The sequence below is a fragment of the Lynx canadensis genome, chromosome D4 (assembly GCF_007474595.2).
Source record: "Lynx canadensis isolate LIC74 chromosome D4, mLynCan4.pri.v2, whole genome shotgun sequence".
In the NCBI taxonomy this organism is placed as follows: domain Eukaryota; kingdom Metazoa; phylum Chordata; class Mammalia; order Carnivora; family Felidae; genus Lynx; species Lynx canadensis.
Genome location: NC_044315.2, coordinates 52,405,983 through 52,478,071, shown reverse-complemented (window position 1 = coordinate 52,478,071; position 72,089 = coordinate 52,405,983). Strand labels below are relative to the sequence as shown.

Below are 72,089 nucleotides of genomic sequence, written 5' to 3'. Positions count from 1 at the left end.
ACACAACTAAAGGACAACTGATGGAATGTGAGAAGATATTTGCAAATGACATGTCAGGTAAAGGGTTAGTGTCCAAAATCTATAAAGAATTTATCAAACTGAACATCCAAAGAACAAGTAATCCAGTGAAGAAATGGGCAGAAGACCTGAATAGACTCTTTTCTAAAGAAAACATCCAGATGGCTAACAGACACATGAAAAGATGCTCAACATCACTCATCATCAGGGAAATACAAATCAAAACCACGATGAGGTATCACTTCACACCTGTCAGAATGGCTAAAATTAACAGCTCAGACAACAACAGATTTCGGTGAGGATATAGAGAAAGAGGAACCCTTTTGCACTCCTGGTGGGAATGCAAATTGGGGCAGCCACTCTAGAAAATATATGGAGATTACTCACCAAGTTAAAAATAGAACTACCATATTACCTAGCAATTGCACTACTAGGTATTCACCCAAAGGACACAGGAGTGCTGGTTTGAAGTGATATATGTACCCAATGTTTATAGCAGCACTATTGACAATAGCCAAAGTATGGAAACAGCCCTCCATTTGCAACAATGTGGATAGAACGAGAGTGTATTTTGCTAGGAAAAATAAGTCAGAGACAGGAATCATATGATTTCACTCATGTGGAATTTAAGAAACACAACATATGAACATAGGGGAAAGGAAACAAAAAAGACAAAAACATGGAGGCAAACCATAACAGATTCTTAAATACAGAGAATGAACTGAGGGTTGCTGGCAGGGTGTTGTATGGGAATGAGGTAAATGGACAATGGACATCAGGGAGGGCACTTGTTGGGATGAGCACTGGGTGTTATATGTAAGAGATGAATAACCAAATTCTATTCCTGAAATTATTATTATACTCTATGTTAACTGACCTGGTGAAAAAAAGAAATACACATTAAATTGTAATATTAAAAATGACCCTAAGAGGATATAGAAGAAGATAAGTTCCTCTATCACACTGAAGTAGTTGAATTTAGATCCATTTTACTTAGGATTGTAGAATATGGAAGGCTTATCATGTGTTCAAGCTAATAAATTACCCTGAAAGAAGCTATCTTATGACTATCAGATGCTACACAATTTATAAAGTGTAACATCAGGCTCTACCTACTAAAAAAAGCTCTGGTGTCCTTAGTGCTTGAGAAAGGGTGAAATATTTGTCAATCTCCTATGCTTTGGAATAAAAACTACAATGACAAAATTTTGTAATAACAGCTATGCTTTAGAGTTTCCAGCTTGGGTAGAAGCACAAAGTGAAGATACTATAAAGTCATGATTATAAGACATATTTGAGATAAAACAGACTTTTGGATTTGGCTAGTTTTTATGAATATTAACTATGATTCATTAATGTGAATATGTGTATCATGATCTTTTGCAGACACCTACAAATATAAAGAAAAAGGAGATACAAGAACCATGTGACCACCAAGTAATGGGTAAGTACTTTACACTTTAAATAGAGTGCTTTTTTTCTTTCTGTTTTACAAAGATATAATTGGCATACCCCACCGTATAAGTTTAAGGTGTATAGCATAATGATTTTACTTTTGTATATTACAAAATGACTACCACAATAAATTAGCATCTATTATATCATATGAGTACAAAAATGTTTTTTTCCTTGTGCTGAGAACTTTTAGGATCTACTATTCTCTTAGCAACTTGCAAATATAATGTACATTGCATCCCCAGTACTTATTTATCTTATAATTGGAAGTTTGTTTTTTGACCACCTTCACCCAATTTCTCTTCCCTCTTCCCCTTGCCTTTGGCAACCACAAATCTGATCTCTTAAGTTTGTTTTTTATGCCTTTGACATCTAAAGTGAGAATATGTAGTATTTGTCTTTTCCTCTCTGACCTAATTCACTTTGCATAATTTCCTCAAGAATCATCCATATTGTCAAAATGATAGGATTCCCATTTTTTGTGGCTGAATAGAATTCCACTTTGTGTACACACAACCCACAATTTCAGTATCCATCTATTTATGGACACGTAGGTTGTTTCCATATCTTGACTATTGTAAATAACGTCATAAAAATGGGGGTGCAGATATATCTTCAACATAGTAATTTCATTTTCCTCAGATGAATACCCAGAAGCAGAATTGCTGAATCATAGGGTAATTCTATTTCTAATTTTTTGAGAAATTGGCCGTAGCCAATTGACATGCCCACCAACTGTATACAAGGGTTGCTTTTTCTCCATATCCTTACCAATATTTGTTATCTTTGTCTTGTTGATATTAGCCATTTTAACAGGTGTTAGGTGAAATCTTACATGATTGTGGTTTTGATTTGCATTTTTCTAGTGATTCATGATATTGAGCATCTTTTTGTGTATGTGTTTACCATTTAAATATCTTCTTTGGAAAAATGTCTATTCAAAGCCTTTATTTTAAATTTGGATTGTTTGGCTTTTTGATAATTGAGTTGAATGAGTTCTTCATATATTTTGAGTACTAACCCCTTATCAGATATGTGGTTTGCAAATATTTTCCCTAATCCATAGGTTGTCTTTTAATTTTCTTGATGATTGCCTTTGCTGTACAAAGTTTTCTAATTTCAATTTCCTATGTTGTCGCTTGTGCTTTGAATGTCATATCCAAGAAATTGTTGTCAAGAGCCATGTCAAGGAGGTTTATTCCTGTTTTCTTCTAAGAGTTTTGTGGTTTCAGGTCTGATATTTAAGTCTTTGATCCTTTTTGTATTAATTTTTGTGATGGTGAGAGACAGGTGTCTAATTTCAGTTTTTTTATACATGTGAATGTCCAATTTTCCCAGCACATTTGTTGAAGAGACTGTCTTTTTTATTTTCCATTTAGTACTCTTGGCTCCCTTGTAAAATACTAGTTGACCATATATGTATGGGTTTATTTCTGAGTTCTGAATTGTGTACCATTGGTCTATGTGTCCATTTTTTGTACTGGTATGATATGGTTTTGGTTAAGATAGATTTTTAATATAGTTTAAAATCAGGACTTTTGATCTCCAGTTTTGTCCTTTCTTCTCAGGATTGCTTTGGCTATTTGTGGCCTTTCATGGTTCCATATGAATTTTAAGATTTTCTACTTGTGTAAAAAATGGCATTCGGGTGCCTGGGTGGCTCCATCAGTTGAGTGTCCGACTGGCTCAGGTCATGATCTCACGGGTTCATGAGTTCAAGCCCTTTGTGGGGCTTTGTGCTGACAGCTCAGAGCCTGGAGCCTGCTTTGGATTCTGTGTCTGCCTCACTCACTGCCCCTCCCCAACTCACCCTCTGTCTCTGTCTATAAAAAGTAAACAAATATAAAGAAACAAACAAACCAGAAAATGCCATTGGGATCCTGATAAAGATTGCATTAAATCTGATGGCTTGAATAGAATATCGTAGAAAGCTATTTCATGCATGTAAACTGGCACACTTTAGAAATTCAAATAAAACTTTCACTTTCAAGGATTCCAGTTTAAGCCCTAAGTATTCAGGATGTTAAATACTAATAGAGATACTCTTTTTAGTTTGAAATATTGTGATTCAAATAGAACACCTCAAGCATTTCCTTCAAATAGGATCAAATTATACAAGGAATATACTTCTTTTTCAGATAAAATAACTTTACAGAATAATTCTTTTGACAATCTAATCTGCAGTGATATAAACAAAAGTTTAGATGTGTGTCCATGCACTTAAGGAAGTATATGACTTTTACGAAATAGTTTTTATAATAATAAAAAAGAAAAGAATGCTATTTCCTTTTTACATTTTCTTAGGATCCCTAAATAAACTATTTTGTTTCTAAAGCTTTTATTTCTCTTTCTTTAGCCTTTTATTTGGGGACATTATAGATTCACACATAGTTATGAGATATAACAGAGAGGTTCCTATATTCTTCAGCCAGTTTTCCCAAGATGGAAACATGTTTCTTAATTAAGCTATGAATCACAACAAGGATATTGGTATTACAAGAACCTTTGACCTTTTTTGAAGTCCACCAGTTTTACATGCACTAACTTTGTTCATGTATGTGTGATTTGTTATTTATTATGTTATCAAATGTTTACATTCATGTGACCACTTTGTGGGTCAAGATACAGAACATCACAAGGAGCCCACGTGTTGCTTTCTTATAGCCACAGTCACCTGTGTCTATTACCACCACACGCCTAGAAACAACTTACTGTTTTCATCTCTATAACTTTGTCATTTCAAGAATGTTGTATAAGTAGAATCATATAGCGTGTATCCATTTCAAATTGGCTTTTTACACTCAAGATAATTGTTGGACTATATTTATCTAAGGTAGTATGTGTATCAATATTCTCTTCAGTGATAACTCATATTCCATGACATGGATGTACCACTGTGTGTTTAGCCATTCGCTTATTAAAGGTTCAAGTTTGTGACCATTACAAATGACCAAAGCTGCTATAAACATTTGTATACAGATTTTGTATGAACATAAGTTTTCATTTAATAAAAATTAATGCCAAACAGTGCAATTGCTAGATCTTATAGGAAGTGCCTTGCTTTGGACTTTATGCTGACAGTACAGAGCCTGTTTGGGATCCTCGCGCTCCCTCTCTTTCTGCCCCTCCCCTGCACACTCATGAATGCACTCTCTGTCTCTGTCTGTCTCTCTTTCTCTTTCTCCAAATAAATAAATAAATGTAAAAACTATTTAAGAGGATTTCTGAGATTCTGATAGAAATTACATTAAACTTATAGGTCAAGTTGGGAATAATTAAGATCACTACACTCTTGAATTTTCCAGTCCATAATGCAGTGTGTATATCCATTATGTTTTTAATTTTAGAGCATGAGCAGGGGAGAGGAGCAGAAGGAGTGGGGGGGGGGTGATGGTTGGGGGGGTGGGAAAGGGGAGGGAGAGGGAGAGGGAGGGAAAATCTTAAGCAGGCTCCATGCTCAGCCTGATGTGGAACTCAGTCATGACCTCAATCATGAGCCATAATCAAGAGTCAGGTGCTCAACAAACTGAGCAACCCAGGTGCCCCTGTCTATCCATTGGTGCAGAGCTTCTTTGATTTCTTTAATGAACATTATGGAATTTTCATCACACAGATACTGTATAATTTTTGTTTCCGTCTGTTAGTCTGTACACCTGAAATTGACATTTGTGTTTTGATATATTGTCCTGCAAACTTGGTGAACTCAATAGTTTTAAGAAGGTTGTTTGATCCATGGGATTTTCTTTTTCTTTTTCTTTTCTTTTCTTTTCTTTTCTTTTCTTTTCTTTTCTTTTCTTTTCTTTTCTTTTCTCTTTTTCTCTTTTCTTTTTTTTTCTTTTCTTTTCTTTTCTTTTCTTCTCTTCTCTTCTCTTCTCTCTCTTCTTTTTTCTTCTCCCTTTTCTTTTTCCTTTTTCTTTCCGTGGGATTTTCTACACAATCATATCATAGGCACATCGGGACAGTTTTTTTCCTTCAATTTCCAATATGTATGCCTTTTCCTTTTCTTGCTTTAGTTCAGTGACTAGAGTTTCCAGTATTAGGCTGCATGTATTGGTGAGAGTAAATATCATAGCCCTATTCCATTCTTAGGGGAGAAGTATTCAGAATTTCACCTTTGAGTATAGTGTTAACTACACACATACACACATTTGTAGATATTCCTATGAAGTTGAGGAAGTTCTATTTTATTCTTAGATTCTTAGTTTGCTGACAGTTTTTATAGTGAACGGGTGTTTGATTTGTCAAATGATCATTCTCTTTCAGTTGATTATGATCACATGATATTTTTTCTATAGCTTTTTTATATGTTTGATTATATTGATAAAATCATGAATATTGAACCAACCTTCCATATCTGGAAGAAATTTCACTTGTTCATGGTGCTTGGTTCTCTTTATATATTGCTGGATTTGATTTGCTAATATTAACCTAAAGATGTTGCATTTAAGTTCCTGGAAAATAATGAATCTGTAGTTAACCTTTTCCTACTGTGTTTGTCTGATTATAGAATCAGAAACAGGATAAAGTAGTCTTGCAAGTGAGATGGGAAGACTTCCTTAGTGTTCTCTTTTCTGAAAAATATTTTGTAAAATTGATGTTTATTTTTTGAATACTTACATGAATTCTCCAGTGGAATAATTTGGACCTAGATACTTCTACTTGGAAGATTTTTTTATTACAAATTCAGTTTGTTTAAAGGTAACAGGTCTATTCAGATTGTTTCATTTTGATTAATTTAGGGAAATTTATGATTTTCATCTATGTTCCTTCTAATTTTCTCTATATTTCTAGCAAATATTTACAAGATGTTGATATCTTTAAGTATAATTTTGGATTCATCTCTTTTTCCTTTTAGGTTTAGATGTTTTTGCATATATTTTATATGTTTTCATGTATTTTGCAGGTCTCTTGTTCAGGACCTTAAGATTGCTCTATCTAGTTAATGGACTGACCCTTTCTTCATTATAAAATTTACCTCTCTGTCCTCCATAATTTTCTTTATTAAGTAAATTTATCTCATTTTAACATAGCCACTCCTGGTTACATTTTTTTTTAAGTTTATTTACTTTGAGAGAGAGACAAAAGCATTAGTGGGGGAGGGGCATAGAGAGAGGGAGAAAGAGACAATCCCAAGCATGCTCAGGACCTTGAGTACAGAGTCTGGTGCAGGGCTCAAACTCACCAAGCATGAGGTCATGATCTGAGCCAAAGTCAGTCACTTAATGGACCAAGCCACCCAGGCACCCCCCTGTTTACTGTTGATTAATGTTGACTAATGATTTATAGTATATATTTTTCTGTCACTTATTTTCCCTTATTTATACCATTATACTTGAAATGAGTTTCTTGTTTACAGCATGAAATTAGGTGATGTGCTTTTTTCCCCCTATTGATCTCTTTTAAATATTTGAACACTTTACATTTACTGTGAGTATTGCTATATTAAGATTTAATTGTTATTTTCTTTTTTTGTTTTCTGTTTAGTGTCTCCTTGTTTTCTGTTTCCCTGTTTTGTTTTGTTTTTTTTTTTTTTCCTGCTCTTCTGAGGTCACGTAAAAGTGGAACTCTAAAAAAATATTTGTCTCCAGTATTTTTTACTGTATTTCTTTATATGGCTCTTTAGTGCTTGCTCTAAGATTGTTATATATAAATAACTTAGCAAAATCTATGATGTTAACATTTTACCAATCTGACTGAAGTGTAAAAAACTTATCTCTATTTATATCCTTTTGCCCTCTCCCATTTATAATCAAAATTGTGGAAATATTTACTGTATTAAGCAGTATTATAATTTTTGCTTGAAACATGATTTTGAAATCTCAAGAGAAAGATGATCTGTTGAATTCCCATATTTATTTTATTCTGTTTTTACTGCCGTTTCTTCTTACCTAATGTCACCAAGTTTCTGCTTGTATTGTTTCCACTATGTCTAGAGAACTTCTTTAGACATTCTTTAGGTAGGTATGGGCCTACAAAAAAAAAAGACAGAAACAAAAACAAAAAACCTGGTTTCTGCTATCTGAGAATATCTTGATTTTTCACTCCTTGTCAAAGGATATTTTTACTAGATATAGGATTCCTAGTTGCCAGTTCTTTTTTGTTTTGTTTTATCCTAATAAAAATGCAGTTTTATTTACTTCTATATGCATAATTTCTGTTGTGAAATTAGGCCATATCTTCATTATTTTACCTTGGTAGATAAAGAGTTATTTCACACTAGCTGCTTTCAACAGAATTTCTTTGTCTTCATTTTTACAAGATTATTAAGTATGAGGTCTCTTGGCATTGATTTATTTGGGTTTATCATGTTTGAGGTTTACTCAGTTTTTAAATTTTTAGGTTTATGTATTTGACCAAGTTAAGGAAAATCAATAGTTATTTGTTTACTCTTTCAGTTTATTCTTCCTGGATTCAGATGATATGATTGACAGATTGTTTTTCTTATAGGCTCATAATTGTTTGAAGCTCCAAGCAATTTTTCACTATTTATTTTGTTCAGATTATGTAATTCTGTTGTTCTAGTTGCATGTTTATAGACTCTTTTCCCTTTTCCATTCCACTGTTGAACGTACCTATTTAGCTGTTTTTGTTACTGTATTTTTTAGTACTAAAACCCATTTGATTCTTTTAAAATGTTTTTTATTTAAGTTTATATAACATGAAATTCACCATTTTAACCACATTAACTTGTGTGATTCATTGGTTTTGAGTATGTTCATAGTGTTGTGCAATCATCACCACTAATTCCTGAACATTTTCATTACACCTGTGACAATGTGATTTATAATTAGAAAAATATAGTTGGTTTTCATCTCTGTCCTTGGCATAAGAGCTCCCAAAAGATTTGGAATTTGCTAAGTACCTAAAACAATAAAAGTATCTGTATTAAGTTAATGAGACAACTTTTGGAAAACACCTATGAATCAGACTCAGTGTCTATGGAGCCAAACTTATGATTAGAAAATTGGAACTTTGAGTCCCACCACCCTTACGCACATCAGGAAGAGGGACAGAGCCTGGTGCTTGAATCAATTGTCAGTAACCAGTGATTCAATCAATTGTGCTTATGTAATGAAACTTCCATTAAAACCAGAAAATAGAGAATTCAGAGTGTCCAGCTTGGTGAACATGTACAGACTGAAATAGAGTAGCATGCTCTGAGGGGCATGGCAACTTAGTGCCCTTCCCCATTCTTTTCCCTATGCATCTGTTCCATCTGGCTGTTACAGCAACATGCGGCTTAAAATTGTTCACAATATTCTGTTACCAGTTCTGTAAGGTCCGTAGTAATGTCCACATGTCTATTCCTAACTGTGACAATTTGATTCTTCCTTTTTTCTTCTCTTGTTAAGTCTGGATAAAGTTTGTCCATGTTCTTGATCTTTTAAAAAATACACTATTGATTTCATTTTTCTTCATTATTTTGCTATTTTTTTTCATTCATATTTAATTTATTTTTCTTGTTTGAGTTTGATTTTCTTTCTCCACTTTCTTAAAGTGGAAGTTTAGGTATGGATTTTAGATTTTTCCCATCTTTTTTGATGTATGTATTTGTGGCAATAAGTTTTCCTCTGAGCACTAGTTTCTATGCATTAAATAAATTTTCATATGCTGTCTTTTAGGTATTTCATCCATTGTGAATTTATTTTTTGTGTGTAAGTTTTCCCAATATCATTTGTTGAAGAGTCTCTTTCTCCCACTGGATATTCTTTCCTGCTTTGTCAAAGATGAGTTGACCATGTAGTTTGAAGTCAATTTCTGGGTTCTCAATTCTGTTCCATTGCTCTTTGTGTCTGTTACTGTATTGGTACCATACCATCTTGATGATTACAGTTTTGTAAAACAGCTTGAAGTTTGGAATTGTGATGCCTCCCACGTTCCTTTCTTTTCCAACATTACTCTGGCTATTTGGGGTCTTTTCTGGCTCTGTACAAACTTTAGAATCATTTGTTCTACCTCTTTGAAAAGTGCTGGTATTATTTTGATAGCATTGAATGCATTGAATGCATATGTTAGTTTAGATAGTATAGACATTTTAACAATATTTGTTCTTCCCACCCCTGAGCATGGAACACTTCTTTGTGTCTTCTTCAACTTCTTTCATAAGTGTTCTCTAGTTTTCAGAGTACAGATCTTTTACCTGTTTGGTTTGATTTATTCCTAGATACCTATATATTTTTGGTATAGTTGTGGATGGGATCAAGTCCTTGATTTGTCTTTCTGCTGCTTCATTATTGGTGTACATAAATGCAACAGTTTTCTCTATGTTCATTTTATATCCTGCAACTTTGCTAAGTTCATTTATCGGTTCTAGCAATGTTTTGGTGGAGTTATTTGGGTTTTCTACATGGAGTATCATGTAGTCTATGAAGAGTGCAAGTGTGAAGTCGGACCATGCTGGGTAGGGGGAAGATGGCATCACTCTGCACTCTTGTCCCCAAGGAGGGGAGCTCAGGCCCACCACTATTTCAAAAGCCGTCATACAAAAGTGAAAAATTTCCCTTGTTGTGTCCCAGGCTTCCATCACATCTTGCCTTCCACTTGTCCATGGGCAGGGCCACCAGCATGCTTGGCCCTACAGTTTTATCCCTGTGTTTTATCACTTGTTCATGGTTCTGATTCAAAACTGCAAATCTTAAAGGACCCAGCAAGATACAGACCCACTTTCCTCCTCTGGAGGAGAGCCTCACAGTGCTGTGTCTGGTTCCATTTTGTTCCAGAAAAGCAGTCTCATGGTCACTCTGATGCTGAGAGTTTACGGTGAAGCACAGCAAAAAGCTGAGACGATGTTATCTGCCCTCTGTGCCCGTTTCCGTACCTTGCTGTTGAATGGCTGGGTCTTTTGTCCTTGGAGAGGCAATATACCTTTTCTATATACATTCCAGGAAGGAGAACATGCTCTCCCAGTGTGACCCAGGGATCCCTACACCATGTTGTCCACTGTCCACTCCTGGGCTTCCACCCACCTTCTCCCCAGGAGTACCGCTGCCTGCCAGGTTTGATTCCAGTGAATGGCATGGACTTCTAAAACCTCGGAATTTGACCTCCACTCTTTGCAAAAAGTTGGAACAGTCCATTCTTCCCTACTCCTCAGTCAATGGTTTTGGGAGAGTATTTTTCTTGTGTGAATGTGCTGCTCTCTCCCACGCTCCCTCTTGTCTCTGTGCTCTCTCTCTGAAAAGGGCTCCCTCTCTTCTGCAGCACTGTTGCTTTTCTCTCCCCCATTTCAAGTCTCTGTACCTTGTGTTGGCTACATCATTCTCTTCAGTTGTGCAGATTGTTCTCTTAATCCTCAATATCCTAGGTGTTCAAAAATGATTTGATGTAGATCTAGCTGTGTTTGAGCGATGAGGCAAGCCCAGGATCGCCCTAGTACTGTGCCATATTAACTCCTCCTAGCTAGTTTCATATGTTTTGAAATCCTGTTTAAATATATAGATGATAGATAGATAAATATAGATAGATAAATGTTATATCTTCTTAATGGATTGACCCTTTCATAATTTTTTCAAGTTTATTTATTTTGAGAGAGACCGAGCAAGTGGGGGAAGGGCAGAGAGAGAGGGGGACAGAGGATCTGAAGCGGGCTTTGTGCTTAGAGCAGAGAGCCTCATGTGGGGCTTGCACTCACAAACCATGAGATCATGACCTGAGCTGATGTCAGCTACTTAACCAATTGAGCATCCACATGCCTCAAGCCTTTTATAATTTATAAACTTTTTTTGCTATCTTTTAATGATTTTCAATGTCTTTTTTGTCTGCTATCAGTATAGTAACTCCAACTCTTGTGATTACTGTTTGCCTGGAAAATATTTTACCATACACTTACTTTCAATCTATTTGTATCTTTGAATTTTAAGTCTCTCGTAGACAGCACATAATTGGATCGTTTTTTAAAAAATCCATTCTGTCAATCTCTGCCTTATAACTGAGGAGATTGGTCCATATACATTTACTCTAATTACTTGTAATTCTGCCACTCTTATTTTTTAATGTATTATATCTTTTTTGTATTAAACATATATTTTATATGGCAACATTTTAGTTACCTTGTCATCATTACAGATTTTCTAGTTATTTTCTTAGTGGTTACTCTGAGAATTACAATTAATATCTTTATAGATCAAATTAACACCAACTTATTTTCAGTTAATTTGCAAACACTTTGTGCCTATATATTCTCCCTTGTGTTATTTCCAAAAGTGTATTTTTGTGTATTGTTTGCTCAATGACACAATTTTGCAATTATCGATCTATGCAAATGTCTTTTAAATGAGATAAGAAAAAAAAGTGCAGTTACAAACAAAATTCTACAGAGACTGTATTTTATATTTATCTTTACTGCTGTTTGTTATTTCTCCATGTGTATTCAAGTTGCTATCTAATATCTTTATTTCAGCCTGAAGACTACTTTTAGCATTTCTTGTAGGGAAGGTTTGTTAGTAAGCACTTGTCTCAGGCTTTGTTTGTGATATCTTAATTTCTCCTTCATTTTGAAAGATAATTTTATAAGACACAGAATTGTAGGATGATGGGTTTTTTTTTTCTGTTAAAACTCTGATGATAGCATCTTACTTCCTCTAGACTCTATGGTTATGAAAATCAGCTGTTAATGTTTTTGAGGATATTTTATATGTGATACCTTGTTTCTCTTGCAGCTTTTTTGGACAGTCTCATTGACTTTGGGTTTTGACAGTTTGATTATGTGTCTTAGTGTGGACCTCTGAGTGTATTTTACCTCAAGTTCACTGAACTTTCTGAATGTGTATATTAATGTTTTATATCATGTTTGGGGATTTTTTAAGCCTTATTTTTAAAATACTTGTTTTTTTTTTTCCTCACTCTCCTGCTGTGACTTACATTATGATAATGTTCATAGGTTTGGTGGTACCCAACAGGTCTCTTAGACTGTGTTCATTTGTCTTGATATTTGTGTGTGTGTGTTTCTCAGTCTGAACTAACTTACTTGAACTACACTAAATGTTTCTCTGCCTGCTCCTATCTGCTGTTGAACTCCTCTAGTGAATTTTCCATTTCAGTTATTGTAGTTCTCAACTCTGCAATTTATATTTATTTCCTTTTCATAGTTTGTATTTTATGACATATCCTTTTTTTTAGTTACACATTGTTTCTATTAGTTCTTTGAAGATATTTAAAATAGATGTTTAAAATATTGAACTAATATTTTCTATTAATGTCTGCTTAGTCCTTATGTCTCTGCTTCCTCAGTAATGATTTTGATTAATTATTTTATTTCCTGAACATAAAGCATGCTTTCTTTGTACACCTCAGGGTTCTGTTAATGCTGAAAATTGGACTATTTGAATATTTTAATATGGAAATACTGGTAGTCCTATTCTCCTCCCCCTTCAGGGATTATTGTTATTATTTGTTGCAGTCATCACTGTTTGTTTAGTTACTTTCCTGAACAAATTTTGCCCACTTATTTTTGTCATCTGTGACCCCTGAAGTCTATTTCATTATCTTAGCACTCAAGCAGTGAACAAAGATACTCTTGAACTTTCAGAACACAATAGCTCCTAGTCTTTTAATAAGTGTGTATTTGGGTACATTTTCAACATATAGTGAGGTATCTTACAACTGTGTCTTAGCTTTTACTTACTTCTTGCACAAATCCTCAAAGTCAAACAAGGAGACAATAACCAGCAATGATGCTATAGCTAAGGATCTTATTTTTGTGAAAAACATCCATGAATAAATATATGTAGGTGAATAACGTGTAATTAAGGAATTATGATTTCTGCAAGTGTGGAGAGCACTATTTTAGCAGTCATTTTCTCTCAGTGTATTTTAAGGTGATTTTTGCTTTTTTCTTGGTACTTTTTCTGTTCTTTAACAATAAAATGAGTAGAATATTTAACAGTAAAATGTTATTTTGAAACAAATAGCCATCTTAAAAAAATTATCTTTCCAATTGTTTTTCACCAAACACTCTTCTTCATTCTGATTATATATCATTGGGGTTTAATGTTTTCTATGGACAGACAATAATCACAAGGATTTATCAAATGTATCGGTACATCGTGTTATGGTGAATGAGGGGAAAATTGGATGGGTTATAGGCTACTTTGCTAGATTTCTTCTATTCAATTTATATATTCCAATGAATTCTCAAAAACTTCAAGGAAGGATGTGAAAGATGACTTCAGTTCCAGTGTAATATTAATATAATTTACCAGTATTACACATCATTGGTTAGAAAGCATGTCTAAGAACAAAGTGATTTTTGGTAAGAAACTGCACGTCTTAATATGTGGAATGCCTTCAGAATCATTTTACCGAATCTAATTGTGCTGTATATGTGTGCACCCAAAGAAGAAAATGTCTTTTGTTTCAATGTCACACATAGTAATTTAACAGCCTACCAGTGATGTGATAAAACCACTTAGAATACTCAAGAATATTGCACATAATGTAAATTCTCAGCACACTGAGTGCATAAAAGGAAATTATTCAAGCAAGCAATGGCTGAGATCTTGAGGAAAACACCTATTTGGAAACACATTTAAGTATCATTGGCAAGTTACTATTTTCCTACAACAACAACACTGAAGAAATGGGAGAAAGATCGTCTTCTAATCTAGGTATCAATGGTTTGTTGGATAATTACATACATCCTGCTGCAATTTTCTCACGTATTTTCTCTCTTTTTTTTTTTTTTTCAGAGACAGGGGTCTTTATAATCTAATTTATTAATTTCCCCATAGTTAGCCATAGGGTACAATTCATGTGTTTATAAAACATTTCAGACACACAATAGAAGTCTCTTGTCAAACTTTCAGAGAATTACAGAGTTCCGGGATGCTTGTCTTCTGCAGAATGTAAGCCATTTACCATTGGGTTGAACCGTAGGAACAGCATAGTGTAGGTATAGAGGATATAGTTTCATTGTTTTCTTTAGTTCTTGTATAAATACACTGTGGATTGAGTTATGGCCTTAACTTTAATGCTTACTACTTATCACATATTAATGCTTAATAAATTAATGTTAATAAATGTTGAGGCATTATGAACATTTCATTGTTAGCAAATACACATTGTATCTACATTACATTTGTGTTATTTATGTTCTTTTTCTGAGGTACAATTGATGTACTCCTTTCAGGTATACAACATGATATTTTGTGTGTGTGTGTGTATATATATACATATATATACATAGTGTATACATAGTGTATATATACAATATAAATATATTGTGTATATATATTGTGTACATATATAGTGTATACATATGTATATATATATATTTTGTATACATATATTTTCTGTATATACATATATATTTGTATATACTGAGCAATGATCACCACAATAAGACTAGTTAATGTTCTTTAATTTTTTGTGTGATGAGAATATAAGATTTATTCTGTTGACAGGTTTCAAATATGCAACATAGTATCACTAACTATAGTTTTAATGCTGTGAATTACTTTCCCTGTAACTTATTTCATAACTGAAAGTTTGTAACTTTTGATTCCCCTTCACCCATTTTACCCACCCCCAAAACTGCAACCTTTGCAATCACCAACCTATTGTCTGCATCTATGAGCTTTGTTTCTGTTTTTATTTCAGATTCTACATATAATTGAGATCATATGGCATTTGTCTTTCTGACTTATTTCATTTAGCATAAGTGAACACGCAATTTCATCTATTGCCTTTTCATTGTGTTGGTGATTTCCTTTGCTGTGTGTTTTTTTGGGTTTGATATAGCCAGTCCTGCTTTTGGAATCAAATTGAAAAAATCATTGCCAAGAGTGATGTCAAGGAGTTTATCACCTATGTTTTGTTTTAGAAAATTTATGGTTCAGGTCTTGTTTTCAAGTCTTTAATCAATTTTGAGTTAATTTTTGTTGTGGTGTAATCATCTTTCTGATTAGAGAATGGGATAAATGAGATATTCATAGTCTCTTCATATCTTTGCTCTTATGCTTGGAAGATAAAAGCACAGTACTACATATTTAATTTAAAGCCATTAAACACATTTTTTAAAGAATATGGCAAAATGAATCTATGACAAAGGTGTTTTTCAATGCTATTACATGTAACAGTGGTAGAAAATATTGGTTTTCCCAGTTAAGCTGCTGAGAGTTTAAGGTCATTTCTGACTGTAGCATATGGTAGTCTTAAACTAATAAGGATTTTGTCAGTTTTTTTGAAACCACTATTTTCTATAGAGGAGTATGAGGAGTACAAAAATAAAGCTATGTGAAATTGACTCAAATTATTAAATTATATAAATGTTTAATAAAATGCAGGCCCATTTTAGACTCCAAACCTTTCTTATTTATTCTTGGCTGAACTGTTGTTGTTGTTGTTTGTTTCTACTGAGTTCTTTGTCTTTTCATTACCTTTTCTGGGAGACCTTGGACTTTTACTTTCCTAACTTTTTTTATGCCCCTTAGGTAAATAAAACAGGCTTCACACTTTTCAGTATCTCTTTTCACACCTTTTCATATCAAGAAACAATTGGTTCTCTGTGTGTCAGTGGGTTTGGTATATTTAATTGGATTAAGGAAAATAGTTTTGATACTTACACATTTTCTTTTCCTTTATTCTTTATTTTATATTTTCCATTGAAGAAATAATCTAATTCTCAATATTACTATTTTTTCCCCTACCATACATGTGTTTGTTCTTCCCAGATGTCTTTAGAAATATTATGGTATATGTGAAAGATCACTAACTAGCTGAAAATTGAAATAGTAAGATTCTCTTGTTGCTGTGTATCTAGATTAAAGATGTAGTAAAGAGATGCACATGATGATAATGAAGATACTGTTTTTCTTTGTTTCTACTCTTTAGTTGATATATGACAAACATTTAGAAATGGCTGATGATATCATTCAGTAATTTATATTAAAAATGAAAGTGTGGAATCTTTATAGATTTTTCCATTATTTTGATTTTTAAATAAACCAACAAAGGAAAAAATCAGTATTAAAATTGAATAAAAATTGTTATCAAGTTAATGTTCCAACAAGTTCATACACCAGTATGTGAAATGTGTGAACCTCCAATGACCTTTCACCCCCGCCTCCTCTGATTGTTGTTACAAAAGGATGTGTAAAAGATAAGGCTATGAAAAATAACAAAGAAAAGGAGGAATTCACAGCCTCTAAAAAATTATTGGGAGTATAGATATACCTGCTATTCTTTAGGATTGAGGTGTTACAACAAACATGCTGTTTATTCACTTATCTGAAACAGATCATTCAAATGAGAATGTTAAATTATTTGAGCAAATATTTTGGGGAAAGATTTTGGGACACTACTATTTCCACCAAAACAAAAACAAAAACAGATAAGCATAAAGCCTTCAAGGCGCGCCTGGGTGGCTCACTCAGTTAAGCATCCAACTTTGACTCAGGTCATGATCTCACAGTTTGTGGGTTCAAGGCTTGAGTCAGACATTTGTGCTGACAGCTCAGAGCCTGGGGCCTGGTTCAGATTCCGTGTTTTCCTCTCTCTCTGCCCCTCCCCTACTAATGCTCTGTTTCTCTCACTCAAAAATAAACATTTAAAGTTTTTTAAGCATAAAACCTTCAAACTTGCAGAGGTGTGGATGAGTTAATAGACTTCCTAGAGGAAATTTTACCTTGGAACTGAGTATGGAACTGATTCCTATGTTAGCTAAAATTCTTGGATTCTAGGACAAAAGGGAATACTTATTTACTGGTGAAATATAGGCACCTCTAAACAAAACTTACCATGTCTCTAAACTTATTCAGTGGCATACAAATACATCTTATATATGAAGTGGAGATAACTGAATGTACCTAAAAGGTCAAAATGTGTAGCAGACAAGGTTGCCAAAGAGCTTCATTGTTAATTTATAAAAATGAATAATTCTGAGGGAGAAAAGAGTAGCTTACTGCTTTTGTCATGAAGGTCAAAGCAGATAAACTTTGTACGTACAGTATAATGCTTGATAATAGTGATTTAATTTTAACAGGCTGGAAGGAGAACTCATAACATAAGCTTTCAACTTTTAATTAGAAGAATCACAAAAGCTCAACATCTACACAGTGGCTTTTTTTTTTTAAGAGATGTAACTGACACACAGCAATGCATATAAACTGTACAGTAGGATGATTTAACATGATTGTGGCAAAATGATTACAATAAGTTAACGTCATTACCTTCTTGTGATGTTCCTAAATTTCCTTGCAAACTTTAAATTTACACTCAAGCAGTGTTAACTATAGACCTCTTATTGTACATTACACCCCCAGTACTTATCTAATAACTGGAAATTTTATCTTCTAACCACCTTTACCCAATTCTCCCATCTCCCACTTCTGGCCTCCAACAACCACAGATCTCTTTTCCCATGGGCTTAGGGGCTTTTTTAGAGTCTACATCTAAATGAAATCCTGTAGTCTTTGTCGTCTTCTGTCTGACTTCTATCACTTACATAATATCCTCAGGGTTCATCAGTGTTGTTGCAAATGGCAGGATTTCCTTCTTTTTTATGGCTGAACAGTATTACATCGTGCGCATGTCTATGTCACCATTTCTTCATCCATTCAACCATGTATGGACACTTAGCGTGTTTCCATGCATCTTGGCTATTGGGAGTAATGATGCAGTGAACATACAAGTTCAGATTGCTCTGTGAGATCCTAATTTCAATGTTTTGTATTTTGTAGGTCTATATTTAATTTTTTTTTTGAGGAACCTCCACACCATTTTCCGTATATAGCTATCCCAGTTTACATTCCCACAAACAGCGCACAGTGTTCTCTTTTCTCCATATCCTTGCCAGTATTTCTTGCTTATGTTTTTGATAGTAGCCATTCTAAAAGGAACGAGGTGGTGCCTCATTGTGGTTTTGATTTCTGTCTCACAAATGATTAATAACGTGGAACACCTTTTCACATACCAGTCAGCCATTGTTGTGTCTTCGTAGGAAAAATGTTTAGGTTCCTTTTCCATTTTAATTGGATTACTTCTTTTTTGCTATTCATGAGTTCTTTTTTAGCATATGTGCTGCTGAAACGAAAGAGCTATTCATAAGTTCTTAAAAAAAAACCTTTTTAGATATTAACCATTTATCACATATGATTTGCAAATATTTTCTCCCATTACATAGGTTGCTTTTTCATTTTATCAATGATTTCCTATGCTGTGAAAAACATTTTTAGTTTGATGTAGTTTAACATGTTCATTTTTTTTTTTTTTTTATTTTTTTTTTTTTAACATGTTCATTTTAGATAGTGTTTCTTGTGCTTTAGATGTCCCATCCAAAAACACACTGCCAAAGACCCATGCCAAAGGGCCTTTTTCTGGTATTTTCTTCTAGGAGTTTTATTGTCTCCTATTTGAGAATTTAATCCATTTTGAGTTAATTTTTGTGAGTGGTGAAAAATAGGGATCTAGTTTCATTCTTTTGCATATTAACATCCAATTTTCCAAAGTACCATTTATTAATGAAACTTCATCTTCTCTATTGAGTATTTTTGGCTTCCTTATCAAATATTAATTGACCATATATGCATGGGTTTATTTCTGAGCTCTCAAGTGTAGGGTGTCTTTTACCTCCTTGGTTAAATTATTCCTAAGTATTTTATTCTTGTAATGTTATTTTTAAAATTGATTTTGACAGAGAGTGCGTGCAAGCGGTGGAGGGACAGAGAGAGGGAAAAAATCTCTAGCAGGCTCTGTACTGTCAGCACAGAGTGCAAAGCAGGGCTCAATCTCAGGAACCATGAGATCATGACCTGACCAGAATCAAGAGTTGGATGCTCAACTGACTAAGCCACCCATGTGCCCCTCTTGTGATGTTATTGTAAAAACAATCATTTTCTTAATTTCTTTTTGAGATAATTCAATGTCGCTGTATAGAAAAGCTACTGAATTTTGTACATTTATTTTGTATCCTGCAACTTAATTTGTTGAGTAGTTCTAACAGATTTGGGGTGGTATTGAGAATTTTCTATATAGAATATATCATTTGCAAATAGAAACAATTTTACTTCTTTGCAGTTCTAAAGCCTTTTTTCTTTTTTGATCTCTTTGACTCAATTTCTACTACTATGTTGACTACAAGTGGTAAAAGTAAGCACTTTTGTCTTCTTCCTGATCTTAGTGAAAAGGTTTTCAACCTTTCAGCATTGAGTATGTGACCTATGAGTTTGTCACATATGACCTTTATTCTGATCTGCATTCCTTCTATTGGTGGAGGGTTTTTATCATGACCGGATGTTGCATTTTGTGAAATGTTTTTTCTATATCTATTGAAATGATCATAAGATTTCTATCTTTCCTTCTGTCAATGTGGTGTATCATATTTATTGATTTGATTATGTTGAACCATCCTTGTATCTCAAGGATGAATCCCACTTGAACATGGTATACAATTCTTTTAATATGATTTCAGTTTCCTAGTATTTTATTTAGAATTTTTGCATCTGTATGTATGTGGTCTCCCTCCCCGTCTGTTCCTCCACCTCTCTTCTCAGGATAATGTTGGTCTTGTAAAATGAGCTTAAAAATACTGCCTTTTCTTCAATTATCTGAAAGAGTTTGAGAAAGATTGGTACTAATACTTCTTTAAATGTTTGGTAGAATTAACCAGTAAAATCATCTGTTCCTGGGCTTTTCAGTGTTGAGAGGTTTGTGATAACTGAAAATCTTAATAATTGTCCTATTCAGATTTTCACTTTCTTCCTGATTCAATCTTAGTAGGTTGTATGTTTCTGAGAATTTATTCATTTCTTTTAGGTTGTGTAGTTTGTTACCAGATAGTTGTTCATAGTAACTTCTTATGAGCCTTTATATTTCTGTGTCATCAGTTGTATGGTCTTTTTTCATATATAATTTTGTTGATTTGCATCCTTTCTCTAATCTTTACTACTGTTTTCCTGTTCTTGAAGTCCTCTTTTTCTGCTCTTTTATTACTTCATTTTATCTCCTAACTTGGACTTAGGTCTTCTTTACTTCCATGAGTCAGAAAGTTGGGTTGTTTGAGATATTTCTATTGTTCTGTATTCATTTATAGCTATAAATGTTTTTCTTGAAACTGTTTTTGCTGTATCCCATACATTTTGGAATGTTGTTTTCATTTGTGTCAAGATAGTTTCCTAATTCCCTTTAATTTCTTCTGTGATCCATTAATTGGTCAGGAGAGTGTTGCATTTCCAAATTTTCTTCCTGTTATTGATTTCTAGTTTCAAGAAATGATACTTGGAATTTCAATCTTTATGCATTTATGAAGACTTATTTAGTAGCCTAATATATGATCTATCCTAGAAAATGTTCTGTGTGGGCTTGAAGAATATGTATTCTGCTATTTTGGGTAGAATGCACTATATACATTAGTTAGGTCCATTAGGTTTATAGTGTGGTTTAAATCTATTGCTTTTTATTCATTCTCTGTCTAGATGATCTGTCCATTGCTGAAAGTGGGATATTAAATTCCCCAACTGTTATCGCATTGCTGTTTATTGCTTCCTGTTGCTTTATATATTTAGTTGCTTCAGTGTTGAGTGCATAAATATTTACAACTGTTAAATCTTTGTGATGGATTGAACCTTTTATTATTATACAGTGACCTTTTTCCTCTCTTATTTTTAGTTTCCACTCTATTTTGTTTGATATAAGTATAACTACTTCTGCGTTTTTGGTTATCATTTGATTGAAATATCTTTCTCCCTCCCTTCACTTGCAGTTTGTGCCTTTAAAGCTGAAGTGAGTTTTTTTTTTTAAGTAGAATACAGTTAGATCTTACATTTTTAATCCCATCAGCCACTTAAAAATTTTTAATTGGAAAATTTAATCCATTAACTTTTTAAGTATCGATAGCAAAGAACGTAGTATTGATATTTTATTGTTTTTCTGTTTTGTAAATCCATTGTTGCGTCTCATCTGCTGTCTTTTGTAATTTGATGACTGTTGGTATCTGTATGCTTTGGCTTCTTTATCATGTTTCTTGTATCACTCTTACATCTTTTTTCCCTTGTAATTACGATGAGGTTTACATAAATTATCCTAAATTTTGAACACCTTACTTTAAACTGATAATTTAACAGCATCCCTTAACTTTACACTTTTTACTTCTCCTCTCCCTTATATTTGATCTTATCAGTGTTATAGTCATCACTGAATTAGGCATCAACATTAACATATCAAAGAATTTGATATAGACTATATATTTACCATCATGGGCTTTACTCCACCTTCACATTTTTATGATGTTAATTAGTGGGGGTTTTTTCTTCCAAAATTTTATTAGATTTCAGTGAGTTAATATGCAGTGTAATGTTATTTTACTGTGTAGAATTTAGTGTTTGATCACTTATATTACCAAGTGCCAATCATAAAAGGTCCCTTCCTTAATACCTATACCTATCTAACCCATCCCACTTGCCCACCTTCTCTCAAGTAACCATCAGTTTGTTGTTTACTTCTTGGTTTGCCCTTTTTCTCACCCCATGTTCATTGATTTTGTTTCTTACATTCCACATGAGTGAAATCATATGGTATTTGTCATTCACTGACTTATCTTGCTTAGCATTAGTGTCTTTACTTCTGCTTCAAAAACTCTTTAGCATTTCTTGTAAAGAAGATCTAGTAGTAATGAACTTCTCACTTATTGTTAAAGTTTATTTTCCTCTTCAATTCTGAAGGACAGCCTTGCTGGGTGTAGTATTCTTGGCTGACTTTTTTTTTTTTTTCTATCAATATTTTGAATATATCATCCCATTTTCTCCTGGCTTGGTTCTTTGCCCAAGTTAGCTAGAAGATGGGCTATGTGGTTCCCTGAATTCTCTCGTCAGGTTTCCTATCAGCAATACATAGGGTTATGAATTAAATTCCTTTCCCTGGCTGGACTGCCAAATGGGCCCCACAGCCAGCAGAGTTCATCCTTTGGAGACCCAAATCAAGCAGAAGTTTGCACTAAATTCCCTGGCCTGAAGGGGCAGGTGGTTTTGGTACGCTTTCTACTCAAGTGCCACTGTAAGTGGGGTATAGGATGAACTACACAGCTGTCAGTGTGCCCTGGTTAGTTTCTTGGTCCAGGTGGTGAAGGTCATATTTAGCAGTGAGTGGGACTATGCATTAGTTTCACAGATGGGGACATCATACAGGCCCCAAGGCTGCCAAGAGTCTTATTTGTAGATCAAATTAGCAGAGCTGTGCATTAATATCATTGAAATGGTGGGCTACTGTCCGATCCCTCAGCTGGGCAGGATCATTCATGAGGGTCCCTGCTAAAGTGCTGTTGTATTCTGAGTCGCAGGATGGAGTATGTAGATTCCTGGGATCTTGGGTTGGATTCCCTGGGTATCCCAGCTGGAGACTGTATTCACCTTTGGGAACAGTTACTAATTAGGTTCCTTGCCTAGGTAGGGCTACAGATCAGGACCCAGGGCTGGCAAGGCAAAACTCCACTAAGCTCCCTGTCCAGACAGGGCCACTGGCTAGGTTCTGTTCTCAAGTGCCACTGTAATTGGAATTGCAGGATGGACTACGCGGATTCCTGGCATCTCTGGTTAGGTTTGCTGATTGGCACTGTTAGAGGTTGTACTCAACAGTGGGTGGAGATACAGATTAGGTTTTCTGCCTGAGTGGAGCAAAACAAACCAGACTCCAAGACCACCAAGGCTCTTTGTTTGGATTCCCAAATCCAGCAGACCTGTGTTCTGCCACGTTCTCTGGCCAAACTGTGACACTATCTTAGCTCTATAGATGAGCAGCACATAAGTAGAAATCCTAGCAGTATTTCTTGAGGTAAGAGCTTAGTCTGCCTTGATCCAAGCTGGGTGCTCTAAACTGTACTCCTCTTCTCCATCATAATCTCATTCCCAGTGGTCATTCTCCAAAGATGGATCTCCATAACACAGGACCCAAGTGGGCCTCCTGAAAAGCAACACACAATGCTAGAGGACTTAGATGGTACCTTAGGCTCTCTTTTTCCAACTGGAGGCTCAGGGGAGGTGTTTGGGAGGAGCAATGAGGTCTATATCAGATTCTGTGGTGCCGGGGGGGTCCTTCAACCTCACCTCCATATTATTGAATTTTCATAACCATGTCTTATCTACAGTTGTTAGATAGTATTCTAAGAGGAAGGAGAGTCGAGAATGACCAATGTCACAATATTGGTAACATTACTTTTCAGCATTATATTTCAAACAGCTTTGATTTCAGATTGTAGATATTATAAGTAAATTTCGCAGTATAAACTTCCTAATTTTGTTTTTTAATATAATTACAAACTCAGAATTAAACATATTTGATGGGGTTCTACCCATTGCAATTAAATGGCCCAGCTTTGGATAGTGGTATTTTCCCAAATTGACTACTGTGTCCTTTTGGTTATACAGACACGGCCTTTTTTGTCCTCCCCCAAGTACAGCAAAACCTTGGATTGTGAGTAACCTGTTCTGTGAGTGTCCCACAAGATGAGAAAACATTTCTAATAAATTGTAACTTGATAAATGACCATTGTCTTGCAATACGAATCGTACATAATGCTGAATGTCACATGATAACAACAAAGCCAATGTTTCTTGCAATTTGCTTTGATATATGAGTACTTTGGGTTAGAAGTATGTTTCTGGAAAAATTGTGTTCACAAACCATACTTTATATGTTATGCTATGCTCACCACAAGTGTAGCTACCATCTGTCACCATACAATGGTATTACAGTATCATTGACGATATTCTCTTGCTATCACTGTATCCCCATGACTTAATCATTCTATACCCAGAAGCCTGTATCTCCATTTTCTCCATCCGTAAGGCAACCACCAAATTATTCTCGGTATTTATGGGTCTCTTTCTATATTTTTGTTTGTTCATTCGTTATCTAGATACCACATATATAAGTGAAATCATAAGGTATTTCTTTCTCTTATTTCACTTAGCACAATAACTTCTAGGTCCATTTGTGTTGTTACAAATGGTATGATCTTTTTTATGGCTGAGTAATATTCTATTGTGTATATATACCACATCTTCATCCATTCACCTACTGATGGACACTTAGGTTGACTATTGTAAAAAATGCTGCAATAAAATAGGGGTACAAAAGAGGGGTACAAATGTCTTTTTACATTAGTGTTTTGTTTTCTTTGGGTAACTACCCAGTAGTGGAAATACTGGATCATAGGATATGTCTATTTTTAATATTTTTAAAATGTTTATTTATTTTGAGAGAGAGAGAGCATAAGAGGAAGAGGGGCAGAGAGGAAAGAGAGAATCCCAAGCAGGCTCCATGTTGTCAGTGCAGAGCCTGATGCTGGGTTCCATCTCACAGTTTGTGTGATCATGACCTGTGCTAAAATCAAATCAACTGAGCCACCCAGGCACCCCTCTATTTTTAATTTTTTGAGGAACCTACATACTGTTTTCCACAGTGTCTGCATCATTTTATATACCCATCAATAGAGCACAAGGGTTCCTTTTTTTTCCACATCCTTGCCCAAATTGTGATTTCTTAGTGATTTTGATTCTTGCCATTTTGATATGTGTGAAATGATATCTCACTGTTTTGGTTTGCATTGCCCTCATTATTAGTGATATTGACCATCTTTTCATGTGTCTTTTGACCATTTGTATGTCTTCTTTGGAAAAATATTCAGATATTCTGCCCTTTTTAAATTGAATTGTTTGGGGTGTTTTGATGTTGAGTTGTAAAAGTTCTTTACATATGGTAGATATTAATCCCTTATTGCCTAGGTAGTTTGCAAATAACTTCTCTCCTTCAGTAGGGTGCCTTTTCATTTTGTTGATTATTCCCTTTGCTGTGTGTGCAAGAGGTTTTTATTTTGGCATAACCCCAGTAGTTTATTTTTGTTTCTTTGCCTGAGGAGATATATCCATAAATATGTCTAAGGACAGTGTCAAAGAGATTTCTGCCAATGATTTCTCTTGGACAAGTTTTATGGTTTCACATCTCACATTAGGCCTTTATCCATTTTGAGTTTATTTTCATTATGGTCTGGTTTCATTCTTATACATGTAGCTAATTTTCCTAGCACCATTTAGTGAAGAGACTCTTTTACCCATTGGATATTCTTGCCTTTGTCATAGACTGACCATATATAAGGGTGCATTTCTTTCTGGGCTGTGTCCTTAATTTGTGTGTCTCTTTTGTGCCAATACCATAATCTTTTGATTATTATAGCTTTGTAGTATAGCTTCAGATATGGGATGATTACTTGGGCTCTTTAGTGTCTTTGGTGTCCACATAAATTGCATTATTATTCTTATTTTATGAACAATATTATTGGTGTTTTGATAGTGAGGGCATGGAATCTGTGGATTTTTTTTTTTGAGTAGTTCATTAATTCTTCCAATCCATTAGCATGCTATATTTTTCTACTTGTTTCTGTCATCTTCGGTTTATTTCATCAGTACTTCATTGTTTTCAGCATGCAGGTCTTTCACCTCCTTGGTTAAGTTTATTTGTAGGCAGTTGATTATTTTTGGTGTAATTGCAAATGGGATTGTTTTAACTTCTCTTTCTGCTTTGTTATTACTATATAGACATGCAATTAATTTCTTTAAATTTTTTGTATCCTGAAGTTTTTACTGAATTCACTTATTCTAATAGGTTTCTTTTTTCTTTTTTTGTCAGAGTCTTTAAAATTTTCTATATACAGTATCAGCCTCTCTGAAAATGGTGACAGTTTTGAATGCCTTTTGCTTGTTTTTATTGGTTGATTGTTATGGCTACGACTTCCAGTACTATGTTGAATACAAGTGGTGAGAGCAGACATCTTTGTCTTGTTGCTGATCTTAGAGGAAAAGTTCTCAGCCTTTCACTACTGAGTATGACATTAACTATGGTTTGGTCATATAGGGCCTTTACTCTGTTGATGTGTATGTTCCCTCTAACCTACTTTGTTGAGAGTTTTTACCATGAATGGATATTGAATTTAATCTTATGCTTTTTCTCCCTCTATTGAGATGATCATATGGTGTTTATCCTTTATTTTATTGATGTATTATATCATAATAATTTGTGAATATTAAACCATCCTTGCTTACCCAAAATAAATCATTTACTATATTGTTGTATATGGTTTGCTAATATTTTCTGGAGGATACTTGGCATCTATATTCATTAGAGATATTGACCTGTACTTTTAATTTTTTTGTAGTTGCTTTGTCTGGTTTTGCTATCAAGGTAATGTAGCATCATAAAATATATTTTGATGCTTTTCTTGTTCTTCTGTCTTTTTTGAATATTTTATGCCTATTCTCAAACTCTTTAGTTGATTGTTAGAATTCATCTGTCAATGTATCTGGTCCTAGAATTTTGTTTATTGGGAGTGTTTTGATTACAGTTCCTTTTCATTACTAGTATTTGGTCTTTTCAGAATGTTTTTCAGGATTCACCTTGGGATAATTATATATATCTAGAAGTTTATCCATTTCTTCTAGGGTGTTTAATTTATAAGCATAAAATTCCTCATATTAGTGTCATAATCCATGTTATTTCTGTGGTGTCTGTTCTCTTTCATTTCTTATTTGTGTCTTCTTTTTCTCAAGATGAGTCTGGGTAAATGTTTATCAAAGAACCAGTTAGTTCTTTGATCTTTTCTATGTTTTTTTATATAGGTACCTTCAAACATAGTTTTAATATTCACTGAGAGGTACCTTGAGATCTGGTATGACAGGTTCATCTGGGCTCCTTTCACACATGGAATCAGCCAATTCTATATTAGTCCTGGATTCTTTTAAGGGGAAAAGAAAATGGATGTTTATTGTTATTAAGTTTATAGATAATTTTAAGAAAAACTATATATTTAGATTATATGTGTAGATGTAATAAATATGTATGTGTAAAATCATCTGAAAATATATGTATCTCCAATAGGTGGAAGACAGGGATACAAAGGGAAACAGAATATAAAAAGATATTTTAGGTTAAAAGAACAAAACATGATGTGCTTATGGAGCTAAATGTAGAGTTTTCACTTAATTTTTTTCTATATCATATTCGTATTATATTTATCCACTTTCTTCCATACAGAGATTTGTTCCTGAAAAATATAGAATGTGGCAGAATTAGAATATTTTATGTTTGCTCATTTTGCTTTATAGCATATTACATGTGAATAGATCCAGAACATTAGGAATCCTATCAATACCACTAGGATTACTGAAAACAGTTTTTATTTTTTTTGCATAAATTTCTCCACATCCTGTCCCAACTTTTACATTTAATCCATGTCTAGTAGAGCCATTACATGGTATACATTCTTCGAGACCTTATCCTAGTTCTGCAAGTAACTAAGTGTGTAATTCTTACCACGAGCCTTATGTTATCTTTCTGGCTTTTCTCGTTGTCTAATTCTTACCCTAGAAGAGAACTTGAGAAAGTCTCATGGGAACAATATTCAATTAATACTTGCATATTAATAAGTTTATGGCCTTTAGAAATGAAAATCAGTTTTACTGAGTAGAAATCTTTGGCGTACATTTTGTCTTGCATACTTTAAATATGTTAGCCAATTTTACTGCAGCAAAAGGTGTATCTATCTTAAATATCTCATGATAATCTAATTTGCTTTCTCATATAAATCTTGTACGTTTTCTGTTTGTATAGTCAAAGTTGTTTATTATTAGTTTTAGGTATTTTTTTCTCTTTAAAAGAGACATTTGAAACAAATTTCAAGAGTTTTTTTAAGTTAGAGTTTTAATATATCCTCTATGTCTTCTACCTTCTGGTTTTCTTCAGGTACTATCATTATCCACATATTGGAATTTATTTGCTTGCCTTCAATAACTGCTAATTTCCTTGAAATTATTTTAACCTTTTTTTAATCTATAAAATTTCCCCCTTGTTTCTGGTCAGTGGCTATGAAGGCATTATTTTGCATTTATTTGCTCCTACACTCCTCCTATAATATTCTTAAGAAATTTCATGACTTAGGGCACCTGGGTGGCTCCGTTAAGTACCTAACTCTTGGTTTTGGCTCAGGTCATAATCTCACAGTTTGTGAGTTCAAGGACCCCATTGGGGGCACCATGCTGACAAGTGTGGAGCCTGCCTCGGATTCTGTGTCTCCCTCTCTCTGCCCTCTACTGCTCACACTCTGTCTCTCAATAACAAATAAACGTTAATTTAAAAAAAAAAAATCATGCCTTGCATAAATCTCTAATATGTTTCTGGCTTTATACTTTTTTTGAATGTGTATTATTCTACTCTTCAGTCTATTTTTTATTTTCTTATATTAACCAAGTATGGTATCTGGCCTTAATACTTTTGTATTTATTCATTTTATATGCATTGAACTTTCTGAATTTTCACAAGGTGGTATGTTTTAGGGTAGCTTTTAAAAATTTACAAATCTCCTTTTACTCTTGTTTGTGTGCTTTGTTTTAAAATGTGGCAGTTTGCTTTCTGAGATTTCCTGCTTATGTTTCTCTCCACTTTTATCTAGAATTTACCTCTTATCTCTGTCCTATTCAATTTTGATTATATTCCCAGAAGTTTCTCCTCATTATGGAGCCCTTCTCTGGAGACACATCCTTGTGTGTCAGTGTTGAGATTTTACAGGGACTTGGCTTTTACAGCCCAATTAAGATTTGTATAGGCATCTGCCATGCACTGAACAGTGCAGGAAGCAAAAACCACATGCCTTTCAGCTGATTATCAGTGTTGCTGAGCAGGAAATCTTGGGCTCATATATTATTTTCTTGAGTAATTCAAATGTTAAAGTGGTGACTGTCTTAAATATTTCATGATAATCTAAATTACTTAACAATATAAGTCTTGTACATTTATTCTGTGCTATCCAAGGAAAATTTGTTATATTTTTGTGATTCTTCTCTTGTCAAGCTTTTTGGTTGTAATAATTTTTCTCCACCATATGTATTTGGGGGCTTTTGTAAATACTTTGTCACCTATTCTTGTTTAAATTATATGGGGTTTCTGTTTCCCTTGCATCAATTTATCTACAATTTTAACCAAAATATTCATGACAATTTTTATTGAATATTGATAAAAATTGAACTTCAATATGTGGTTTTTCTTTTATTTACTGAAAGGTATGTATTTTCATATTAAGTAAATGCATGGAACTATCCACTTGTGCTGTTGCTTTCAAAATCCCATGTTTTATGCATATGCGTCTAGAGGTATAATTGCCTGTCTTCAGAAGAAATGATAACCCAGAAGAATTTATTAGATTGTATTTAGTAATTACAGAAAAGGAAGCATCAATTTATTCTACATATTTTTTTTGTACACCACTAAAATCAGCTAAATGTTATATATAACAGTCTGGTGAACTCCCTTAAATCCCATAAAAGCTTAGTCACAAATAAATTTAGGTATCAATATAGTCCAAGTAGAAAGCATTTAGAATTTTACTTTACCGTTAACATGAAAAAGTTTTGTTTGTTTCTTTTTAACTAACCATTCCTGAGAACCAAAGGGAGCTCCAAGTCCCCATATTAAATCCTGAAGTAGCTTATGAAATTGTTGTTTAATATTTGAGTACCTACAAATATCCATTCATCTTCTCTGAAGTATATATATTTCTAAGAGGGTGCACAACAGAAGCTTAGCTGCAAAAAAGTAAAAATGAAATTGTCATGTTTAATCACTTCTCTTCCTGAGAAGAAAGATTTAAGCATGTGAAAATGGAATCACTCAAGTCAGAATTAGGCCAACTGCTGTGACTAATATCGCCATGATGAAACAAGCTTTTTCATTTTTTATTCCAAGCAACTAGTTATAAGAAGCACAGTGTATAAAAACCTAACAGACAACCAAAAGTTATTTCTTGAAAGAATGAATGAATCAATGATTGAAAGGACATTTTTAAAATACTGGGTCAGTGAGTGAAGATACCTTCTGGTATTTTCACTAAGAGGTAGAATACTAAAAATGTTCAATAATGGGGGTGGGGGGGCAGGACATAAGGCAGAAAAGTGTAAAAATTTTTAGTTATATAACTTGTGTTTGAATCCTGTCTCTGTCATTTAGCTGTGTAACCTTAATTTACCCACTTTGCTAAATAGTAACCAAAAGTGTTTGTTTGCAGGCATTAAATAAATAAGAATTTGTTCTCTTTACTTTCCTTATAGCTCAACTCTATAAGAATATGCTAATGAAACATCTTAAGAAAATCATTTAAATGTTCATGAGCTATGATTGACATATAACATTGTATAAGTTTAAGGTATATACCGCATCATGATTTGATATATGTAATACTACAAAATAATTAACGCAATAGAATTAGTTAAAATCCATCACTTCACATAGTTCTAATTTTGTTCCAGCCATGTAATGAGAACTTAAGACTTACCCTCTTAGCAACTTTCACATACACAATACAGTGTTAACTACAATCATTGTGTTGTATGTTACATCTCCAGAACTTACTTACAACGGGAACTTATAAGTTATAACTTATTTCTACCTTTTGACCACCTAACTTAATTTTCTCACTCCCACTCATTGCCTCTGGCAATCAAACTTCAATGAGTTTTTTTTTTTTTTTTTTCCCCAGATTCTAGAAGTTAGTTCATGCAGGTTTTGGCTTTCTCTGACTTATTTCATTCACTTGGCATAATGCCCCAAAATCCATCCCTGTTGTCATAAATGGAAAGATTTTCCTTCTCTTTTTATAGTTAAATAGCATTCCTATGTATGAGTGTATGTATGTATATACACTTATGCATGTATATATACACACGTGTATATGTATATTACAAATTATTTAGATAGTGGGATTGCTGGATCAAATGGTAGTGGCTATACCAGTCTATCTTCCCACTAACAGTGCACAAGAGTTCCCTTTTCTGCATGTCCTCATCAGTATGTCTTACTTATTGTTTTTTGATGACAGAATAAAACCCATGACTGTGAGAATAGCTAACAATCGTGAGTTTATATGTCACTGTGGTTTTGGTTTCTCTTTCCCTAATAATTTGTGATGTTTAATTAAACGTTTTTTTCTGTACCTGTTAGCCTTTTGAATATTTTCTCTGGGAAAGTGTCTATTCAGGTCCTTTGCACATTTCTAAGTTGGATTATTTGGCCTTTGCTATTGAGCTGTAAGAGTTTTTTTTTCCTTCTTTCGCAGATAATCTGTTGTTAGTAAATGGAACTGCTATTTAAATCACTTAGAGATTGCTGTGAAAGAGAGAAATCTAATCAGTGATTATCTTGTATTTTTCCAATCTGATAATTATTCACCATTTTCCATATCAATTCTCAGTTGGAGCCATTTATCACTATTGACCTATATGCTCAGCAGTACATGTTTCCATGCCAATATTAATTTACAATTTGCTTTGATTTTTGAATGCTTATTTCTAGTGGCATTTGTAATTATTTTGTGTGTAAATTAGGTACAAGAAGGCAAATTAATTAATTTCAATTCAGAGGAACAATACACTGGACTAGAAGTATTTCCAGAATCCATTTTGAGCAATTAATGTTAGAAGTATTAGTAGTCAAAACATAAAAACATATACTCTTTTTTTTCTTTCTTCTTCCCCCATTTGTTTTGTATACCTTTCCTCATCTTTTTTACCAGACTTCATTTTAGATAACATTTGAAGTATTTGCTGACTGATTTAGGTTTCAAATTTTGTGCTTACCTTCCTTACAGCAACAACTAGAGGAAGATGGGGTCAGTCATATTTATAGTGGAAAGTAACGCATGATTCTCAGTGAAAACCAAGCTATTTGTGACATCAGTCTCTAAAATAATTTTGTTTTGTGGAACCTCAGGAAGTTGAAACTGGGGACTATCACCAATAGCTTTTTCCTGAAAAACATGCTACAGCTAATGCAGTAATGGGTTTTCTGTGGGGACTCTTCAAAGTGCTCTTGGATAAAGACCACATTTTAAATATTAAACTGCACCTTAGGAAACATGGCCTTTCAGCAGGCTAAGTATATGTTATTCTAGAGACTGACTTGAAAAAGTACAGGTCATATGAGTAGCTAACCCCAAATGGATGAACCATATATTTCAACATATCCTATAAATAGAATGTGTCTAAATAAAATGTGTGATAAGAGCAGACAGGTGCATTCTATGACAAGGCCTGGAGTGCTTATGCTTGGACTTGCAATGAGCAAAGTCATAATAAGTTAACACGTTGAGAAGTAGCTATACTTTTGTACACATGAAAGCTAACCAGAATTTTGCCTTAATTGGAGGCTTAATCACATAATGCCTTGTGACATCTGGCATACAATTGCTGTATTTTGTTATTTTTCATATGTGGCTATCAGATGTATAATAAGCATTTAACATTTCTGGGCATGTGCCCTCCAGAAAGTTTTCTGCTTAATTCACCCACAGTTTCTAAAGCATCATACTCCTGTTTCAAAAATGTTATGTTATTAAGCCAAGGAAAGAAGTTCCCTCCTAGTCAATTAGCCAGGATCACTAGAAGTAAAAGTAATGAGGGGTAATAGGAGCCAGGCATCATAAATTTAAGTAGTCATGACTCTTCTTTTACAGGTGTTATGGAGTCCACTTTAAGTGGCACAGGGAATTGCAATGGAAGCAGTTAAAGTTGACCAAGAATCTTAAAGATGGGTCAAGGAAAGTATTCCTCTTGTCACTCTGCCCTAGCGTGTATGCTTTTAGAACAGTGGAAAGTCTATTATTACCACACATTCCAGAAATAAAACCTGTAGTTGCCTCTTGTATCCATTTTGTTTACCTGTTCAGAGAAGAAAAAGTTTGAACAGCTCTATATTCTCAACCACAAGAAAGACACTAAGTTTTTGTTCCTATGAGAGTCAATATCTAGGGTGTACTCATTCTAGAACCCATGCTTATTCCCACATTCTATGGAAAAAAAAATCAAAAACCAACTTTCAGGTCCAGAGAAAGGCAAACAGTCCAAGATTAGCTGTCAACAAGGGCTTAGTCAAGATCCAGCCATAAAGTTATGGGTCTAAATGAAAAAACAAAAGCAGAAGGCACAATCCTAGCACTTAAAAAATAGAGCACATGAGATCAAAATGGCAATCTTCCAACTGATCTTGTGAAAAGGTATCAGAACATGATGTATGATAGCAAAGCTAAAATCTGAACTTATGGGAATTGGCAATAGAAAAGTACCCTGTGGTAAACATGCCTGAGACATTTTATTGAGAATACAGGGAGGAATCCTTTTGTCTTTGATGTGAATTAAGGGATGAGTGGTGAACCTATTATAGGTGTTAATGAAGAGGCTGCAGTCTAAATCTGTCAGATGAAAAGAACCTTCCTGTGAGCAAGCTACATGAGAAATTTAAGGAACAGGGTGCACAGATCATCTAGCCAATGAGGTGACTAACTTCCAACTCTCAGTGTTTAAAAGCCCTGTAATACAACTAAATAAAGGATCATAGCATTGCTTTATTTGACCTACATATTCATATTACTCTTAAATAATTGTTTTTGTTGTTGTTCTTTGGTAGGTGTTTGTTTTTGTCTAAAAGCTACATACTTCTATGGAAGAAAAAACTCAGTACTCTCAATCTCTGTCTCTGTTTCTCAGGCTAACACACCACTAAAAGGCAAAGAGATGTAAACCTGGGAAGAAGAATCCAAATATTTTTACTATCCTGTCATCTGAGTTTGGAGAATATTGTAGAACTTACTGTGTTAGATGGCACAAAAGCAGAGTCAACAATGAGGTCTGGAAGCTGGGAGGAAAGATGTAAGGGACTGGACAAAGAGAACTGTGTCTATACGCATTTCAAGTACAACCAAGATGTTTTAAAATGTCCTATTTAATCTATGAGTTTAATTGCTATTAATCTAATGAAGACATTTTCTCAATGTTGAACAGTTATTCAGGGAGAAAAATGGGAGTGCTTTCGTAGAGGTGTAGAAAATGAATTTAAAATTTTGTATGTCTTGCCTATTGTTCGATGTGAGCACCATTAAATTTTTCTAGACTTAGTTTGCTATACCCTAAGATTATGAAAATACTTACTAACCAGCATTTTCTCGCTTCTGTAATCTTGCTTGCTTAACACATTCCTCCCCTTCCCCTTTTTTCTCCCGCCAAAGGACAGACAAAGGACGCCCAATCAGAGAACAACAAATGTCCTTACTTTAAAATCAACTAATCAGGCCCCCCATAATCTGAAACCTCCCCTATGCTATTTGTCTCTGTCTATAAAAACGCTGTACAAACCCTGATCAGGGCTTCTTAGCGTCACTGGCAACGAGTGCGCGGAGGTCCAGGTTAGAACCTGCAATAAACGACCCTTGCCGCTTGGCTTTGACTTACGACTCTGGTGGTCTCTTGTGGGGGGTTTCACGACCTCAGGCGTTACATTTGGAGGTCCCACCGAGATCTCCCCTGGGCCCACCAGACTTCTGGTCAACGGGTCATCTCTGATTCCGATCGGTAAGTAAGCCAGCTCTATCTTTTTCTCTCGGATCTGTGTTTCTTCTCAGGAAAACCGGTTCTATCTGGAAGCTGGTGTGACCCTGGCGGACGAGCTATAGGGCACCCAGCCGGGGTCAGTTGGAGACGTCCACTGACACTGGGGGCCTTTCTGGCCCATCAGGACTCTTTTCTGTGGGCCACTCACGCCCAACGCGCCTGTGAGTTAACCACTTTCACTTTCTCTACGTACTTCCAGTTTCTCTGCATAGACTAGTCCAGAGTGCTACGAAACATCTCCAGGCGCCTGAAGGAAAAAAACCCTCTAATCAGTAGGCATGCCCATTGTTACCCAAGCTCTGATGTGATGTGTGTCTGTCTGTTGAATTGACTGGAATGATTGTTGGGAATCAGGGGCACGCGCCTGACTTACCCTATGTGTAGTCCCACGGCGTAAGCTACGGGATTCCAGTGGGCTTTAACCCTATTTCCGCAGTGATCCTCACATGGCTTAAGGCGGTCAAAATTTTTTTGATCCAAGCAGGGGGTTTAAACCTGCAGGCCTATGCTAAGAGGCACCTAAGCTCCCGCGAGGGACGCGGACGGACGAGTATGCGAATGCTTCTGTGTCAGTCTAAATGTACTGTCACCCCTGGGCCCTTGTAATAACCACCATCCTAACCGTAACCCTTTCTATTGGGTTGGCTGCAACAGCACCAGAAAGTTGGAACCGCTGCCAGAGATTCTTGTTGGTTGTTGTTTTTCTTTCGTGGATCAGATGCTTTATTGGAATTAAGTGTTTTCTCGCCTAATCAGAATTAATTATTCCATCCTTTGTTCCTCTCTTCTCCTCAGAATCACCCCTCTCTCCCTCCTCCTCACCAACTTCAGGGATGTAAGAGCTAGAGGACACAACTTAAGCCTAGACATTCACAAAAGAAAGTTGATCACCTACTGCCGCTCTGAATGGCCCACCTTTGGGGTCAATTGGCCTACAGAGGGAACCTTCTGCCTCCCTGTGGTCCTTAAAGTAAAATCAAGAATTTTCCTACCAGGGAAAGAAGGTCACCCGGATCAGATTCCCTGTATTCTGGTGTGGCGAGATTTAGTGGAAAACCCACCTCCCTGGATGGCCTCTTTCTTAACAACAGGGCCATGCAAAATCCTAGCGGCTAAACCTACCAACCCTCCAAAGCCACAAACTCCAAATGCACCCCCTGTTCTCCCCGACAGCCAAGATTTACTTTCCCTTGACCCTCCCCCTTACCAGATTCCTCCTCTTATTCCGCAAGCTGCCCCTATCCCTGCTCCCGACCCCATTTCCCCTGCGCCAGCAGAGCCTCCCATAGCCCAGCCGATAGAAGAACTAGAAAATAGGGAGGCTCAACCCATGCCCATGTCTAATGGGGGCACAATCCAAGGGCCGGCTGGATGTACCCGTGGCCGGGCCCCGCGTGAGCCAGGATTCCGCCTCCCAATGATACGGGGAACCCCCGACTTCAATACTGGCCCTTCTCTACCAGTGACCTATATAACTGGAAAACCCAGAATGCCCGATTTTCTGATAACCCTAAAGATTTAATAGCTCTCCTGGACACCGTTATGTTCACCCACCAACCCACCTGGGATGATTGTCAGCAACTCCTCCGAATCCTGTTCACCACCGAGGAGCGAGAAAGAATTCAATTGGAAGCAAGAAAGCTGGTTCCTGGAGATGACGGCCAGCCTACTGCTAACCTTGATCTCATTAATGCAGCTTTTCCCTTGACCCGACCCCCACAGGATGGCTGGGACTACAACACGACAGAAGGTAGGGGACGACTGTGCATTTATCGCCAGACTCTAATGGCGGGTCTCCGGGCTGCTGCATGCAAGCCCACTAATTTGGCGAAAGTATATTCAGTAGTACAAGGTAAAACAGAGAGCCCTGCTGCTTATTTAGAAAGACTAATGGAAGCCTTCAGACAGTATACCCCCATGGACCCAGAGACCCCCGAAAATTAAGCTGCCGTTGTAATGGCCTTTGTAAACCAGGCAGCCACTGATATTAAAAAGAAACTCCAGAAACTACAAGACCTGGAGGGAAAACAAATTCAGGACTTACTCCGCATTGCCCAGCGTGTGGACAGGCAACTTAAAGCTACTGAAAAAATGACCAAAGTCCTGGCTGCTGTTGTCCAAAAGCCCCTAGATAAAGACCAATGTGCCTATTGCAAAGAAAAAGGCCATTGGGCCCGAGAATGCCCTAAAAAGAAAAGGCCACGTCATAATCAAAAACCGTGGCAGCCAAAAACCACACCCGCCCTCTTCACTCAAGATGCAGAATAGGGGGGACGGGGCTCAGATCCCCTCCCCAAACCTAGGGTAACGCTACAAGTGGAGGGGAACCCAGTTCAATTCCTAGTCGACACAAGGGCACAACATTTGGTCTTGATCAGACCCCATGGGAAAATTTCTGAAAAATCTTCCTGGGTCCAAGGGGCTACCGGAATAAAAAAATATTCCTGGACCACCCAGAGGACTGTGGTCCTAGGAAGCGGAAAGGTCACCCATTCCTTCCTAGTCATCCCCTACAGTCCCTGCCCCTTATTGGGAAGAGACTTACTCACTAAAATGGGGGCTCAGATTCATTTCATGCCAGGGGGCCCCCAAGTGACTGACCTCCACAACCAACCCATTTCCGTACTTACTCTAAGATTAGAAGATGAATATCGACTTCATCAGGAGCCACCCTCACAAAATCACAACATAGAGCCCTGGCTCCAGCAGTTTCCAGAGGCATGGGCCGAAACTGGGGGTATGGGGTTGGTTAAGCATCGCCCAGCTCTATTCATAGAAGTGAAGCCAGGGGCAGATCCGGTCCGGGCCCGACAATACCCGATGTCAATAGAGGCTAGAAATGGCATCACGCCACATATCCGTCGCCTCCTAGACTTGGGCATCTTGCATCCCTGTCATTCAGCCTGGAACACCCCCCTACTGCCTGTACAAAAACCTAATAGTGCGGACTACTGTCCGGTACAAGATCTGAGAGAAGTTAACCACCGAGTCATGGACATACACCTGACAGTTCCCAACCCCTATACCCTCCTAAGTGCCCTCAACCCAGAAAGACAATGGTATACTATCCTCAATTTAAAAGACGCTTTTTTCAGCCTGCCTCTGGCCCCCAAAAGCCAAGAACTCTTTGCCTTCGAGTGGTCCGATCCTGAGAGGGGCATAAATGGACAACTCACCTGGACCCGGCTTCCCCAAGGATTCAAAAACTCACCCACCTTGTTCGATGAAGCACTTCACGAAGATCTGGGTGAGTATCGGAGTCGAAACCCCGAAGTGACTCTCTTGCAGTACGTCGACCATCGTTTAATAGCCGCTGAGACCGCCGAAGCCTGCTTGCAAGGCACCAGGAACCTTCTCCGGACACTTGGTGCCCTAGGATACCGGGCTTCAGCAAAGAAAGCCCAAATTTGTAGATCTGAGGTAACCTACTTGGGGTACCTGTTAAGAGGAGGACAACGGTGGCTCACTGATGCACGGAAGGAAACCGTCCTCCGCATCCCCCGACCCACAACGTGAAGGCAGGTAAGAGAATTCCTGGGATCGGCCAGGTTCTGCAGCTTGTGGATACCTCGGTTTGCCGAGATGGCTAAGCCTCTTTACCTGGTCACCCGAGAACAGGCGCCCTTTGAGTGGACAGAGGAAACTGAGCAGGCTTTCCAGCAAATTAAACTCGCCCTGTTGACAGCGCCAGCCTTAGGGCTCCCCAATGTCTCCAAAGCCTTTCATCTCTTCATAGATGAAAGCAAGGGGATAGCCAAAACAGTACTGACGCAACCTCTTGGTCCATGGCCCAGGCTCGTCGCCTACCTTTCAAAAAGACTAGACCCAGTGGCGGCTCGCTGGCCTCCTTGCCTCCGGATGATCGCTGCTACAGCTCTAATGGTAAAAGATGCCGATAAATTAACTATGGGACAAGAGTTACATGTTACAACCCCCCATGCCATTGAGGGACTCCTCAAACAACCTCCTGACTGATGGATAAGTAATGCCCGACTGATTCACTACCAGGGGCTATTATTAAATCCCCTCAGAATCATTTATGCTCCCCCCCAAACACTAAACCCTGCCTCCATGTTACCAGACCCGGACTTAGATATCCCCCTCCATGACTGCGATGAAATATTGGCACAGGTTCATGGCATTCGGGAAGATTTACAGGATCACCCTCTACCAGACGCTGAGGTCACCTGGTTCACTGATGGCAGTAGCTTTGTACATCAGGGTCGAAGGTACGCAGGGGCAGCAGTCACAACTGAAACTGAGACTGTTTGGGCAGAGCCTTTGCCAGCTGGCACCTCTGCCCAACGGACTGAACTTGTGGCCTTAACCAAGGCACTGACTTTGGGAAAAGACAAGAGACTAAACATGTATACCGATAGCAGATATGCTTTTGCTACGGCCCACATACATGGAGCTATATACAGAGAGAGGGGACTGTTAACTGCAGAGGGGAAAACTATCAAAAACAAAGAAGAAATATTGGCTCTTTTAAAGGCACTCTGGCTGCCTAAACGACTAGCCATCATACATTGCCCAGGCCACCAAAAACCGATCACACCAGTGGCCAGAGGAAATAATTTGGCTGACCAGGTGGCCCGAGAGGTGGCCTTACAGGTGGACTATACTTTAATGACCACCCTACCAGACCCTGGTTCAGCTAGTTTACCAGGAAGTCCCACCTACACTAAAGAAGACCTAAACTGGATCCAAAAATTGCCTTTGACTCAGTGCCTTAACGGATGGTGGAGAGCAGCAGACTGTAGCATAATCCTCCCAGAAGAAATGGGAAATAAAGTCTTATCCAAGATGCACCGAGCCACTCATATGGGCACAAGAAAAATGCAAGACTTAATGAGACATGCTAGGATCACCATTAAAGACTCCAGGACAAAAATTGAACAGATAGTTGCTAGCTGTAAAGCTTGCCAACTAACTAACGCTACCAACCACGGGAAAAACCCTGGCTCCAGGACCCGCGGAACCAGGCCGGGAGCCTATTGGGAAGTAGACTTCACCGAGGTAAAGCCGGGAAAATATGGATATAAATATTTGTTAGTGTTTATAGATACCTTTTCAGGATGGACAGAGGCCTTCCCCACCAAGCATGAGACTGCGCAGGTAGTAGCAAAGAAAATGTTGGAAGACATCATGCCCAGGTACAGATTCCCTACCCTAATAGGATCAGACAACGGACCAGCACTCATTTCAAAGGTAATACAAGGGATAGCGCAGTTTATTGGGGCTGATTGGAAACTACATTGTGCGTATAGACCCCAAAGCTCAGGACAGGTAGAAAGAATGAATAGAACTCTAAAAGAGACCTTAACTAAATTGACCATGGAGACTGGCGCTAACTGGGTAGTCTTACTCCCCTACACTCTGTTCAGGGTGCGAAACTCCCCCTACAAACTGGGATTAACCCCCTTTGAAATCATGTGTGGAGTACCCCCTCCTATAATTCCCAACCTACAGTCTAATGTGTCAACTGAATTTGATGATCATAAACTTCTTATTTCCCTGAGGGAACTCCAGCACACACACCAGGAAGTTTGGCCCAGATTGAGAGCCATTTATGAGAGCGGGCCCCCTCCTGAGCCGCATCACTACGGACCCGGAGACTGGGTATACGTGCGGAGACATAAGCAAGAGACCCTCCAACCACGGTGGAAGGGACCCTACATTGTGATCCTCACTACACCCACCACTCTCAAGGTCAACGGGATCACCACCTGGATCCATTACACCCACGCCCGACCAGTTGATCCATTTGCGGTTGGAGAAGACTTCCTGCCGGAAGCCAACACCGCCTGGACGGTTGACCAGAGTAAGATCCATCCTTTAAAATTGACTCTGCATCGAAAACCTGACCCCAAAAACCGGCTAAGACCAAAGGCCTGGGTGTCCCATACCAAGACAGTTGCAGCAACTCAGGACCCACAATGATCGAAGGAACACTCACTAGCATGCTCCTGCTCACCTCCTACAGACTGATAAGTATGGCGGGCAACCCCCACACACCCTATACTTTAACTTGGGAGGTTTCTTTTTTTTTTCTTTTTTTTTTTTTTCAACGTTTATTTTATTATTTTTGGGACAGAGAGAGACAGAGCATGAATGGGGGAGGGGCAGAGAGAGAGGGAGACACAGAATCGGAAACAGGCTCCAGGCTCTGAGCCATCAGCCCAGAGCCCGACGCGGGGCTCGAACTCACGGACCGCGAGATCGTGACCTGGCTGAAGTCGGACGCTTAACCGACTGCGCCACCCAGGCGCCCCATAACTTGGGAGGTTTCTAATTGGGAAACCCATGAAGTCTATAACACCACCACAAAGTCAGACACCCCACTAAATAGCTGGTGGCCAGACTTATACTTTAATTTAGAAAAAGTAGCAGTCTCTACTGGATTAACCCCCTTTGACAAGCAGCGCAGGTCTGCTGCAGTGTACCAACAAAATAAATTCCGAGATGAGGGGTTCTATGCCTGCCCCGGGTTCAGAACCGGAGCGATGACAAAAACCTGTAGAGGGCTCGAATCCCTCTACTGCAAGGCTTGGAGTTGTGTCACTACTAATGATGGGAGCTGGAAATGGCACGTAAAGCCCCAATATATTAAAATGTCATTTATTAAGCCATGCAACAAAGCCCAACGCGGGCACACGGTAGTGAACCCGGCGCCCATCCGTGATCCCGATTGCAACCTTGTCCAAATCAAATTTCTAGAAGATGGAAAAAAAGAAACTAGATGGACCACTGGGCTTAGTTGGGGAATCTATTTATATCGGGAACCACCCTACTAGGCAACTGTTATTCAGATAAAACTAAAGGTAGAACCCAAGGTTCCACCAACCCTAATAGGGCCAAACCAGTCAGTATGGCCCACAAGAAAGCCTAATACTACCCCGCGGTCCACAAATAAGGGTACTAATTCTCCGGCCACTCAGGTGGTCACTGTAACTGGGACTACTCCAAGAAAACCCCAAAAAATTCAAATCCCATTCAAAGATGACCCCTTATGGGTAATGATGAATACCACTTATAAGGCCTTAAATCATACTAAACCCAATGAAACAGAAGCTTGTTGGCTGTGCTATTCCACAAAACCTCCATTTTACGAGTCAGTAGCAATAGTAGGAAATTATAGCACTGCAAACAACTCAGACACTTGCAATTGGGGACAGAGAAGACCCGGCCTCACACTACCAGTGCTTATGGGAAATGGGACATGTATAGGAACAGTGCCAACAAAATATAGCCACTTATGCATAAGTAACAGGAATATATTCAATACTTCATAAAACTGGATTATTCCACCAAATAACTCATGGTGGCTTTGTTCTCACACGGGATTAACTCCCTGCCTCTATAAGGATATGTTCAATCAGTCAGAATTCTGTGTAATGGTAATTGTGTTCCCAAAAATCATATACCACACAACTGAGTATATAGACCAGATGTGGATAGCACCAAAAAGAGTAACTAAGAGAGCACTGATTACTGCAGGGGCTCTAACTCTAGCCATCATATTCGGACTCGGGGCCATCGGAACAGGGACAGGGATCTCGGCCTTAACTATACAAAACAAGGGATTTAGTATACTTAGAGAAGCGGTTGACAAAGATATAGAAAGAATAGAGACTGCCATCACTTCACTTGAAAAGTCCCTAACCTCCCTCTCGGAAGTAGTTTTACAAAACAGGAGAGGATTAGACCTGCTGTTCCTACAGCAAGGTGGTCTCTGTGCAGCACTAGGAGAAGAGTATGCTGACCACACAGGAATAGTAAGGGATTCTATGGCCAAGATCCGAGAAGGGCTAGCCAAACGACAAAGAGAAAGAGAACAGGAGGCAGGGTGGTTTGAATCCTGGTTCAGTGCGTCCCCATGGTTAACTACCCTGCTCTCCGCTTTACTCAGGCCTCTGGCCATCCTACTTCTCCCTCTCACATTAGGCCCCTGCATCATAAACAAAATTATTAATTTTGTCCAAGACAGGTTCAATGCTGTACAATTAATGGTCTTACGAACTCAGTACCAACCGCTCAAGACATTACAAATAGAAAACTGAAGATCCAAGATTGGCTCTTCAGGCACAAGGAAAAGGGGGGAATGCAGAAAATAAATTTAAAATTTTGTATGTCTTGCCTATTGTTCGATGTGAGCACCGTTAAATTTTTCTAGACTTAGTTTGCTATACCCTAAGATTATGAAAATACTTACTAACCAGCATTTTCTCGCTTCTGTAATCTTGCTTGCTTAACACATTCCTCCCCTTCCCCTTTTTTCTCCCACCACAAGTAACGGACAAAGCCTTCCCGCCAAAGGACGCCCAATCAGAGAACAACAAATGTCCTTACTTTAAAATCAACTAATCAGGCCCCCCATAATCTGAAACCTCCCCTATGCTATTTGTCTCTGTCTATAAAAACGCTGTACAAACCCTGATCGGGGCCTCTTAGCGTCACTGGCAACGAGTGCGCGGAGGTCCAGGTTTGAACCTGCCATAAACGACCCTTGCCGCTTGGCTTTGATTTACGACTCTGGTGGTCTCTTGTGGTGGGTTTTCACGACCTCGGGCGTTACAGAGGTAATCTTTATCCTTGGGAAACTTTTTCATAAAGTCTGAAGAATCCTTCTGTTCTATTAGAAGATGTCTGCTCTATAAACAGATAAAATCAGTTAATGCTTTGCTTGTTTTCCCTATCTTAAAAGATAGTGTCAGTAGGGTTCTGACTTTTTGACTCACATCTGATATAAAGAGCTACAGAAGAAGTAAAATTTTCTCTCAGATAAGTCTCTTCGTGTAAAAATCTAGAAATTTTATCATACTAATTCCTCTTTGGTGAAATGTAGTTAACAAAATGGTTAGCATGACTTAGTTCCTTGATTGTGCTTGTTGTGACATCATGGCAGTAAGAGTTACTAACACATGAAAGACTAAGAGAAGAACCACTCAAATATCCTACTTTAGACAGTGGTTTCACTAATGAAAATGATGACAATGTTTAGTGTACAGGATAGAAATTGCAATCAGAAGGGCTAGGTTTACATTCTGTTTCTGACAATAACACAAGGTGTTTTTTTTTTTTTTTTCAGCTCTTAATTTTGAAATTATATGGATTTTGGTGAAATTAGACCTTAAAATCTAGAATTACTCCAAAAGAGGGTGATGACAGGGTTGAACACTCAAATGAGTCACATCCACAGGTACCACAAGCTTGAATATGTCACAGATTTTTTTCATCACACAACTCTCACAAGAGCAAAAGAGAATAAACACTTAATAAATGCCTAATCTGTACCAAGAACTTGGTGAGAACTTTTACTTTCATTTTGTCAATTTTGTGTAACAATCAAATGAGAGAATTATCAGTATCCACTTACCAAGTAGAAGGAAACTGAGGAAGAGAGCACTTAGAAAAATTTCTGAAAGTCCTGTAAGCATTTAGCTAGAATGTGGAGTGATACAACTTCCTCTTTTGTGGATTTTGTAATGATATGAACTAACTATTAAATTTCTACAATGTACTGCAAGGCACTATCCTAACCCTGGTGACTTCTACCTCTACATTGTCAGTTTTACATTTCTCTAATTTTATGGGCTTTCCTGATCTTTTCTTCCCATACTTTTGTTTACTGTCTGACTTGAATTTTTCTTGTGGAGAACAAAGGGATTCGAGTTACTCTCACCAAGATAACTACAACAAAGTTCAGGGGTAAGCTGTTAATTGATGTTATTTTTGTTTAAGCAGAATAAATTGCCTTGCTCAGCCTCTTGTATGTGGTGGGCATTTAATAAATGTTTGTCGCATAACTGGAGGAATAAATACATTAAGATACTATTACAAACCCCATCAGTACACTTCATTATTCCTGGCTGTAGTGAAACCAAAATTCAACTCTAGAATTTAACATTTAAGTCTGTCTATAAATGCTACAACATAGAAAACTTCTATAGTTCAGGTACGTTACCACGGGTTATCAATCAAAAATAATGCAGCCAAACCTGCATTTCTATAAAAGGAAGATTAAAAAAATAATCTAGATCATTGTCTCAAAATTATTTTTTACTTTGTAAAAATGCAGACTAAATGTAAGCCAAACTCAGTACTCCTATTTTGGGTTATTTCCCCATGGTCTAAGTACTTTTTACCTCCATTTACGAAGCTCTCTTGTATAATTTATATCATTGCATTGGACAAACAGTCTGAGTTCACATAATATTCTTTATAGTGAAACAAAATATTGATATGTACAAGTTTTCATTAAAGTTTTCTTAATTGAAAATTTGAGACAAGTGTTTTTTTTTCTAAATTAGATTTCACCTGATTTGGCATAACTCTGACTGCAGAGACCAAATACTAGATTACACTCTAAATAAAATATTATCACAAAATGTCTCTGTTGGTATTTGGCTTCAGTCTAGGCTGAGCTACCCACAACTTATTTTGTGATATTGCAGATTTGTTAATGTATTCATATCATTTCAAATTTGAAGAATTGCAGTTTGAGGCTATAATAAAAGGAAATTCCTCTGTAAATTAAAATCTTTAAATATGAATATTCATTTATTCAACAATTATTTTTTGATCATAAGTAGCACACCATCTCCAACAAAATGGTGAGACAGAAGAACCCAGCCTCTGTCCCCCAAGAAAGATCAAGAATATTTTACCCAGTAAAGTTGTCCTTCATTAATGAAGATGAGATCGTACTTTCCTCATCAACAAAAGCTGAGAAAGTTTATCAGCACTAAACCTGCCTTACAAGAAATGCTGGGAGGAGTTCTTCAAGCTGAAATAAACGGATTCTAATTAGTAATATGAAAACATATGAAAATATACAACCAGTCATAGAGGTGAGTATAAGGTTGAGAATAATATAATATAGTGGTGTGGTAACTTTTTAGTATGAATTTTAAAGGACAAAAGTACTAAATATAGCTACTGCTATAATTTGTTAAAGGATACATAATAGAAAAATAGAAATTGTGACATCAAAAACATGAAAAGTGAGAGTAAAAGCGTAAGGTTTTTATATGCAATCAAAGTTAAATTGTTATCAGTGTAAAATATACTACTATATTGATCAGATATTTTATATAAGTCTTATAGTAATCACAAAGCAAAAATCTACAGTAGAATCACAAAAGATAAAGAGAAGGGAATCAAAACATACCACTGCAGAAAACTATTCACAAAGGAAGACATCAAGAGGGACTGTAAAACAGCCAGAAAACAATTAGTATGATGGCAACAGTAAGTCCTTACCAATCAATAATTATTTTAAATGTAAATGGATTGAATTCCCCAACCAAAAGATGTAGAGTGGCTAGAGAGACATGGAAAAAAAAAGAGCCTATAACAGACTCACTTTGACTTTAAAGACATTTGTTGGCTCAAAATGAAGAGATGAAGAAAAGATACACCATGAAAGTGGAAACCAAAAGAAAGCAAGGTAGCTATCCTTGTATCAGACAAAATTAACAAATTTAAGCCAGAATTAACATGACAGGCAATGTCATTCTATAATGATAAGGACGTCAGTTTATTGGGAAAATACAATAAATTCATATGCACCCAACATGGGAGCACCCAAGTATATTAAGCAAATACTAACTGATCTGAAAGGGAAAAATAGACAACTATACAGAAATAGTAAGCTACTTTCAATAGCCTACTTTCATCAATGAATAGAACTCCCAGACAGAAAGTCAACACCATAATGTTGGACTTGAACCATACGCTAAGTATACAGAGATAGTACCACTTATCCTTCCAACCACTATGGCATAAAACTAGAAATCAGTAATAGAGAAACTGGAAAATTCACATATATGTTGAAATTAACATACTCTTGACAGCTGTGAAAAACCTATGAGATGCAGCAAAGGCAGTTCTAAGAGGGACTTTACAATAATATATACCTACTTGAAGAAAAGAGGAAGAATTCAAATGAATTATAATACAGCCTGTCTATACCTCAAGGGACTACAAAAATAAATAGTAAACCTACAATAAGTAGAAGGAAGGAAATAACAAAGATCAGAATGGAAATAAATGAAACAGACCAGAAAAACAAGATAAGGCTATATCTTTATATAGTAAAGATAAATGGAATTGGCAAACCTTTTGCTGGGAAAAAAAAAAAGAAGAAAGAAACATCAATATTGGAAATAAAAGAGTTACTACAGTTGTTAACACAGAAATATAAAGGAATCTAACAGACTACTACAAATACTTGTATCCCAACAAGTTTTAGAAATGAGAGAAAATTAAATGTCTAGAAGCATACAACCTACCAAGACTTAACCATCAAGAAATAATCTTAACAGACCAAAAATGAATAATGAAAATGAATCAATTATCACCAACCTCCTAATACAGAAAGACCCAGAGGCAGATAGTTTCATGGGTGAATTCTGCCAAATCTTTAAAGAATTAATGTACATTCTTCTCCAACTCTTCCAAAAAAAAAAAAATGAAGATGACAGAATACCTCCACACTCATTTTACAAGGCCAGCATTATTAACCTGACACCAAAGCCAAATAAGGACACTACAAGAAAACTACAGACCAATATCCCTAACTAATAAAGATACAAAACTCTCAAAAAGATACCAAATTCAAGAAAACATTAAAAGAATAATGCACCGTGATCAAGTGGGATATATCCCTGAGATGCAAGAATTTTCAACATATGCAAGTCAATGTTATGTACCATAATGACAGAAGGACAAGTAAAAGTTATCTATATGATCACATCAACATATGACAAAAAGGCATTTAACAAAACACAACATTCTTTTATGAAGGAAAAAAAAAAACACACACTCAACACCTTGGGTATAGACAGAACAGACTCCCAACACAATAAAGGCCATAAAGGACAAACCCACAGCAATATTGTACCTAACAGAGAAAGGTTAAAAGCTTTACCTCTAATATCTGGAAAAAGACAAGAACACACACTTTCACCATGCCTGTTTAACACAGTACCAGAAGTTTAAGATCAATCAGGTAAGAAAAAGTAATACAGAGAATCCAAATAGGAAAGGAAGAGTAAAATTGTCTTTATTTGCAGATATGATTTTATATAGAGAATAGTACCCTCAAGACTTCACACATGAAAAAATTCTAAAAACAGCTAAATTCAATAAAGTAGGATACAAAAATCAACAGAAATTAGTTTCATTTCTATACAATAATAAAACATCTGAAAACAAAAAACATCATTTTCAACAGCATCAAAAATAAAGTACATAGGAATGAATTTAACCCAAGAGCTGAAAGTTCTATACAATGAAAATTACAAGATTCATGAAACAAATTGAAGAAGGAATAAACAGATGGAAAGATATTTCTCTCATCCATGAAGACAGGATATTGTTAAAATGTCCATACTACACCAATACATGTATATATTCAGTGCAATCCTTTTCGAAACTCCAATGGCATTTTTTACAGAAATATAAAAAATCTAAAATACTCCAATTCCCAAAGCAGCCTTAATAAAGAAAAGCAAAATTAGAGGCATCATACTTCTTGTTTTGAAACCATACTGCAAACCTATAGTAGTCAACACAGTATGGTTCTGGCATAAAAATACACAGCATAGGCCAATAGAACAAAATGGAGAGTCCAGAAATAAACTCTCACATATATGATTAATAATTGACAAAGGAATCAATACTCAATGGGAAAGGATAGTCTGTTCATTAATGGTGGGGAAAAGTGGATAATCACTTTCAGACCCTTATCTTAAAATATTAGTTAAAAATGAATTAAAGCTTTTAACATAAAAACTGAAAACCTAAAAAACCTAGAAGAAATTATAGGAAATACAGAAAATACCCTTGACATTGGTCTTGACCATAATTTTTTGTACACAACACCTACAGCACAAACAACAAAAGCAAAACTAAACAAGGATACATCAAAACAAAAAAAAACAAATGAAAAGGCAACCTACAGAGTGGGAGAAAATATTTGCAAATCACATCTGATAAGGGGCTAATATCCAAAATATATAAACAGCTCCTACAATTCAATAGCAAAAATATGACCCAATTAAAAATGAGCAAAACACCTAAATTGACATTTTTTCAAAGAAAACATACAAATGGCCAACAAGTATATGAAAATGTGTTGAATGTTAGTAAGCATCAGGAAAAAGAAAATCAAAACCAAAATGAGATATCTCCTCACACCAGTTAAAATGACTATCGTGGAAAAGAAAGAGAGTACCTGTTGATGACAATGTAAAGAAAAAAGTAACCCTTGTGCACTGTTGGTGGGAAAATAAATCAGTACATCCATTATGGAAAAATGTATTTAAGTTCCTTAAATCACAAATAGAATTACCATATGTATGATTTAGCCACCCTACCTCTGTGTAGATATCCAAAGTTAACGGAATCATTATATCAAAGAGTTAACTATACTCCTATGTCCATTGCAGTATTATTCAATAGGCAAAGTATGGATACAACCTAAGTGTCCCCTGATCGATGAATGCATAAAGAAAATGGGGTACGGATACATATCTATCTCTATCCACACACACACACACACACACACACACATACACACACACACAAAGGATTATTATTCAGCCTTATGAAAGAAGGCAATTCTGTCATTTGCAACCACATGGGTTAATCTGGAGAGCCTTAAACTAAGGGAAATAAGCCAGACAGACAAAGACAAATAGAGTGTGGTGTCACTTAGACGTAGAATCTAAAAAAGCCTAATTCCTAGAAACAGAGTGGTGGTTACCAGAAACTAGGTGGTTTGGCGGGGGAAGGGAGATGTTGGTCAGAGGGTACAAACTTCTAGATATAAAATAAATAAGTTCTGGGATTTAATGTAAAGCATTTTTACTCTATAGTGCTAAAATTTGCTAAGAGAGCCCTTAGATGTTCTTATCATACACACAAAGTAATTATGTGACATGAGGAGCATGTTAGCTAATAATACAGTAGTAATCATTCTGCAATACATATGTATCAAATGAACACATACATCTTAAACTTACACTATATTTCAATTATATATCAACTTTTTTTTAAAAAAAGAATAAATCTTGAACAAGAAAAATACATATAGCATGCCCTCTGTGACATGCCCTTGAGTTTCAAAAGACGCAATAATTTTATCTCCTTCTAGAATCCCATTTAGCCAACAGAGTAGTAAATACAACTTTTAAGTAACTAATTGAAGTGTGGGCAGTATATCAAAATGCATACAGGGATCTTGGACCTCACTGTTAGTTTGCACATTACTTGTACGTGATTTGGGCACAAACTAGATGATGTCACTGCTGTTACCTTTGTAACTATCTTCAGTAGACTTAAAGTTCATCATCAAAGTACCAGTAAATTTCCCTTTATAACTCCAAATAGCTAATGCTGAAGAATGGAAACAAGAATTTTTCTCCTCTTGCAGAGACAGCCTAATGTGATAATTTTCCCAGTGTCTTTATTAATGCAGCAAAGATAATTATGGATTTAGTTAGTGGGTGGTCACTGCTGTGAAATGAACAAGTCACAGGAGCTGAATAAAGCAAGCCAGTTTAGAAATCTTTACCACACAAGGTATACTTTACCCATATTAAAAATTAACTTAAAATAGATTGTGTGCCCTTTTGCTATGGTATCTGTGCTTAGACAGGACAGCCTATTCAAATCTCTGAATTCTGCAATTTACCAGGCAGCCTAGGAAGAAAGCAAAACTAGGTTTGGAAATATTTTCTAGTTAGGTTATATTTGAAAATCATGCACCTTATGCAAGTTTAGGAAAATCTCATCTAGCTTGAATGTTGCGGGAAATAAATATTTGGTTTATCTGGAAAATAGCATGCACTAGTTAACTAAATTATTAAAAAAATCTTTAAAAATAACTGCAGAAGATCTTACTAAAATATAATAGTTACCAGTGTTTGAAATGCATCTTCATATTATATGCATAGCTCTATATGTTGACTTTCTTCAGGAGCATCATTCACACTATTGAGTCTCATTGTAAAGAAAGACAGCTTCAGACAATTTAATAGGCAAGAGTGAATAAGCAACGACTTTATGTTTCTCCCGAGAGAATGCCTAACGTACCTTAAATTGCCTATCGTTGTTTTGTTTGCTTTTTCCATGACTTTTCTTTTGAAAGTGAAGAAATTTATTTACAGTAAAAATATTTTATAATCCATCAAATTTCATATAATATCTCTATTTCTTTATTATAGAAAAACTTATAACATGTTCATAGCTTTGCATAATATCTTTGATCAAAATCTTTTTTCCGTTAATAAGTACTGGTCAATTTTATTTAAATGTTAGATCCTAACATTAATCCTAAATATTTATTAATCCTAAATATTATTTTCTAAACAACAGCAATTTTTAGAAGGGGACTAGAAATCAGGCAATATGTCACCTGAGTGTTAGGTGAATATACTTTCCATGAAGCTTAACTACTTTATGCTACTGCCTTAAATTATACAGAAATAGTAACTACTAAGAATATTTTAGGCATGAAAGAAACAGCATTTTATAAAAATAAAGTATGAAGACATACAACTGGACAGGCATCTTGTTGGTTCCACTTTTATGCAAATCTCGAAATCCTAATCATAGTAATACTAAGAAAATTTGATACAAATTCTTTTGGAGAACACCACTAGTATCCTATAATAAGATAGTATTTAGTAGATACATTCCTAGAAACGTACAATACTTCAACACTGAATCGGGAAAAACAGAAATCTGAACAGACTAATTATTAGCAATGAAATTGAATTGATAATCAGAAAACTACCAAAAACAAAGTCCAGGACAAGCTAGATTCACAGATGAATTCTATCAAACATTTAAAAAACAGTTAATATTTATTCTCCTCAAACTATTCCAAAAGATACATGAGGAAATTAAGGTTCCAAATATCTTGTGTGAGGCCAGCCTTACCTTGGTAGCAAAACCCCCACAAAGACACCACAGAAAAGGCCAATACACTGATGAACATAGATGCAAAAATCCTCAACAAAATATTAGCAAACCGCATTCAACAATACATTAAAAGGATCACTCACTATGATCAAGTGGGATTTATTTTGGGGAAGCGAGGATGGTTTAACATTCACAAATCCATAAATGTGACACAGCACATTAACACAACAAAGAATAAAAAATACAGTTTAAAGGGACACCTGGGTGGCTCAGTTAAGCTTCAGACTTCAGCTCAGGTCATGAACTCATGGTTCCTGAGTTGGAGCCCCACGTCAGGCTCTGTGCTGACAGTTCAGAGCCTGGAACCTGCTTTGGATTCTGTGTCTCACTCTCTCTCTGCCCCTCCCCTGCTTTCTCTCTGTCTCTCTCTCTCTCTCTCACTCTCTCAAAAATAACACTTGACTCAAGATGTTAATTTTTAGGGTAGCTCAAGAAGTTAAGCATCCAACTCTTGATTTCAGCTCAGGTCATGATCTCATTGTTTGTGAGACAGAGCCCCCTGTCAGACTCCCTGCTTGAGATTCTCTTTCTTTCCATTTGCCCCTCCCTCGCTGTCTCTCAAAAAAAAAAAAAAAAAAAAAAAAAAGAAAAAAATGTTAGTTTTTAAAAATACAAACCTTTGTACTTTTTTTTTTTTTTTTTTTTTACTGTCAAGTATTTCTAAGGAATTGAAAACTATCATTTTCAGCCTTCTGTGATATATTTACATGAGAAAAATGTGTAGAAAAGAGATAAAATTGATACTGGGACTTAAAAGAGAAATACTTTTTTTTTTAACTTTTTTTTTAATGTTTATTTGTGGGAGAGAAAGAGAGAGCATGAGCAGGGGAGGGGCAGAAAGAGGCAGGGAAGACACAGAATCTGAAGCAGGCTCCAGGCTCTGAACTGTCAGCACAGAGCCGGACACAGGGCTCGAATTCACAAACCGTGAGATCATGATCTGAGCCGAAGTCAGATGGTTAACCGACTGAGCCACCCAGGGGCCCCACAAAAGAAATACTTTGTAAATAATTTTAATAAAAATATTCTTTATCCATCTAGGGACAGGTTAAGGGACAAATTTTAAACAAAAGCAAACAAAAAACTAATCTAAATATAAATGGACTAACAAAAATAGATTAGGCATTGATGACTTTGAATGTATTCTTTTTATCTTATAAGACCAGGAATGGACATACAGCAAAAAATATATCTCAGATGTGTGTGTGAGTTGTTTTCATTTCTGATTTTTTTGTACAAGTGCTATGGGAAAAAAAAAAAAAAAAACCTAAAAACTGAAGTTCTAGTATTACACAGACTACAAATTACTTTCATTATTGACTCTGATACTATTAATGTGTTTTTATATGAAAGTTCATTTGCTTATAAAAAGCTTGGACTTTAATATTTTTATCCTAAAATTCTGATTCACAAAGAAACTAAAAAGGAAAACATAAGGAAAGAAACATCACTATTTAAATGATATGCAAATTGTCAATATAAAAATATAAAAGGACTAATTAAAAATTAGTTTAATGAGTAAAATAGTGAACTAAGTTTTCTGAAAAAATGTAATGTACAAAGTAAAACTTTAAAAATTATATTCACCACAGCTCCAAAAATCCAAATGTTAACTAGGCATAAGTATCTATGAATGTATTGAAACTACATAAAGGAAATTATAAAATTACTAAAAAAAAATAAAACAAATTAAGTTTTTTAAATGTTACTGTGAGCAAATGTTGCTAGTCCATTCCATTTCAATGATGGCTGAGAACAGGAAAAAGTAACTGATACTGATAAAACCAGGAAGGAGTTGCTTCTGATGGTTTGGGGGAGTGTCTTCAAATTCATTGGAATTAAACTAGAGGAATATTATTGGGTATGTTCTATGTTTTGATTGAGATGCTGGTTGCAGCGGTTAAACTGTCAGAACACATCAAGCTGTACACTAAAGAGTATTTTATCATATATAAATTATTTCTCAAAAAAAACAAAGTTAGTAAGAAAAAATTCACCAAAGATATCATTCATATAAATATTTGCAAAAGATGAGCACTATCTGCTTGGTGTATCAAATGAAGGGGAGCAGTGGAAGCCATGTGTCCCAGTAAGGGAAAATATTTTATCACTGATACTATTTAGCATGATTATTGTATGGTAATTTAAAAAAGAAACTGAGTACAAATTAATTCTATTGTTATATGTATGTAATGCATCTACTCATTTCCTGTACCTAGGTTAAAACATAATGCAGATTGGAATTTGCCAACTTCTTTATGCATAAGGCCCAAGGTTGAGTGGAGTGATTGCAAAACTTTTTAGAAAAAATTAGCGAGCTTGAAGAAATACTATGTAAGAAAAACAGAAAAATAACATTAAGAGAAAGAGCAGAAGCCTAATCAGTAAGTCACAAAGTACAAAAATCAGGGGTGCCTGGGTGACTCAGTCAGTTACGCATCCAACTCTTGGTTTCAGCTCCAATCATGATCTCTTGGTTCATGAGTTTGAGCCCTGCATCCAACTCTGTGCTGCCAGTACAGAGCCTGCTTGGGATTCTTTCTTCCTCTGTCTCTGTTCCTCCCCTGCTCCTACACTTGCTCATTCTCTCCCTCCCTCTCTCAAAATAAAAAACTTATTTAAAAAGTACAAATATCAGAAGAGAATTAAAAAAATAAAACCAGGGGCGCCTGGGTGGCTCAGTCGGTTGAGCGGCCAACTTCAGCTCGGGTCATGATCTCGCGGTCCGTGAGTTCGAGCCCCGCCTCGGGCTCTGTGCTGACAGCTCAGAGCCTGGAGCCTGTTTCAGATTCTGTGTCTCCCTCTCTCTGACCCTCCCCTGTTCATGCTCTGTCTCTCTCTGTCTCAAAAATAAATAAATGTAAAAAAAAATTTAAAAATAAATAAATAAAACCTAACAGATTCTATAAAATGCAACTGATGTTTACAGGGAAGGTGCATGAAGTTCTGTTGCTGGAGTGGCAGGAGCACTGTGAATCTAAAGAAGTAATTATATCAAGAAAATAGAAATGCTTGGGACACCAGCTACCATAAATACCATGTTTACTCCAGGAAGATGCAATTACCAAATATTTCTACAGCTTCCTTCCTCCCAACCTATTTTAAAGCCAATAGAGTTGGGGGAAATTTCTCCTCCCTATCAAAAACATATCAACATTAATTATGGCTCTCAATAGTGGTCTTAAATTCTGGCTGCTTTAAATAAAAATGCAATTGTAACTTATTAAAGTACAGACCTAGCCAGATACTTAGCTTTCTGGAATTCTTTTTCTCATGTGAACTTAATAAGCCCTTTCCATCTGTTGTTTTGTGACTGTATTCTCCTTTCTTGCAACTTGAAAGGACCTGAGACAAATCTAATAGCTAGATTTCAGATGGTAGAAATTGATAGTAGTAGTGAAACAGAGCATGAGAAAGTTCAGGAATATCCTTTCCTTCCGTCACAGGCTAATATTCACTTCCCTACATCTGAGAAAATACAGACCAGTCCAGAGAACTTTTCCACAAATGTCTTCTCTTTGGGGAACCCTCTTTTCCTGGCATTTACCTTTCCCACTTTTGTATTTTTAACCATAATATAAGTTGTTGGCTGAGATGGGATCTTTTTTAGTGCTCTTTTGCTTATCCTTAACTCAAGCTTTGCACCCAACTAAAAGGAAGTCATAAAATAACGTGGAAAACAGAGATATGGAAATGGAGGCTAACCACCCAGATTCACTGTTCCTCCAAGAGAATAAAGTAATTGGGTTTTCAAAAGGGGAAATGAAAGGTCCTAGGAATTCTGCACCTTAAAGTCTTTTGCTATCCTTTTTCTAAGAACAGCAGAATACATATGAGGTTCTAGAACTGGAAAAAAATATAAGGACTTACTCCAAATGTTTGTGTGTCTTTAATTTTCCTAAATACAAAAATTTACAGAAGAGTTCCGTCACCTGATTCTAAACATCTCATTTTCTCCTCTTGTTAAAGACTAATTAATATTCTGTTAGTTTCCTGCAGCTGTTGTAACAAATTATCACAAACATACATTTATTCTCCCATGTTTTTGAAGGCCAGAAGTCTAATATCAGTTTCACTGGGCCAAAATCATGAAGTTGGCCAAGCCATACTCCCTGTGAAGGCTCTAGGGAAGAATCTGTCCTTTGCTGCTTCTATCATTCCTTAGCTGGTGGCCTTGTAACTACACTCTCAGCTTCCATGGTCACATTGACTTCTCCTGTCTGTGTCAAATCTCCTGCCTCCCTCTTATGAAGACATTTGTGATTGCATTTAGGGTCTACTTGAATAAACCAAGATAATCTCCCCATCTCAAGATCCACAACTTAATCCCATATTTTACTTATATGGTAATATTCACAGGTTCTAAGGATTAGGGCATGAGCTTATTTTGGGGGACAGCATTATTTAGCCTATTCACAACCATGTTTTGGAAAGTTAACAGTGATTTAAAAAATAGCAATAAAGACATATTTAAGTACAATGAATAATATTTTAGACAACAAGATATTATTGACTCAAAACAGTATGTCTTGTTTATACTTTAATGAATTATTATAAGGGATAAAAGTGGTTAAAAGCTTCCCCTCTTTTGTTTAATAATAAATGTAGGATTTTTGGTTAATTAAGACCATCACATATATCATCTTAAATCTAAAAATAAGCCTCATTAATTTCAAATTTAGAATTAGAAGTAATTAGGAAAAATGTGTTAAATATAATCTTGTTTTAATGATGCTACCAATTTGTAAATAAAATCCATCAATTCAGTCATTAGCTAAAGATATAGCAACACATTTCTTAAAGATCATAATGTAAAAAAATAGTGTGGATTAGGCTGAGAAGATAATGAAACTTTAAATCTGAATTGGAACATCATAACTAAATTGGCATTAGGCTGAATCCATTTGAAAAAGATTTTTAAGAGTTAGTAGGCTATAATTTATACCTGAGAAATATTTTGTTCCTATTTCTTAATCTTAGATCTCTATAAAGTAAAATAGTCAGAAATGTTAGTTTTAGAACATAATGTGGGCTTTCATAAAGAAACTTTGGGGAGTTTTAAGATACATTTTATAGGCTTATGCCACTCATCATGTTCCATTTCTAGAGAGTACTAAGGGAAGATAATAGATAAGGGGTTACAGCCTGCCTATGTAATCACCATATTTTATAGATAAATGCTAAAGGAAATGCTACCACAAGTTAGCTAATTTGGATAGTTCTTATTTAAAACTAAAAACTCAATTTGTTAATAATTTTTACTTCTTTATCATATATTGGTAATTGGATAAAATTCATAAGCTTAGATTTTTATGAGGGTGAGACCAAGAACTAGCTTTCTTTAAGTTTGTTTATTTTGAGAGAGACAGGGACAGCACAAGTGGTGCAGAGGCAGAGAGGGAGACAGAGAATCCCAAGCAGGCTCTGCACTGTCAGTGCAGAGCCCGAGGTGGGGTTCAAACCCACCAAACTGTGAGATCATGACCTCAGCCAAAACCAAGAGTCAGATGCTTAACCAACCTAGCCATCCATGTGTCCCACCAGAACTAGCCTTTTTTTTTTTTTTTAACCCTTAAAAACCATATATCTCATAAGCAGTTTTATTTTAAAATTAGGTATAAAGATTCTATCTAGTAGCAGCTTTTCACTGTTAAAGAGTACATGTAATGGCAATTAGGTTTTAAATATATGTTAAAATTTTTCAAGGATAAAAACATGACAATTAACTGTGTTACCAAAAGTTAGATCATAGTTAATAAATATGTGTTCATAATAGCAGTGTTTGTTATCCCATTTATTTTAAAGACATAAGATGAACAGCTTCTACATCCAAATGCTAGACATTTTATCAATTTTTTTATTCAACAAATATTTATTGATTGTTGGTGGGGATACAAAGCTATGCATGACCACCTTCCTTCCAAAAGTTTACAGAATACAAAGCAGGTAAAAGCAAAGCATAGCTAAGTACCTACAATACAAAGTATTTGTGATGATTTAGAGGAGAGACAATTCTGTAAGAGAATAAGGCAGGAATTTTATTGGTCAGGGAAGAGCAAAGGTTTATATAATTGTTCACTATATCTCCTTAGTAATTACATTAAGTGGTTATGGGAACTCTTCTGTGTAGCTCCCTACTTTCTAGTATTCTGTTCCACAAATTCCAGTCACCTTAGTCACTCTCTGTCTTTTCACTTTGGGGAGACCACCATGGGTGCTTGATTTGCTCTTCCCTTAACCAGGCTGAAGGGTGGGTGATCTTAGGCCTCACTACAGATGTAACCTATAGTTATTTACCAGATAAAATGGAGGGGGGGTGGAATTAATGAAGCTCATTGCTTTGGCTACTGAGATTCCAGCTAGAGGATTTCCAGCTTCTATTATCTGCCTGGGATAGAGTATGAGACAAAAGAGATGAATTAAAGAAGAAATTGATATTACAAAAGAACGAAAGAAAAAAATCAATGTTAAAAAAACTACAGCAAGTATAAAGAATAAGAGTAGAGCATGGTAACAGGGGTTAGAGATGAAAGTTATAATGATGTGAAAAGAGGTAAAGGGCACAGACTGTAATATTAGAGTAGTTAAGAAAAACCTACCTGAGAAAGTGAAAATTGGGAACAGCTTGAAGAGACAGCACCAAGCACATATCTGTGGAAAAGCAGCTGCAGGCACAAGATTGGAGCAACGTCAGTAGGGCCAGCATGGGCCTGGAATGCTAGAGGGGCATCAAGAGTTAGGGAAACAAGGTGCAAAGTAGAAGAAGAAGAAATATACAGCTGGTGGCGGCAGGCTTTGTAGTTCCTTGTAGACTATGGAAGGATTCTGGCTTTACTGTTAATGAAATGGAGAGCCATTTAATGTGGTGTTTTGGTCAGATTTGAGTGACATATGCTAAGTTAGGTTTTAAAATATTCATTCTGGCTGCTTCATGTATGACAATAAAGTTCAAGATAAATAGGGGACCAAGGTTAAAAACAAGGAGCCAGCTAGGAGGCTATTGCAGATGTTTAGAAGAAAGACGATGGTAGGTCCAAACTGCTGGTAGGAGTATAGGTAGTGAGAAGATGATGAATCTATTTTAAAAGCAAGGTAACCATAATTTACTAAAGGAGTGGATGAGGAGTATGAGAGGAAGAGAATAATTAAGAATGACTTCAAGTACTATAACCTGACAACTAAAAGAAAAGGATTATCTTTAACTGAGGTGGAGAAGGTTGTGGATGGATCATATCAGGGTTGGGAGGAAAAAGGAAATAAGAGCTCAGATTACGATACATTGAGTGACCATTAGAATTTCAAGTGGGTGTTTACTATATGACAATCCATATTACTCATTATTTATTCAAGTATTTAACCATTACATGATGCTTATGTTTAGGGACCAGAACATATTTGTATTTCATTTTCCATGGTACCTAGCACAGAGTAGAATATATTAGCATATCCAATGCTTCTCTTCCTAATTATTCAATGTATTTCTAGAGTATTCTAGCAAGTAACTATGTAGTTTTAAACAAGTTACAATCATTTCTAAGTGCCTGTAAGATGCAACATTAAAAATAATATAAACACAACGGCCTTAAAGCATAAAATACACAAGAAAATATATAGCAGGAGGTTTCTATGACTGAACATGCTCTACTTGGCTGTGTAAGCTTTGTTTTACTGAGTCAGGACAAATCTATATAACTGTACTGAAACACACATCTTCTGTAGGTTTCTGTTTTGTAAAGTACCTTGTCCATCCTTTGTTGTTTTAAATATGACTCTGTAACCATGCCATATAAGTTTTTCTCTTGAAATACACAGGAATCTACAGAAAATAGATCACTGAAGCACATTCATGTGAAGGCTAAGGAAGTACATAAAGCATAATTCTATTTACATTGCCTTAGCACTTTTGCTTTTCTCTTCATGGCTCATGGTAGAGACGTTCCAATCATGAATGGTAGAGGAGTATCCACACCATTTATGAGTAATAAATAAGGATTATAGTGTGGGGTATATATTAACATTTTAAAATATAAATCCTTACATGTATATAAATATACTCCCTGTTTTGATAAAGTATGTTTTAAGTTTATTTATTTTGAGAGTGAGACAGGGAGAGAGAGAGAGGTGACAATAGGGGAGGGGCAGAGACAGAGGGGGAGAGAGGATCCAAAGTGGACCCTGTGCTGACAGCAGAGAGCTCAAAGCAAAGCTTGAATTCACTGTGAGATCATGACCTGAGCCAAAGTTAGACACTTAAATGACTAAGCCACCCAGGCACACCCAAATCCTCCCTTTTCTTACTAGCATTTTTGTCTCACTAACATAGAAATTCCTTCACAATATATAATACTATTCCAGTTACACTATCTCTTGGACATTTTATTTATTTTTTTATTATTTTCTCAATGTTTATTTATTTTGAGAGAGAGACAGACAGACTTAGAAAGGGAAGAGACAGAGAGAGACAGAGAGAGAGAGACAGAGAAAGAGAGAGAATCCCAATAAGGCTGCATGCTTAGCATGGAGTCCAACATGGGGCTCAATCTCATAACTATGAGATCATGATCTGAGCTTAAATCAAGAGTCAGATGCTTAACCAACTGAATCACCCAAATGCCCATGTCTCTTGGCCATTTTAAATGTCCTGAGCCAAAATAACAACTCCTTCTTCTAAAATCCACTTAATCCATTCAATATTAAAAATATTATTTTGTCATAATCAGTAATAAAACCATAATTTTCCTTAATAATGTAGATTTTTAAATCAAATCAACTACTTACCATGTTGCCTTATCAGGTAATTGCCTATCTGTTTTTGTAGGCAGATTACATATATCAAAGTGACTATCAGAGGCATTTGGAAGATGGTGTTGGAATAAAAGGACCCTAGGCTCACCTCATCCCATGAACACAAGTAGATAACTATCAAATCATCCTAAATACCCTCAGAAATTGAGCTGAACACTGGCAGAAACTCCACAACTAAAGGTAGAGAAAAGGCCATAGTAAAGAAGAGATAAAGTGTAGCCATGTGATTAGGAAGAGCAACAGATCATGGCTGCTGTTGTGGGGAGGGAGCTGCTGTTGTAGAAAAGACTAGCGTACAAGGAAGCCCACGAGGGGATGATGAAGCCCATAGCAATTGGCTTGGAAAGGTATAGCGGCAAAATTTCATCAGTTCCTGCAACCTGGGCTTAACCTGGAGTTCTAAAGGTCAGTGGGCTTGACTCAGATCGAGCCCAGAGGGCACTGGGGCTGCTCTTGGAGAGAAGGCAGAGCAAAGGGCCTGTGAATATACAGACTGGAAACAGTGATCTAAACAGCACATGGGGTACACAGTGGGGAGGATATTTGCTCATCTCTGAGCATGTCCCAGAGGCAGCATTCACAGAGAGAATCTGAATCAAGCATCTGACTCTTGATTTAGGCTCAGGTCATGGTTATGAGATTGTTCCCTCTGGGAACAAAGAAACTAATAGGCACCATTTGCTTCCTGCCCTTTAGCATAAGCACAAAACCACCTGCCAGAACCAGCACAGCCCCTACACTTACTATCTAACTGGCTTATACCAAGCCCTGCATCTCCAAAGCTCCAGTGGATCTGCCTTTTCCATTCACCCTTGCCCCAGCACCATGGACCCCCTCCCTCAGAGACCAGCACAAACTCCTACCCACACCCCATCTCCTGACTGAGGAGTTCCACATGGCCTCAGTTCTTGTCACAGAGGCTACAGGTCTTATTTCACAAGCAGACTAAGGAATACCTAGTTTAAAAAACACTACATTCAAGCCAGGGACCAAACGCTGCCCAGAACAGGCAAAGAGAACTTCTGCTGACAACTGGCTTCAAGGATAAAGTGGTCAACCCAACAGCAGAGCACACGCAGCACACACTGGAGATACTCCCTGCAGTTCCAGGATCTAGGGAACAGGCGATACTACACAGCAGGGCGTTACAGGGCCTCTTCTTCATAAGACCCTTACCCGCAAAAGAGAAGACATAGCTGACTTTCCTAACACAGAGAAATAGGCACAGAGATAGACAAAATAAGAAGACAAATTTATCCCAAATGAAAGGACAGGACAAAGCCACAGACAGAGATCTAAGTGAAATAGATATAAGTTACATGCCTGATGGAGTATTTAAAGCAATTATCATTAGGATACTTCACTGGACTTGAGAAAAGAATGGAAGACATCAGTGAGACTCAACACAGAGATACTAAGGAACCAATCAGAGATGGAGAGTACAACAAACAAGATTATACACAGGTTTGAATAGTAGGCTGGAAGAAGCAGAGAAATGAATCAGTGACCTAGAAGACAGCATAATGGAAAGTAATCACGATGAACCAAAGAGAAACAAGAATTATGGAAAACAACAATAGACTTATGGACTCAGTAACTCCATCAAACATAATAACATTTGAATTATAGGAATCCAAGAAGAAGATAAAAGGCAACAGATAATTTATTTGAAGAGGTAATAGCTGAAAATCTCCCTAATCTGGGAAGGAAACATTTATGCAGGTCCAGGAGGCACAGACCCCCAACAAAATCAACAAAAGCAGATCCACACCAAGACATATTGTAATTACAATGGAAAAATATAGTGATAAAGAAAACATTTTAAAAGCAGCAAGACAAAAGGAAACATTTACATACAAGTGAAAGGTCACATGGATATCGGGATTTTTCAGTAGAAACTTTCCAACCCAGAAGGGAGTGGCATGATATATTCAAAGTGCTGAATGGGAAAAATATGCAGCCAAGAATACTTTATCCAGTAAGGCTATCATTCAGAATAGAAGGAAAGATAAAGAATTTCCCAGAGGAATAAAACTAAGGCAGTTCATGACCACTAAACTAGCCCTGCAATAAATATTAAAGGGACTCCTTGAGCAGAAGGGAGAGACCAAAAGTGACAGTATGAAAACAGGAAATACAAAAGCAATAAAAATGAATACTTTTGAAAAGTGTAAGTTGAGAAACACACAAAATACAAGTTGGAAAAAGTGACAGTATATACCTAAAATCTGTGGAGAAGAGGAGAAAAGAATGGGTCCAAACTTAAATGACAATCAATTTAATATAGACTTCTATATACATCAGAGGTTATACACAAACCTCATGGTAACTACAAATCAAAAAACCAGTAATAAATGTGCAAAGAATAAAGAGAAAGGAATCCAAATATATCACTAAGGAAAACCAGCAGACCATGAAAGAGAAAAAGACAAGAAAGGATCAGAAAGAATCTTCAGAACCTCAAAACAGCAAATAATAAAATAAATAAAATATAAAATAAAATAATAAAATAAAATAAATATATATCTATCAGTGATTACTTTGAATGTAATGAACTAAACAGCCCAATCAAAAGACAAAGGGTGACATAACGGATTAAAAAAACCAGGCCCATCTTTATGCTGCCTAGAAGAGTTTATTTAGGACCTAAAGACACCTGCAGCTTGAGGAGACAGAAAAACATTTATCATGCAAATGGAATTCAAAAGAAAGAGTAGCAATACTTATATTGAACAAAATAGAATTTAAACAAATACTGTAACAAGAGACAAAGAAGGACACTATATAGTAATAAACAGGACAATCCAACTAGAAGAGATGACAATTGTAAATAGTTATGCACACAACATGGTAGTATCCAAATACATAAAACTGTTAATAGCAAACCTAAAGTAACTAATTAAGAGTAATACAATAATAGCAGGGACTTTAACACCCAACTTATGTCAACAGACAGATCAGCTAAAGAGAAAGTCAACAAGAAAGCAACAGCTTTGAATTACACACTGGACCAGATGGATTTAATGATATATTCAGAAAATTCCATACTAAAAAAGCAGAATACACATTTTTGAAGTGCACAGTGAACTTTCTCCAGAAAAGATCATACATTAGGCCACAAAACAGGCCTCAACAAATTCAAGATAGAAATCTTACTGTGCACCTTTTCTGACCACAGTGCTGTGAAATAGCAGTCAAACACACACACACACACACACACACACACACACACACACAAATCTGCAAAGACCACAAATTCATGGAGGTTAAGTTACAAGCTACTAAAACAATAGCGGGTCAAACAGGAAAGAGAAGAAAAAATTGAAAAATTCATGAAAACAAATGGACACAACGGTTCAAAACCTTGGGATGCAGCAAAAGCAGTTCTAAGAGGGATGTTTATAACAATAGAGGCTTACCTCAAGAAGCAAGAAAAAATCTCAAACAACCTAACTTTACACCTAAAGGAGCTAGAAAAAGGACAACAAAACCCAAAAGAGGCAGAATCAAGGAAATCAAGATTAGAGCAGAAATAAATGATATAGAAACAAAAAAAAAAAAATCACAATCACAATTGTGACCTGATTCTTCTAGGTCAATGAAGCCTAGAAAAGTTCAATAAAACCAGCAGATGGTTCTTTGAAAAAAAAAATCAGTAAAATTGATAAACCTTTACCTAGAGTTATCAAGAAAAAAAGACAAAGGACTAAAGTAAAATTATAAATGAGAGAGAACAAATAACAACCAACACCACAGAAATACAATTATAAGAGAATATTATGAAATCGATATGCAAACAAGTTGCACAATCTAGAAGACATGGATAAATTCCCACAAACATATAAACTACAAAAATTGAAACAGGAAGAAATATAAAATATGAAGATATGGATAGCCAACAAAGAAATTTACTCAGTAATCAACAATTCCCAACAAATAGGGGCTCCTGGCTGCCTCAGTCAGTGGAGCATGTGACTCTTGATCTCAGGGTTGTGAGTTTGGGCTCCATGTTGAGGCCCAAATAAATAAATTAAAAACATACATACATACATACATACATACATACATACATACATACATATTAAAAAAAAAAAAAAACTTCTCAACAAAACAGAAGTCCAGGCCCAGATGGCTTTACATGTGAATTACACCAAACATTTAAAGAAGAGTTAATACATTTTCTACTCAAACTGTTCTAAGAGTTAGAAGAGGAAGGGAAATTTCCAAATTCAATCTATGAGGCCAACATTACCTTGTTACCAAAACCAGATAAAGACACCACAAAAAAAGATAACTACAGGCCAATATCTCTGATGAACATAGATGCAAAAATCCTCAACAAAATACAAGCAAACCAAATCCAAGAATACATTTAAAAAAATTATTCACCACTATCAAGTGGGATTTATTCCTTGATTTCAAGGATGGTTCAATATTGGCAAATCAATCAATGTGATACATCACATCAAAAAGAGAATGGATACAAGCCATATGATCATTTCAATAGAGGCAGAAAAAGTGTTTGACAAAGTACAATATGCATGCATGATAAAAACCATTAACAAAGTTAGTTTAGAGGGAACATACCTCAACACAATAAAGGCCATCTATGAAAAACCCACAGATAACATCATCCTTAATGAGAAAAAACTGACTGCTTTTCCTATAAGGTCAGGAAAAAGACAAGGATGTCCACTTGTATTCAACCCAGTTGGAGTCCTAGTCACAACAATAAGACAACACAAAGAAATAAAAGACATCCAGAGCTATAAGGAACAAGTAAAATTTTCACTATTTGCAGATGGCATGATACTAAATACAGAAAATCCGAAAGACTCCACCAAAAAAACCCACCAGAATTGATTAATGGATTCAGTAAAGTCAGGATACAAAATCAATATACAGAAATCTGTTGCATTTTTATACACCAATAATGAAGCAGCAGAAAGAGAAGTTAAGAAAATTCCACTCACAATTTAAGAAACAAAACAGATAAATATATGAGAAGGCGAGAAAGAGAGACAGAGAGAGGGAAACAAATGATAAGGGACTCTTAACAATAGAGAACAAACTAAGGGCAGTGGCTAGAGGTGGGTGGGGGATAGGCTTATTGGGTGAAGTGTATTAAGGAAGGCACTTGTTATGATGAGCACTGTTATATTTAAGTGATGAATCACTAAATTCTACTCTTGATAAAAATAAAAAATTACATCATTTTCAAATTACAGAGAAACACCAAGGAAGTTCATTGAGAGTCCAAAACAGACTTGTTGTCTTTGACTTTTGCCCTGAATGTTTTAATCCAGGTTTCTGTACAAAACAGACCTATATGGATATCTTGTTCTTTATAAACCAAAGATAAACCTTCTAATTTGCCATCAGTAGGACATAGCATTGGAGGCTCAATTCTCCATTTAGATAGGAAAATCACTTGAATGTCCAATCATTTTCCCTATGAATACATGTTCAAGGTGGCTGGATAAAATAAATTAGCTATGGAGTGAAATTTGTCTTGGTTTACAACTCATCAGCTCATACATAAAATATCTACCTTTGGTCCTGGTTCATATGTACCATATTTTAACTGAACTCAGTTAAAGAAAATAAAAGTTAATGAAGAATTAATTTCAAAGCTATGAATTATATTGCATAATTGTTCATAAATTAAAAATTACCAAAGAGCATCTAAAATCCCACTTAAAATTGCACCAAAAATAATAAGATACTTAAGAACAGACCTAACGAAATAGGTCAACATACTCTGAAAACTGCAAAACACTGATGAAAGTAAATGAAAATGACACAAAGAAATGTAAAGACATTCTATGCTCATGGATTTGAAGAATAAATATCATTAAAATGCCTATACTACACAAAGAAATCCACACATTCAGTGCAGTTCCTATCATAATAGCAACAGCAGTTTTCACAGAACTAGAACAAGCAATCCTAAAATTTATATGGAACCTCAAAGGATCCTGACTAGTCAAAACAATCTAGAAAAAGAAAGAAAGCTGGAGACATAACATTTCCAGACTTCAAGTTATATTACAAAGCTGTAGAAATCATGGTACTGGCACAAAAATAGAAACATAGATCAATAGACCAGAATAGAAAACCCAGAAATAAACCCATGATTATATGGTCAGTTAATCTTCAACAAAGCAAAAAATAATATCCCCATGGAAAAAGACAGTATCTTCAACAAATGGTATTGGGAAAACTAGACATATCTATAAAGAAGTGAACCTGGACCACTTTCTTTTGTCCTCTCAGGCAAGAGAAACAAAGGCAAAAATAAACTATTGGGATCACATCAAAATAAAAAGCTTCTGCACAGAAAAGGAAACAGTCAACAAAACTAAAGACAACCTACAGAATGGGAGGAGATATTTGCAAATGGCATATTTGATAAAGGGTTATTATTCAAAATATATAAAGAACTTATTAAACTCAACACCTAAATAATCCAAATTATAAAAGGGGCAGAAGACATGAACAGATATTTCTCCAGAGAAGATATACAGATGGCAAACAGACACATGAAAAGCTTTTCTTCATCACTTACCATCAGGGAAATGCACATCGAAACAAGGAGGTATTATCTCATACTTGTCAGAATGGCTAAAATCAGTAACTCATGAAATAACAGGTTTTGGTGATGATGTGGAGAAAAAGGAACACTCATGTATTGTTGGTGGCAATGCAAACTGTCGTAGCCACTCTGGAAAACAGTAAGGACTTTCCTCAAAAAGTTAAAAATAGAACTATCTTATGATCCAGCAGTTGCACTACTGGGTATTTACCCAAAGAATAAAAAAAAAAAAAAAACAATAATTCAAAGGGATACATGCACTCTTATGTTTATAGCAGGATTATTTGCAATAGCCAAGAAATAGGAACAGCCCAGGTGTCCATCAATTAATGAATGGATAAAGATGAGTGATATAGATAGATAGATACATGCATATATATATACTACACTTGATCCTAGCCAAAAGGCCAAGAAGTAATGTTGTATATATACATATATCATGGAATATTATTCGGCCTTAGAAAAAAAGACTGAAATCTTGCCATTTGCAACAGCATGGGTGGATAGAGCTTGTAATGCCAAGTGAAATAAGTCAGTCAGAAAAAGACAAATACCATGTGATTCCACTGATATGTGGACATTAAAAAACAAATAAGCAAAAGGAAAAAGACAAACCAAGGAATAGACTCTTAACTCTAGAGAACGAACTGATGGTTACCAGAGAGGAGGTAGGTAGGGGGATGGGTGAAATAGGTACACTTGTTGGGGTGAGCACAGGTTGTTGTATGGAAGTGTTGAATCACTATATCACGCAACTGAAACTAATATTACACTGCATGTTAACTAACTGGAACTTGAATGAAAAACTTTTTTTTAAGTGCCTATTAGAGGGGCCCCTGGGTGGCTCAGTTCGTTAAGCATCTGACTCTTGATTTCAGCTCAGGTCATAATCTCAGATTTGTGAGTTCGAGCCTGGCATGAGGCTCTGCACTAAGTGTGGAGTCTGCTTGGTTCTCTCTCTCTCTCTCTCTCTCTCTCTCTCTCTCTCTCTCTGCCCCTCCCCGACTTGTGCATTCTCTCTCTGTCTCTCAAAATAACTGAATAAACATTTTTTTTTTAATTGAGTACTGACTTACATGCTTAAGCTCATCTATTTAATAGCTCCATTCTATACGTCTTACATCACAGGAACCAAATTGAGTAGCATCCTCTATGGTTGTACATTAAGATAAGTCCTATAAATGCCTATGTTTGCTATTAAAGGAGACATAAATTTGAGTTATTTATTCCAAATTAGAATGACAGTTTGCCTAACTTACGGGATCACTTTAAATATAAAATATTGAGAAGAGAGTATTTTGAGGGGAAAATTGGACAATATCAAAAAAGAATTTTCCTACATTTCAATGGTTTATCAAAAAAGTGTAAAAAAATCCATTTGTAATGATTAAAAAGTTATGCTCTTGAATTTCAAAGTAAATGAAAAGAAAAGCTTGGCAAAAAGTCTAAAGTGACACCTTGGCAAGAAAGATGTACAGATATTAAATAAGTGTATGAAAAGTTGCACGAAATCATAAGTCATTTAAGAGTTGCAAATTAAAACAAGTTACCAATACACATCTTTTAGAATGGCTAAAAGTCTAACTACTGACAACACCAAATTTAGGCCACATGTTGAGCAAGAGTAACGCTCATTCATACTGATGGGAATACAAAATGGTATAGCCACTTCAGAAGGCACCGTGGAAGGAGTGCTTGGGTGACTCAGTTAGGTAAACATCTGACTCTTAATTTTGGCTCAGATCATGATCTCATGGTGGAGAGCTGGAGCCCCACATTGGGCTCTGTACTGAGTGGGGAGCCTGCTTAAGATTCTCTCCCTCACTATCCCTAAGCCCCTCCCCAGCTTGTATTTTTTCTCTTTCTCTCTCAATAAATAAAAAATTCAAATCATTAAAAAAAAAAAAAAGAAAAGAAAAACGATGATGACACCATGGAATTTTCTTACAAATTTGAACATAGTATTACAACTCAATCCAGTAGTCAGGCTCCTTGGCATTGTCCAAATGAGTTGAAAATTGTGTCCCCTTGAAATCTTGAACATGAGTATCTGTAGGAAGTTTTACTCATAATTTCAAAAACCTGGGAGCAACCAAGATGTCCTTCAATAAGTTAGTGAATCAACACACTGGCACATCCAAACAATGTAATAATATTCAGCAATAAAAAAAAATGAGCTATCAAGCCACAGAAGATATAGAGAAAACTTAATGATAAATGAAAGAAGCAAGCCTGAAAAGGCTACATACCACATGATTTCAACTATATAACATTTGGAAAATGTAAACTTATAGAGATAGTTAAAAGACCAGCAGTTTACAGAGGTTGGAACACTGGGGAATTTTAGGGTGGTAAAACCATTCTATGTGATAATGTAATTGTGGATACATGATATTAAACATTCGTCAAATCCACAGAAATGTAAAATGCTAAGAATAAACCCTAATAGAAACTGTGGACTTTAGTTAATAATTACATATTAATATTGGCCCATCAATTTTAACAAATGTACCAAGCCAATGGAATATGTCAATAATGAGGAGGCACCTGGTAGACAGGAAATGGGGTGGGCTGAAGGTCAGGGAATATTTCTCTGTACCTTATGCCCAGTTGCAGTATAAACATAATACTGCTCTAAGACAAAAAGTCTTTAAAAGCACAACCATCTTTTTCTGAGAAAAAAGTCTATTTTTGTGTATAAAATCTATAAGAAATGTCACCATTTTCTCTGGGCTTTAGGCTTTTGGGTGCTTTTAGTATGTATTTATACTTAGTTTATTTTCTAATGTTTTTTGCTATGTTAATTTTATAATTAAAAATTAAAGAATGAGGAAATTACATATAGCTAAAATAACTTCAAGTGCCTTCATGCCTATCTATACAGCAAATACTCTAAAACAAAAGGGAATTCTTTGCTTTTTCCTAAAAAAAAAACATCATTTCTGTTTCACAGTAATTTGTCAGTCACTGCGGCAATCTGAGAAATATAAACATTATAGTTAGAGCTTACAAAAACAAGTTCACAGTCTGCATATTGAATAAGATCTATAAACTCACTTTAACACACTCTCATAGAATACTCTTGAAGGCACGGGTGAAATGCTGGGAAGAACTAGTGAAATAGAGTTTTTTCATTCCAGAGTGATGAAAAATATTCTAGATGCAGGACCTACAAGGCCACTTTGTACTAGTAGGTATTCTACGGGGATTATGAGAAATTTAATGTGATTATTTGTCAAATATCAGAAACACTTTTTTTTTTAATGCAGATTCGTGGGCATCATCCAAGAAAAAATCAATCAAATATTTGTAGATAGGTCTTGGGAATTTTCATTCCAATTTGCTGAAGTTCATTTAGTACACAAGTATCATGGAACCAAAGTTTTAAGCAAAGAGCATTGTAATCCTGTCCATATATATACTAAAGTTGTTAAGTAAGGAGATCATTGGACTGAGATAGTTCTAATGCTTTCATAGCCCTTTAAGCAAAGTGACACCTACCAGAATCAAAGCATTCAAATCTAAGAAGAACTTAAAAACAAGCAATCACAGTCAACTAGGCTTTCTCAAATAAGGCAACTGCTTAAGCTATAGCCAAGCAAATGATTTTCTTTCTTTGCTTCCACATATTCTCTAAAAAAAACCTCTCCCACTGCTTCTGTTGGTGGAGTGCACCAAAGAAACTCTTGAAAATTTTAACATATGCCTCAATTTATCTTTTAAGTGTGTGTGTGTGTCTGGATGGGTGGGTGAGAAAGAGAGAGAGAGAGACAGAGAGAGAGAGACAGAGAGAGAGAGAGAGAGAGAGAGACAGACAGACAGACAGACAGAAAGGGAAAGATTGGTGGTGAGAAGCCCAGGTGAGTATTTTTTTTTCCAAAAATTTCAGGTAAGCATTATTGAGAACCTATATTGGATTAGGAGGGCACAATGCTTACATTAAGGGCAGGAAAAAAAAAAGTGAGTTAAGAAGGAAGGAAGGAAGAGAACAAAAGGGTGAGAAAGAAGAAAAAGAGAAAATCAGATGGAAAGTAGAGTAAATGGATTAAAAGCAACATGATAGGAAAATAGGATTAAAATGTAATCATACAAAGAAATAGTGTTTCCTGTCAACATAAGACCTCAGATTTTGGCACTTGAGTATCAAAGCATTGTTTATATATCCAGGCCAATTAAAACTCTGGGCAAATGGTAGATGCTTCCTATCTTTATATCTATCTCTATCCCCTGCTCTCTCTCCAAAAGCACATCAACTCCTGTCTTTGCCACCTTGGAGCAGGTGCTAATCGCTGACTCAAAAATCCTTCCCTTCTTCTCTCTTATCTCCTTCTCCACTATCCACACACACAATGTTGTTCCATCCAAACAGGAAGAAGAAAGGGAGGTGTGGAAGCCATGGAGTCACTGTGGAGGTAGAAGAAAGCCTTTAGTAAATCAGCAGATTCAGGCAGGGAGATGGAGAAATACTGTGAATAAAATGTATATCACCAGATGAAGTTTAGTAGTGCATGTATAATCAACATGAAAATATTCTCAGCCTTTAAGTACCCTCTGAAGTGCTTTGAAAAGCTTGGACAAACTTGTGTTTTATGCAAATCAAAGCTGTCTATTTAAAATGTATCATCATCTTAATTTTCACAAATAGTAAAGCAAAAGTCAGACTGAAGAAAGCACATTGTCTCTGGGGGAAAAGAGGGAGGAATATTAATAACATCTTCCTAGCTCAATTATTTGAGGTACAAATGACTTTATAGAGTCCTTGATATTCTGTGGTTTTGAAAAAGGGGTGGCCACAAGTGTAACGCATATAAAAG

The 72,089-nt window shown here is 36.0% G+C and overlaps 1 protein-coding gene across 1 annotated transcript; it reads left to right on the top strand.

Annotated features, from left to right (window-relative positions):
* The first annotated feature begins 34,114 nt into the window (after positions 1-34,114).
* Positions 34,115-42,333, top strand: LOC115499098. The gene is given in 6 exon segments (XM_032595516.1): positions 34,115-34,142; positions 34,761-34,841; positions 34,892-35,069; positions 35,676-36,242; positions 36,284-40,918; positions 41,168-42,333. Coding segments are annotated over 5 exon segments (5,394 nt in total). The 3' UTR covers positions 40,824-40,918; positions 41,168-42,333.
* The last annotated feature ends 29,756 nt before the right edge of the window (positions 42,334-72,089 follow it).